At 40.3% G+C, this 72,089-nt stretch overlaps 1 protein-coding gene and 6 non-coding genes across 7 annotated transcripts; 5 read left to right on the forward strand and 2 right to left on the reverse strand.

Moving 5' to 3' along the window:
• Positions 1-11,932: 11,932 nt before the first annotated feature.
• On the forward strand, positions 11,933-29,804 carry LOC134572953 (TRPM8 channel-associated factor homolog). The gene is made up of 7 exons (XM_063432294.1): positions 11,933-12,549; positions 14,225-15,216; positions 16,443-16,537; positions 19,463-19,676; positions 27,878-28,117; positions 28,632-28,966; positions 29,559-29,804. The coding sequence occupies exons 1-7, from the start codon at positions 11,933-11,935 to the stop codon at positions 29,802-29,804; spliced, it is 2,739 nt and encodes a 912-aa protein (XP_063288364.1).
• Positions 29,805-31,539: 1,735 nt separating this feature from the next.
• Positions 31,540-31,611, forward strand: TRNAE-CUC (transfer RNA glutamic acid (anticodon CUC)). Its single transcript has one exon. It is a non-coding gene; the product is annotated as a tRNA-Glu (tRNA).
• Positions 31,612-31,927: 316 nt separating this feature from the next.
• On the reverse strand, positions 31,928-31,999 carry TRNAG-UCC (transfer RNA glycine (anticodon UCC)). The gene has a single exon. It is a non-coding gene; the product is annotated as a tRNA-Gly (tRNA).
• An 876-nt stretch (positions 32,000-32,875) lies between these two features.
• TRNAE-CUC (transfer RNA glutamic acid (anticodon CUC)) lies at positions 32,876-32,947 on the forward strand. Its single transcript has one exon. It is a non-coding gene; the product is annotated as a tRNA-Glu (tRNA).
• Positions 32,948-44,775: 11,828 nt separating this feature from the next.
• TRNAV-UAC (transfer RNA valine (anticodon UAC)) lies at positions 44,776-44,848 on the forward strand. The gene has a single exon. It is a non-coding gene; the product is annotated as a tRNA-Val (tRNA).
• Positions 44,849-47,413: 2,565 nt separating this feature from the next.
• TRNAV-UAC (transfer RNA valine (anticodon UAC)) lies at positions 47,414-47,486 on the forward strand. Its single transcript has one exon. It is a non-coding gene; the product is annotated as a tRNA-Val (tRNA).
• Positions 47,487-56,596: 9,110 nt separating this feature from the next.
• On the reverse strand, positions 56,597-56,679 carry TRNAL-UAA (transfer RNA leucine (anticodon UAA)). The gene has a single exon. It is a non-coding gene; the product is annotated as a tRNA-Leu (tRNA).
• Between the last annotated feature and the right edge of the window lie 15,410 nt (positions 56,680-72,089).

A 72,089-nucleotide genomic window follows, 5' to 3' on the forward strand; every position in this document is an offset into this window, starting at 1 on the left:
TGCCTAATAATTATGCACACCTGATATAGGGTGTTGATGTCATTAGACCACACCCCTTCTCATTACAGAGATGCACATCACCTAATATGCTTAATTGGTAGTAGGCTTTCGAGCCTATACAGCTTGGAGTAAGACAACATGCATAAAGAGGATGATGTGGTCAAAATACTAATTTGCCTAATAATTCTGCACTCCCTGTATATCGGTAACAAAATACACTTAGAATGACATTCTATATATATCTATCTATATATAAAATACAAATAACCGCAAATATATATATATATAGATAAATACATATAATTACATAAAAGATTACATTAGTATACACGTAGAATTTAAATACCTATAAATGCATATATATTAAAATTCTACGTGTATATTTAAATAATCTTTTAACGTAATTATGTGATTTGATTAATTAAAATGTGATTGACATGCCTGACAACACAGGGAGAAAGTGCAGAGAATTTAATTCACAAGCACTATATTTGACCCTGTAACTCTCCAAGACACCATAAAACCTGTACATAGGGGGTACTGTTTTACTCGGGAGACTTCGCTGAACTCAAATATTAGTGTTTCAAACTGGTAGATTGTATTACAACGATGATATTTTAAGTAAAAGTGACGTTTTCCGCATTTTTTACAAGCGAACTGCACTTTTATGGTCTATATTATTGTTGTAATATGTTTTACTGTTTTAAAACACTAATATTTGTGTTTAGTGAAGTCTCACGAGAATAACAGTACCCCCCATGTACAGGTTTTATGGTGTTTTGGAAAGTTAGAGAGTCACATATAAGGCTTGCATTTCATTTTTTTCACATTGAAATTTGCCAGATTGGTTATGTTGCCTTTGAGAGCGTATGGTAGCCCAGGAATGAGAATTACCCCCATGATTGCATGCCATTTGCAAAAGTAGACAACCCAAGGTATTGCAAGTGGGGTATGTCCAGTCTTTCTTAGTAGCCACTTAGTCACAAACACTGGCCAAATATTTGTTTTTTGCTTTTTTCACACAAAAACAAATATGAACGCTAACTTTGGCCACTGTTTGTGACTAAGTGGCTACTATAAAAGACTAAACATACCCCACTTTCAATACCTTGGCTTGTCTACTTTTTCAAATGCTATGCCATTATGGGGGTAATTCTCATTCCTGGCTACCACACCGTCTCAAAGGTAACATTACTAATCTGGTAAATTTCAATTTGAAAATGGAATGTTCTATATTTAACCCTGTAACTTTCCAAAACAACATAAAACCTGTTAATGGGGGGTACTGTTGTACTCGTGACACATCGCTGATCGCTGACAAATATGTGCATTTCTTTGCAGTAAAACCTAACAGTAATATGACATTCACAGTTAAAATGTCAGACGGAAATGCAAATTTTAAAAAAAATCTTATTTTCTCACATTTTTTTTAAATTTTAATCATAATAAATTATGTTCCATATATGAATAGTTAATGATAAATTAAAGCCCTGTTTCTCCTGAACACAATGATATATAATAAGTGTGGGTGCATATAATTTGAAAGAGGGGAACTACGGGTGAACAGATATATAGCGCAAATTCCAGTTTTTGTTTACGTTTTGTTTTGATCAGAACGTGCACTATTGACTCCGTCCTGAAGGGGTTAAGCAGCCCAGTTTTACTATTTTTTTTTCATGTTTTTCCCCATACCTCCCTCAAATTCTCTCTAGCCCTACACCTCTACTCATGATATTTGATTCTCTTAAGTGAGCTTAATTTCTCTTCCAAACTTCATTTTAACTCTGATTCTATAACCTGTAGTCGTGGTGATGGAGTAACCCTATAAAATTCACCAGCGACTCGGGGGCGGAGCCTAGCATCCAAACGGAGCGGTTGTGCTGTACCTCGGCTCCTGCTACATTTTGCATTCTTCGGGGATAATCCCCCCAAAAAACAGCATAGCCGCACACAAGACAGCTCCTAGCATGTCGGGGACACCCGGGGGTATCACCCGATACCAAACTCAAGCTTATAACCCCCCGGAAACCAAATCAAGCACCCAGAGGCCTACCGGAGATCGGGCAGCGGGGAGACGGCCGCTCCCCAGGCTGACTGACCTGGAAAAGGACCCCTATAAAGAAGCATCTCCTACCCCCCCCCCCTGGACCGATGGGGGATATCTCGGTCCAATTCAAGCGACGGGAATAGTTACCGCGAGCACACCGTGTCACTCCACACGCTGCAAAATCAGGGCAGCCAAACGCATGGCGCACCCAAGATGGCGGCGGGGAGAAAACCACACGGATCTAGACGCCTAGCTGAGATCGAGGATCACAGCGACATCCAACAGCGCATAGACGCAGCTTTCGCCAGATTCTGGTACAAACTAAGGCAAAAGTTACAAGCATCAAAGGCTAACAAGCTACCCCAGCCCAGAACCAACCGAACACATAGTGAGCGGAAACAGGCGAGACCACAAACGCAGCCAGGCCGCAAGACTGGACCGGCGAACGCGGGGACGAAGCGCTCAACTCCGGGCACAGCAACTAACCCCAAGACGCCTGAACAAACAAGCAGCCCACCGAGGCCGGGTGCCGGGAGGAAAGCTCCCCCACAGCATCGACCACCCTGCAGGAGGAACGCCCGCCGCTGGCGGCGACAGAAAATCGGCTCCACCTGCACCCGTTTTGGGAATGCCTCGACCTCGCAGAGCCATCGAGCCAGTGGTCAGACGATGCCACCCTCAAAGTGGGCCTGGGGCTGGAGGGGTGCCTCGCCCTGCAGTGGCCGCTCCGACTCTTGCACCTACCTTTCCACTCCTGAGACCAACCTGCCACGTACCGGCAAGGGCTGAGCGGGACTGATAAATGGACACACAGTACTGGTTAACTTTCTTTTTATTTTTCCCTTTACTTTCTCTCTATGCCTTATCTGTGCCTGATAATGCGATATGCCTTTACTCACTACCTTCTAAACGCTACCCTTCTCGCAGCCAACGCTATACTCACAATGTAAACCATGCATATTGTCTCACATCTTGCCTCAGGTATATAAGCATGCCCTCACTCACTTAACTCACTCGTGTACCCACACTCAGATAGACATGTAATCTTGTATAGGATAAAAGTCAATCTTAGTTATGGTTTAAGTCTAGCACAATATGCAACCACTTATTACCAGCCTAGCCAGACAAGAGATAGTATAGAATTAACCTAATGTATACTACATTGTAAAACCGTTTTATATTTCACCAGCAGGACACGTTTATTAAGCTCAGTTTCTCTATTATTGTTTACTTTAATCTTTTATTTTTTTGCTGATTATGCGCTACGAACACAAGCCTGTCTAGCCTAACATTTGTAATCTTACTTAATATTGTTAAACAGCCTGCTATTTTCATTTTAAAACAAACATGTGCAGACCTCTCATGCCACTGCTGATCCTATGTTTAACCATTCATGCACGCTGTTGTGGCGTACGTTTATGCTTTGTAATCACCTGCACGACAAAAATAAAGAATTCAAAAAAAAAAAAAATTCACCAGCGACTCAAAGAGTGGATCGATAAAATATTTCTAATATTTGAAATAGCATATCTTTCCCTACTGTGTATGTAGTGATGTAAATGACTAATTCTTCCTTTTTTTCTATTTTGGTAATCTCAGCAGAGTTAAACTAGATTTAAAGTGACTGTTAGATAGTCATCCATACTATAGCTATACTGAAGATCTGATCAATATAAGTTGATGGTTTAAGACACTTACCTGACCTGAGATTGGACCAATGACACTTACCTGACCTGAGATTGAAGAGACTAAAACGTATGGTGTAGATATTGGAAACCATAAGAGTGGGCAGTACATCAGAGTTAAGAAAGTGTCACGCTGACTCTAGAAGTGTTAACTAATAGAACTTATGTTTAAACCAGGGCTAGTCAACCTTGTAATACCTACTGTCCATTTATGTATCTTTTTTGATGGTAACATTTTCTTACCGCCCACTGGTGCCACATTGACTCAATTTTTTAGCGCTAGTGTAACAATTTTTTTAAATTTTTTTTGAAAGGAGAGTTTTTAAAAAAAATAAAAAATTCTTACATTTATCTTTTTATTTCTACTTTATACGTGTTTATACATATATAATTTAAATTTAATGAATTTCCGCATTCCCCAAAGATGCAGCACCTACTAGCAAGGGAGCTGCTTAAATTTAAGTAAAAGAAAACATTAAATGGAAAAAAAATAAAAATAATTTTTTTTTTCTTTTTTCTAATTTTTCTTCTTTTTTCTCCTTTAACTTTCTTCCCTTTTCTCCTTCCTTATTGCAATCACCAACAGGAAGGCTGAACTAGGTAGCCCACTTTATTATTAGCCAACGACAAAAAATAACTTGATTTAACTTCTAAATGGTGAAGAATTGAGCAATGAGACCTCAGGTGCATGACCTATACACCAAAAACTGTTCCATTAAGCTAAAGTTCTTTTGGTCACTCTAGTGTCCCTTTAATTTAGGCACCAATAGATGGGCAATATGGTACATAAACAACATATGGTTACATATTACTGTACAAGAATAGAAAATCAACAGATAAAGTGTATCTTATCCGTGTTTGGAAGCTACTTGTTCTAGTTTTAACAATCTCTCGGGACCAGAAATATTATGTAAACGTAAATTATTGACAAATAGAAAAACATATTTTCGTGTGCCCACCTCAATCAAAATAATGACACAAACCAAAATATTCCTTTGACTCAGTGAGTAAAATCATAAATCTGCAAATATTAGCAACCCTTGTTTACGGTATTTGAAGTAGCATTTAGAATAGGTGTGGTGTAAATACAGAGCTTAGGAAGCTGGGGAAGTGAGTAATGTTCACTGGTGAAGCAATTTCTTATATTATTTTTGTATTTCCTAAAGATTATTTCATTTTCTAGCAAAAACAAAAAACAAGTAAAATAAAAAGAGGACCCTTGAATGTCAGAGTGTCCGGTTAAAAGATAAGCGAAATGTCTCTAATTGTCATTTGGTACATTTTGATCAATGAAACCCTAAAACAATGAACTGAAAATTTGCTTAAAATTGTTTTGTAGGTGTTGAAAACTGACGTTTTTAGTTTCAATATTCATACAGATTTATACTGGAGAAATTGTAAATATATTACAATATTTATATAAATAAATAACCCTTTAGTTTCAGAGTTATGGTGAATATGAATAGAAATGATCACTTAAGTTAGGGAAACTCTATCAGGGTTAACTAGAGGGATAATTCAAATGTGAAATACTTTATATTTTACGCCCCTATGGACTGCGGTTAAACAAATTATCCATTATTTATTTTAATTTTTTTATTATAAAGGACTCCTCAAGTTGCCCAGACCACTTCATTTCGAAGAAGTGGTTTGGGTGCAGAGACATTGATGCAGGCTTTGTTGGAGGCTGCAGCGAAGGACTCTCCACGCTGAAAATGAGGTAAGTAAAGTAGACTCATGCTGTAAAAGTTCTAATTTTTGGGACTATAAATTCATTTTAAGCAATTCCCCATAGACCCCTGTCATTCCCATGCCACGTAAGAGCCACTGTGTGTCTAGCAGACACCTTGACATTCTATTTAACGTTGCTTAAAGCTTCCAAATTATTGTTCTGTTCTTCAGGGATATTGTTGGTTACTATAGTTAGTAGGCACATTTATTTACCGTATATACTCGAGTATAAGACGAGTTTTTCAGCAACTTACATTGCCATAATACAGACCAGGACCGCCAGGCTCATTTCAAGCCCGGCGGTCCTGTTGGGGGCTGGCAGCAAGCTCTTACTTACCTTCACAGCAGCTCCTGTCAGCTCCCTTCTCCTCCACGCCGGTCCGTGCAGCTCCTCTGTCAGCTCCACTGTAAGTCTCGCGAGAGCCGCGAGAGACCACAAGACTTATAGTGGGAGCTGACAGAGGAGCTGCACGGACCGCAGGTGAGAGAAGGGAGCTGACAGGAGCTGCAGGAGAGGTAAGTAAATGCTTTCTGCCAGCCCCCTTCCTACAGCCCATCCACTGGACCACCAGGGAATAAGAGCCCCCCTCCCTGGCCAGCTAACAAGCAGGGAGGGGGGACGAAAAAAAATACAATTGTAAATAATAATAAAATTAAATATTCATAATATTTAACCCCTTAAGGACAGAGCTTCAGAAGCTTGACTTACGCTTAATGACACAAGCAATTTTTGCATTTTCTTGCTGTTTGCGTTCAACTGCAATTTGCACCTCTCTCATTTATTGCACCGACACATATTATATACTGTTTTTTAAAGGACAGAAAGGGCTTTAATTTGATATAACATATAAATATATAAATGCTTACTTATTATAAAAAAAATACAGAAAAATGCAAAAAAAATGAAAAATATTGTTTTTTTTTACAGTTTTTGCAATCATAATGTGTGCATAATTAGTGCAGGTTAAGGAAAGTAATTAAAAATAAATTCATTTATTTGTTCTGATTTACAGAATATATAATGTGTCTGGGATTTTAAGTTTTTTTTGGTAGTTACAGGTCACAAAGCACAAGGAGTAAAATAAAATTTTAATATGGAGCGATTTTAGAATTTGGTATGTTTGTCTTGTAAGCCTAATAGCCATAAAATAAAACAAAATTGCCACACAAAAGTATATATTTATATAAAGTAGACATCACAGGCTATTTACCTAAGGTTGTTTTGACACTTTCTACGTAGCCATTTTACCGCCAACCTCTGCTAAATATTGGAGTAAAATTGTGTTTTTGGGGGGTTTTCGCACACAAACGTATAACAAAGAACTTCTCATGTGTATTTTGTAAAGTTGTTGTGTGCTATTCCTGTACAAAGTTTTATTATGTGTTCAGTTACTTCTGCTGAGTACAACGGTACCCCCATTGTATGTCTTTGGCACTATTTTGTGAAGCTACAGTGCCATATAGGAGACCTGTCCTTTTCAGTATTCACAGTAGAATTTTGAGAGACGGATATAATGAGCCTATGCTTCCATTTGGGGTATTATAACAGTTTGACTGTTCAAAAACCCCCACAAAGGCCTACCATTTGTAAAAGTAGACACTCCAGGGTATCTCATAAGGTGCATATTGTGCCTTAACATGCCCCCATTTTTTTACCATTACATGCCAAAGTATGTGGTAAAAAATAATTGTGTGCATTTTTTACATACGGATTGCATTTTTGCTGGGCATTTTGTATATTTCATATGTGCCACTAAGTTCAAACCCCCCAAATTATGCTCAGCTAAGTCTTCTGAGTAAAAGGACACCCCCATTGTATGTCTATGGCACTATTTCGTGAAGCTACAGTGCCATACAGGAGACCTGTCCTTTTCAGTATTCACAGTAGAATTTTGAGAGACGGATTTAATGAGCCTATGCTTCCATTTGGGGTATTATAACAGTTTGACTGTTCAAAAACCCCCACAAAGGCCTACCATTTGTAAAAGTAGACACTCCAGGGTATCTCATAAGGTGCATATTGTGCCTTAACATGCCCCCATTTTTTTACCATTACATGCCAAAGTATGTGGTAAAAAATAATTGTGTGCATTTTTTACATACGGATTGCATTTTTGCTGGGCATTTTGTATATTTCATATGTGCCACTAAGTTCAAACCCCCCAAATTATGCTCAGCTAAGTCTTCTGAGTAAAAGGACACCCCCATTGTATGTCTATGGCACTATTTCGTGAAGCTACAGTGCCATACAGGAGACCTGTCCTTTTCAGTATTCACAGTAGAATTTTGAGAGACGGATTTAATGAGCCTATGCTTCCATTTGGGGTATTATAACAGTTTGACTGTTCAAAAAAAAAACCACAAAGGCCTACCATTTGTAAAAGTAGACACTCCAGGGTATATCATAAGGTGCATATTGTGCCTTAGCATGCCCCCATTTATTCACCAATATATGCCAAAGTATGTGGTAAAAAATAATTTTGTGCATTTTTTGACATACGGATTGCATTTTTGCTGGGCATTTTGTATATTTCATATGTGCCACTAAGTTCAAAACCTTCAAATTATGCTCAGCTAAGTCTTCTGAGTAAAAAGACATCCCCAATGAATGTCTTTGGCACTATTTTGTGAAGCTACAGTGGCATATTGTAGACCAAGCCATATCAGTTTTTACAGAACTTTGAATTTTGACGCTGGACCTATGTGCAATTTCCAAGCATCTTCGTAAGTTTTAAATTCAAACTACCCCACAAAGGCCTACCATTTCTTAAAGTAGACACCCCAGGGTATTTCAAAAGGCATATTTTAAACCTTAGCGTGGGATAATTTTTCCGCTAGCTTGTACCAGGTGTAGTGGTAATAAGCGTTTTTTCTGCCTTTTTGACACACAAAGTGAGTTTGCACAGTATATTTTGCAAACCTTATGTGTACCACCACTCTATAATACTTTATATGTTGCTCAGCTATGTCGGCTGAGTACAAAAATACCCCCGTATGTACCTTTGCCAGGTATATGTGGACATCGGAGGGGCACATTTGGGACACAGCCATTCCATTTTTTTCAAACTTTAAATTTTTACGCTGTGCCCATGTCCCATTTTAGAGTATTTTACCAGGCTATATAATCCAAATACCCCATAAAGCCATACCATTTCTTAAAGAAGACATCCCAGGGTATTTCAAAAGGCATATTTTGAACCTTAGCGTGGGATCATTTTTCCGCTAGCTTGTACCAGGTGTAGTGGTAATGAGCGTTATTAAATGTATTTTTTTACTTTTTAAAACTTTTTTTACTTTTTAAAACTATTTTTTAAACTTTTGTTTTGCTTATTCATTTTTTTAAAGTTTCCTAAACTTTCGTAAAACTTTTTTTTACAGATTTAAAATTTTTCTAAGCTTTTTCTTTTACCGTTAACCCCTAACTAGCAGTAAGCAGCACTAACAGTAAATTCCCCATTTTCCCATAACTCCCACCCACCCCAGCTAGCAAAATATTGAATTATACAATATTTAAATTAGTTAATTAAATTAATTTACCCCCTGAGGGTTAAAAAATAAATAAAAGTTAATCGTCAGGGGTTAAAAAAAAATTAGATCACAGTATAATACTGTGATCTGTATTTTGATCACTGTAGGCAGTGATAGACTGGCAGGCAAGGGGTTAATTTTTATTTGGACTGGGTAAAGGGTTTATTTTTTTTTATTTTTTACTTAAACGTTATTAAAACTTTTTTTTTACTTAATTTTTTAACTTTTTAAAGCTTATTTTAAAACTTTTTTTAACGTTAACCCCTAGTTAGCCTAACACTAAATCCCCCAATTCCCCACTAACTTCCACCCTCCCCAGCTAGCTAAATTTATAATTTTAAAATATTTAAATTAATTAATAAAATAAATTTAACCCCTGAGGGTTAAAAAAAAAAAGAATTAACCCTCAGGGGTTAAAAAAAAAATCAGATCATATTAAAATGTAATCCCTGCCAATTGATCACTGTAGTCAGTGATCAATTGGCAGGGAAGGGGTTAATTTTTTATTAATATGGGTAAAGGGGGGGTGGGATTTTAATTTAACTTTTTTTTTTAACAGCAGGGGGCAGGATCACTGAAGATCCGTCTCCCTGCACTTCACACTGAACCCGGAAGTGCAGGGAGGCGGAGGTGAGTATAGAGAGCACATGTGCCCGCTCTGGCATGCTGTCAGAGCGGGCACATGTACTCTGACAGCCCGATCCGGTGCTCCCGGTCTGCCTCTAATGCAGAGGCAGACCGGAGCACCATTAACCCCACGATCGCCGCGATTGCGGCGATCTGGGGTTAATTTTACCGCGTGACGGTAAAATCCGTCACCCGTCGTTAAGGGCATCCCCAGGATGACGGACCTCGTCCGTCACCCGTCGTGAAGGGGTTAAAAAAAAATCATATCAAAATAATAAAAATGCCCACCCCCCACCAAGGCTCTGCATCACACACACAAACACACTCTGCATCACACACACAGACTGCACTCATACACACACACACACTGCATTATATACACACACACTGCATTCATTAAATACACACACTGTAAATAAATATTTAATTAATATAATTTTTGGGGGATATAATTTTATTTAGAAATTTACCACTAGCTGCTGCATTTCCCACCCTTGTCTTATACTCGAGTCAATACGTTTTCCCAGTTTTTTGGGGATAAAATTAGGGGTCTCGACTTATATTCGGGTCGACTTATACTAGAGTATATACGGTAAGCTCTTAACAAGGATAAATTAATTTGATGTAATGATGTAGGAATAAACATAGACAATAACTTCTAAGATCACCCAATGGCCACTATTATTTAATCTTAAATTAATTTCCTCTTTCTGTCTTTATTTAAATAAATTCAAATTGAACCATGTGGATTGTATTATAAGAACATTTCTACCATGAATATGAAATCTGTTCTTTTGTATTCATAAATGTAATTCCCTATTAGAATTATTGTGTAAAGATACCTTTGAAATACTCCATTGCAAAATCTTATATTATAACTTATTATAACTTTGCCTGTGGGAGAGGCTGGCATTGCCCACAAAAGATTCAGGGTATTTGACATGCCAGTGATACAACTAAACTCCGTCCTAATCCTTTTAATTGTTTAGCCTTTAGTAATCAGGGTAGCATGTCGGTTGAGGTTACACACAATATAAATAGGAGGGATATATCCGTGCACATAATATAAAGTGTTTGTAGACTTTGGAGTCTAGGTTCTGTGATCCATCAGTCAGAGAAGTGCAATGAATCGAGAGGTAAATTGCTTTTAATTTCTTATTTAACTTCTAAAACGAGCAGCCTTTATCCAGTAAGCAGAAATATTTCACAAATTGACCAGGACATTTCACATTTTAAATCAAAATAGTTTGGGTTTTTTTACCCTGATATTAGCAATTCCAATGGTAATCTTTAGCAATTCCAGTTTTGTAAGTAATCATGCATCTGTTGATCTGTACATTCAATGCTGAGATTTGTTTGTTTGTCTATAAAATCTTAGAAGCTAGCTGAATGCATATCCTTTATCAGACTTGTATGTAAAGAAGGAGATTTACTAAGCAGTGAAACAGTAAGAACTCTTATGACAACATTATAACAAATTGTCATTGGTAGGAAAGAAATCTCTCACTGGACAAGGATGCTGAAACTGTCAAAAGGGTACTAAAAAAAGTAGAAACATACAGAATTATTCACGAAAGTGAATTGTTGGAAATTTAATGCCAAAATGGCCAAACCGGAAGCATAGCTGACTTGGTTAATTTTTCCAGGTCAAATATTTTTACTTTAAATTTTAAATTCACTCTCAATTTAGTCTGAATTCACAACAGTGCTCACTTTAACCCCTTAAGGACACATGACATGTCTGACACGTCATGATTCCATTTTATTCCAGAAGTTTGGTCCTTAAGGGGACCACGATAGTGCCAGGAAAACAAACTCGTTTTCCTGGCACTATAGTGCCCTGAGGGTGCCCCCAAAGGTAAACACTTACCTTTCTCCAGCGCCGGGCTCCCTCGGCACTGGGGACTCTCCTCCCTCTTCGGCTGAATGCGCACGTGCGGCAAGAAAATCACAGTGAGAAGCGCGGAAGTGCCTCTAGCGGCTGTCAATGAGACAGCCACTAGAGGCTGGATTAACCCTTTTGTAAACATAGCAGTTTCTCTGAAACTGCTATGTTTACAGCAGGCAGGGTTAAACCTAGAGGGACCTGTCACCCAGACCACTTCATTGAGCTGAAGTGGTCTGGGTGCCTATAGTGGTCCTTTAATAAACAGCCCTGTGTATTCCATTATGTTTACATGGCAGTTTAAGTTATTATGTATTTTTCTTAAGATAAAATGCTGTTTTGGTAGCATTTTTAGGCTTTATACAATTATGTTATATTAACGGTAACAAAATGTTTTTTATTATTAATCATATGTTTTGATCACAGGAAATGAGCGCTACAGAGTCATACAGAGCTCTTGTCAAAAACATTGATACCTCAGATTTTACAGGAACCCAAGTTCCGTGTGACCTACTTCTTTCTGGCGAAAAAGCATTTCCAGTTGTGGTGAACACCGAAGGTCAAACTCTTATAGCTGCTTCTCAATACGGGAAGGGTCGTATCGTAGTACTAGCACATGAAGCATACGTATCAAGTTCTAACTTTACCCAGTTCATTGATAATGCAATAGAATGGCTGAAACCCTCAAAAGATTCTTTGGTTGGGGTCCATGAAAAGTTCTCTTCAATGGTACAATCTCTCGCTAGCAGAGGCCATGCCGTGGAGTCTACCTATGATTTTTACACTAAATATGGAGTCTACTGCATGCATGCCTATGACGATAGGCAATCAAGTGAACTCATCTGGGCTTTAAAAGCAGGACATGGCTTGTTAATTGGAGGACGAGCTTGGTATTGGATGACTAAGAACAAGCTGAAAAACGTCCTGCTAGATTTTCCAGGAAACAAGGTGGCAAGTGTAGCTGGTATCCAATTTCTTAATAATTATGGATTCAAAGATATGTTTGCCATAACACCAGAGATACCAACACGTCCTCTTATTGCGAAGTAAGTTCTTGGTATTCATGAAAAATATAAAACTGCAATACATTTACTGAACGTAAGAATAGTATGAAAAGAGCAAGCTTCTGAAAAGTACCCATACAAATAAAACAAAAAATGAAGAGATAAAGCTCCTCGTTTATAGCGTGTAATCAATGTAAAACATAACTTTTGATGAACTTTTTTTTTTGTCACAATGGTGGTGATAGAAGTTTTTTCTTTTTTGTCACACCCTATTTTATAATAAAAATAGTAAGTGATTATTCTTTATTTCACATAATCATGCTCATGAACTTAAAAGTAGATTACATGTAATCCATCTGGTGGTTTATTCTATTTCCATGTATTACATGGAAGTTGTAGCGTAAAATGGGAATTGGTGAATAGGTATCTAGAGGAAAAGGAATGAGGTAAATAATGTCATCAGGAGTTATGAAAGTTCAATATAACAACATTGTGGTAAGCTTGGCTGAACAACCTTGTATCATATGCATTGTTATTTTAATGTGGTTTCAAGACAAGAAATAATTGTAGAAGATGAGCATTTTCTATGTTGGAAATGAACATTCTCCAAGAGTTTACATTTTTTTCAATATTAAAAGGGTTTAGGATGTCTAGCACTATAAGGGTGAAAGTTAAGTTTCAACACTTAAGATACATATACATACATTATTCGTAGAGTTATTTTATACCCAAGTAATTACTTTTATTTTCAAATTATAGTACATAATATTAGATTAAAGGACCACTATAGTGCCAGGAAAACATACTCGTTTTCCTGGCACTATAGTGCCCTGAGGGTGCCCCCACCCTCAGGGACCCCCTCCTGCCGGGCTCTGGGGAGAGTAAAGGGTTAAAACTCACCTTTATTCCAGCGCCGGGCGGGGAGCTCTCCTCCTTCTCTCCGCCTCCAATCCTCCCTTTCGGCTGAATGCGCATGCGCGGCAAGAGCTGCGCGCGCATTCAGCCGGTCTCATAGGAAAGCTTTTACAATGCTTTCCTATGGACGCTTGCGTGCTCTCACTGGGATTTTCACAGTGAGAATCACGCAAGCGCCTCTAGCGGCTGTCAGTGACACAGCCACTAGAGGATTTGGAGGCTGGATTAACCCTATTATAAACATAGCGGTTTCTCTGAAACTGCTATGTTTATTAAAAAAAAGGGTTAATCCTAGAGGGACCAGGCACCCAGACCACTTCATTAAGCTGAAGTGGTCTGGGTGCCTAGAGTGGTCCTTTAAAGGCTACTCTAAGTGATTTAATTTCAATCATATGTTCTAGAGTGTGTACATGTATTGCCACCAAACCCACTGAGACCCTCGTTTTATGAATACATACATGGTCATTATGAATCTCACAGGATTAACCCCTTAAGAACACATGACATGTGTGACATGTCATGATTCCCTTTTATTCCAGAAGTTTGGTCCTTAAGGGGTTAAGTAAATTATTCTTGAACATGGTTATTCGGTATATTGTTCATCCTGCTAGACCATCTGCTATACATGTGGCCGCAGGAGGTGCAGAGCTCTTGGGCCATTGAGAAAAGCATAGCCATGTGCAAGAGCTTTCCCTGAGTACTATTATTGCTCCATGAATGAATTTTCACCTGATATATATTGGCCAAGAAAATATTTATTTATGTCAAAATAATCAAAATAGTGGTGCTTTTCTGTTTTCAGGTATGTGTGGAACATTTCTGAAGATGGTAAGCAATTGATGAATGGAATATCTGAGTTGCGTATATTTGACAGTGGTACCCCATCCAATCTTCTTGTTCACGGGGAAAGGGCCTTTCCTCTTGTAATAGATGAATCCAATAAAACATATCTTGCGGCATGTTATTATGGAAAAGGCAGGGTTGTAGTTGCAACCCACGAGGATCAAATTAGCAAATCTCACCAAAAACAGTTAATTACTAATGTAATCTCTTGGCTAGATGCCGGAAGGGATGGAATAGTTGGCGTACAAAGAGACTTATATGAACTTCAAGCTCATCTTCATGAACATGGTTTTGCCAGTAAACGCTCAGACTTCAACACACTTTTCAGTGTCTATTGCTGTACATCATATACAAATAATTATGCTCAAAAACTCCAGGAATTTGTTGCAGAGGGTGGTGGATTACTCATTGGAGGACAAGCATGGTATTGGGCTTCGCAAAATCCTGGTATTGATGAGCTCATCAACTATCCTGGAAATAATATAATCAACCATTTTGGTATAAGTATCATAGCTGGAATAGATGCATCATATAAACGCAAAAAAATACATTTTGAGAACCTCAACGAGAAATATCAGTGTCGAAGAGCTCTTTCTCAGCTTCAGAATGCTTTAGACAACAATCAAATGATCCATGCTCCACTCTCCTCCTGGATTGTCAAACTAGCTGAAGATTGTGCAATACTTCTAAGCATTGGAGAAAATGACAGCCAGACTTTTCATTCTTTAAAAAAGACACTTGTAAATCTTTTGCTGAAGTTTGGTATACCAGAGGTTAGTAATGATAGGCGAGTGAAAAGAGGGAGCAAGGAGGCTTTTCTGTTGAGAGTGGCAGCAGGACTTCGAAACACATTGCCCAACTTTGAAAACCTTGCGGCAAAGCTGGTTCCAACTCCTATAACTCTTCCTGTGACTTCACATGGCAGCCTAGAAATCAATGGCACAAATAAAGGCAAGTTCATTTAGCAGAGGAAGATTGTACTTCTTCTGTTGCTGAATACTGTTGTAGATAAATGTGAAAAAAAATTTGTCAGAGATGATTATTATTGAAAAGTCTACTTCCATTTTTTTTTCTATATTCCTTCAGTGCTCATGTACAGAAAAAATTCAGTGCTGCCCCCTGTGGGCCAAAATTTTAATTATTAAATTTAAATTAAAAGTGTATACCTTTTAGATAAATAATAAAGTGCATTATTTAATTTATGTATTGCTTTATTTAAAGGGACATCATAGTCACCAGACCAACTACAGCTTAACGTAGTTCTTCTGGTGAGTATATTTGCTGTAAAAACTGCCTTTACAGAGAAAAGGCAGTGTTTACATTGCTGCCTAGGAACACGTCTCGTGGCAACTCCTCAGACGGCCACTAGAGGTGCTTCATGGGTATGTGCTGCACACTGCAGCGCTGACGTTCAGCGTTTCAGCGCTCTGCATGCAGACGCTGAACTTTCCCCTTAGCGATGCAGTGATTGGCTAAGCCAGCTTTTCCTATGGGAGAGCATTGGATTGGCTGTGATCATTAATTCTGATGATGTCAGCCAAAGAGGTAAATCGGGGGCCGGGTCACCACGTGCTAACCAGTGCGGCGCTGCAAATAAGGTAATAAGGGAGTGGGGAAGGGCGTGGGGTGGGCATCCATCTAAATGGTGGTTTTAACACTATACGGTCAGGAATACACATTTGTGTTCCGGACCCTATAGTGTTCCTTTAAGATTCTAAACCAAGCTGAAGGAATCTCACTATAGGAAAACTGTAAAAGTCAATTGCCTACCTCTTGACAGTAGCAGTTCATGGGTTTGTATAAAATCTCCTTCTCCATGTGCAATGACATAAATTGGGGTTAAATACCAGATTGTTTGCGTTTTAAGTTTAGTGTTACACAGTATTAACTGGTTAATTCCCCATTAGTTGGAGATGATATATATGATGTTCAGTTAAAACAATCATTCTTATAAATAAACTATAAATATATAATTTGATTGTTTCTACAGCCTAGTTTAGTTATTCTGTCACAGTCTCCAAGGTATACTAGCGGTCCAGGTTTCGTCAGTATCCCCAATGGAACCGAACAGGGAAATGCAAACATTCTCAACTGTTAGTTTGTCTCGTAGATTATTAGGAACTGGTAAATAGATTATATATTCAGTATTATTACATTTTATATCTGATTTATTGCAGGAAACGGAGCATGGAGAAGTACTGGATTTTATGTTCCGCCAGGAAAAATTGCTAAAGTGAATTTTCCAGCAGCTGCAGTCAATATGGGACTGGAGGTAATTCATAAAAGAAAATTGTATCTAAAAAAAACTAGAAGGTTGTTAAACACACTGACAGATATTACATGGTGTTAAATATTTCTTTATTATTTTTGTTTTTCAAGTGTTATTTTCTATATCGTGTGAAAACAAATTGTAGCATGCATCAGTATGATATAGGTAGCTATGCTGCATCAGATGTATAGTTAGTTAAGCAGATGTAATGAGATAAAAGAAATGCAGAAGGGGGCGGGGTGCTGATCATGTAGCTGAATGGATGCAACTTGCTTCGGCTCCTCGCCAATTCTGGTTAAACAGTGCCTATAAAGCTGATCTAAACCCAATACTGAAAACGACTACTAGCCAGCAATTGGAGACTCTTGGGCATTCATAGGATTGAGTGCCATCACTCATACTTCTGGTTATTTCAGCCAATAAGTGTGCCTAGTACGTGGCCTAGGCGTGATAGGCGGCTGGTCTCCCGAACCTGGCCTTGACGTGTCTACCCTGCAAACTATCAGAGCCCTGTACTCCCCTCTCCCCTCCAGTGGGCTGGTGGGGGTTATCCCGGTCTCCACCTAGGCTTGCCAACCTACCAGTTTTACCAGGTCAAAACAGTGACCACAACATGGATCCCGGCGTAGAATCCAAAATGGCCACCGCTGCTAATGCCTCAAGGCCAGTGGTGTATTTAGGATTTGTGCTGCCCTAGGCAGGATGGTGCTCGGGCACCCCCCCCACCCCCCCAATTAAATTTTCCCCACCCCTTGCTGTCAAGGCCTAATTTTGACTGACAGACGCACACTCGCTGACAGATGCACACACTGATAGACAGACACACACTCTCATATACACTGACAAACAATGACATGCACACACTCACTGATTTGACACACACTGACAGACTCACTGACAGACTCAGACTCACTGACAGACTCAGACTCACTGACAGACTCAGACTCACTGACAGACGCACGCACTGACAGACGCACGCACACACTCACTGACCGACACACACTCACTGACACACACACTCTCACTGACCGACAGATGCACACACACACTGACAGACGCACGCACGCACTCACTGACCGACATACACGCTCACTTACAGATACACACAAATTTACTCACAGACACACACTCACAGACACACACTTACAGACACACACATTCACTCACAGACACACACACACATACACACATTTCCACCAACACTCACAAATTTTTTATTTTTTACATTTTATTTTAAATCCACCCAGCCTCCCTGGGAGAGCTGGAGTGGATTGCTTACATGCGGTCCAGTGGGGCTGCTGCGCAGGCAGGCAGGGGGCCAACAGGCTGAGTAGGCGGCGAGGGAGCTCTAATCTTCTTGCTCAGCTCCCTCGCACGCCGCTTTGTGCTGCCGGGAGCCGGAGTGATGTCATATTCCTGCTCCTGGCTTCATTAAGCGGCGCGCGTGGGAGCTGAGCAGGAAGAGCTCAGGTGAGTATGCTCCCTCGCTGGTCGCTGCCTGCTGCCCGCCTGTGAGGGCTCAAAAGTGGCCAGCCGGGCAGCTCTTGAGCCCCCAGGACACGAGGCAAACAAGGGATCTGCCTGGGCGTTTGGGGGTGGCTTTTTATGCCGTCCCCTGCAAAGTGCCGCCCAAGGCAGATTCCTTGTTTGACCTTGTGAAAGATACGTCGATGCTCAAGGCTCCCATTCATGGAGCAACTTACACAGCTTAAACTCACCTTCACAGAAGCATTGGACGCTATCTGCACCCGGTTCTGAGAGAGACTTGAGGCCTTGCAGAGCAGCCCTCCAATACCTGACATTCAGCTGATCCTTCTGGCAAAAGCTTTGGTTGGCGACTCCTCACCTAGACCTGAAGTCATCCAGGTAGTTACACCTGTGCACGGTCCACACACTCCAGGAATTCACTGTTCTACAGCCATGGCAGGTGCCCGAAGGAGATATGCCTGGGACTCTGACTTACCCCCCCTTGACACTTTTAGTGTGGGCTTTTATTAAGGCCTGGGGCTGGAGCAGCAGTGTACTTGGGACAGGGGGTTTATCCTCAGTGGGCATATATGGCGTTTCTACCCTGTTGCACAACCTTTTGAGACACTACCCCCATTGGGTGAATAAGACACTTTGAGGTTCCTCACTGGACTTTTGTGCTGTTATTTTTATTTTATTTTAATCCATGCATGACACTCTCCTGTTATTTTAACTCGCCCTTGGTTTGTCATATGATGTCTGTATGGTCCTGGCCCTGGCTCCCTGCTGGTCCTACGCTCTTCCTTTCAGTGTTGCTGTTGTCACACTCACAGTCTAAAGCTCGTCAGTGCCCAATGAATTGCACCCAGATTCAGCATGTCTTCTAGCTAACACGTTATCCCCACCAGCTAACACTAGCTAACACGTTATCCCCACCAGCATTGCATTATATTATAGGGCTGACAGGCTTCTGCTGTCTACTGTTTGATAGCAACATGGTAAATCTTCTTATTCTTTTGTCTTGTTTTATTTTATTACATAACTTGAACTAGCATGTTCTTCTGTAAAGAATGTTAGTGCTCTCCCTGCCTATCCCTTCCCATGTGTTTATAATATCTTGATAGTCCTGTGTGCTATGACAAGGTTGCATAGCTTGCTTATTAAATTACATTTCACAAAAACAAAATGTCTCTCTACGTACATGCACTCAATGTCCTCAGACGTGTTTGTCTAGCATGGCCTTTTCTTTACTGCACCATCATTCTGCCACGTACCATGTACACAATGTTTTGCTAATTGTTACTCTGTATTCATTGCTATACCTGTGTATGCTGTTGTTGCATTGCAAGTTTTATTGTACTCTTAAGCACAACCAAAATAAATAATAAGTAAAAAAAGGAATCCAGTATATCCGCTCATAAAATTAGAAGGTTAATTTGGTATATGTTTTGAAAATTTCAGGTGCAGGTCGGCTGTCACTCAGATGACCTCAGTAATCTTCCTGAGCTGAAACGCCCCCCATTTGTGACACAGCGATATGCAGTTACCCAAACCACTTTACAAGTCTCTAATATTTTTGGTGGCCTCCTCTACGTTATCATTCCAAAAGGTTGTAACTTAGGACAAATAATGATAAGCATTGAAGAAGCTGTTCTTGCTCCGTATTTCAAGCATGGTAAGTGTTATAAGATTTTAGCAGAATTAAACTACAATATTGTGTTCACATATACATTTTCTAAAAAGTTGATTTCCACCATGCTGCACATGTGTCTCTGTGGCGCAATCGGTTAGCGCGTTCGGCTGTTAACCGAAAGGTTGGTGGTTCAAGCCCACCCAGGGACGCTTATTTTACACCTGGTATGGTAAATATACAATGTAAAATCAATGCTCTCATTTTTGTGCTTTAAAAATTATTTTCTTTTAAAGGTAATTTCAAGCTAGTTTTACATCTATATATTTGAGAAGCTATCCTCAACATGATGAGGGAATTAACAGATTTATTTAAATCAGTTTTTTTTTGTTTTTTTATCATTCTCTCTTTTAGCTGTGCATAGTAATACATAAAAAAATTTGCCCAGCCAGAACCGCTGTTGAAAGTACAAAGTAAAACATGAGATAGCATTTGCATGGCTTCAATAAAACTGCACAATTTTTTAAATTATTTTTTTTAAATAAAGTAACTTCAGGCTAAGCGGATATGTCTAGAGAGGGTGCTATACACTATATTCAGTAAGTTAAAAAGAATATATAGCCATGATGCTTGGGTAAATAAAGCGTAGGTGGTCAGGCTAGGCACTCATGTTTGTAGCGAGATCATGAAGTTAGCTTGTAGGCTAATAAAGCCCACCAGACATATATGAGATAAACTAAATATAAACAAGATGAGCACTGCACTTTATAACAGTAATAGGTAAAGAAACAGCAAAAACACAGCTCTAATAATTTGTGATAAAATGAGTGTAGGTATGGCAAAGAAAACTGTAGAGCTGGAGATTACTGCAAGAGATAAATACCACTGGGGGGATGGTGATACTATTGCAGCTGAGCAGATAGAGCACTGTAGTGGGGTTATCAAGCACTGTGCATTAGGAGAACAGCTGCACAACAGCCAAGCAGTAGGTAAGACCCATGTGCCACCTAACCTATGCCCTGGTTAGAGAGACCCAGCTCCCATTACCCTCAGCCACTCCAATGATTCCTTCCTCTGAAGCGCAAGCCCCCAGAGAGTCCAGTCCAAGACTTCCCAGGCAGACAATCTGTGTGTCGGTCGGAATTCGCTTCCGCAGACTCGTGGTTCCGCGCTCCCAGCTGCGTGACTCTGGAGCAGCATGGACACGTAGTAAGCGAATGCGCCTCCTCCTCTGCAAACAGGGCGGATGGTGGCGAATACGTTGCGGTAGGTTCTTGCAGCCTCTCTGGGAACATGTGAGGTAGCTGTGCACTTGCGGCGGTGAACGGTAGGGTGGCTCCTAGGTGCCATGCGTTGAACAGCAGGAAAAGAGGTAAGATGCCTTTCACTGAGCTTCGCCCGAAATGATTCACAAATGTAGTCAAATGTCACAAGCAACGACTTGCACAGCTGTGTACACCTTCTGCAGACAAGATTGGTGCCAAATGAACTGCAAGATTTTCCCCAGGGTTGTGGTCAAGCTTTGTAGTCAAATTGGTGACAATGAAGTCCAATTTGTGCCCAGGATTAGATTTTCCCTGAGGAGCTCCAGCACCATGCAACTGCTCCAGAATAAGCAGTGGTTCTGCTACATAGGTCCCCCTTAACCACAAGCCAACGTACACAGTCAGATCCCAACGGGTCAGCTTGGGGATGTCCGGGGGAGTACTCACCGATCACTTCTCAAGTTCGGTATGTCTTGATAACCCATTGGCGTTCCCATTTTGACGATAATGAATATTAAAGTCGTATGGTTGCAGGGCCAGGCTCCAGCATAACAGTCTGGCATTGTCTCCAGTGACCCGGTTAAGCCACATTAACAGGTTGTGATCTGTGAGTAATGTGAATGGTTGTCCATAAATGTAGGGCTGCAGTTTTTTCAGCGCCCATACCACCGCCAGACATTCCTTCTCGATGGCGGCGTAGCTCACCTCCCAGGGTAGTAGTTTGTGGCTGAGGTAAGCTATGGGATGTTCTCTGCCATCATGCTCAATCTGGCTCAGCACAGCATCTAATCCAAACATAGAAGCATCTGTGTGAATGAGAAAACGCTTATTCGGATTAGGAGCAGCCAGGACAGGGGCATTTATCAGGGCGTCCTTGAGGGCTTGGAACGCCTGCTTACACCACGGGTCCAAGTGTACCTGCCTGGGCTGGTTCTTTTTGGTCAGGTCGGTAAGGGGTTTAGCTATGGCACTGTAGTTGGGGACAAACTTCTGATAGTAGCTAGCAGTCCCTGGGAAAGTCATCACTTGGGTCTTAGTGCGGGGACGGGGCCAGTGAGCTACTGCCTCAACCTTGCCTGACTCGGGCTTCTGCTTCCCACACCTGGTGTCCCAGGTACTGCACTTCTGCCATAGCTATATGACACTTACTGGGTTTTAACGTCAACTCTGCTTCCCTGATTCTGTCTAGTACCGATCCCACGTGTATCAGGTGCTCCTCCCAAGTGTCGCTGTAGATGGCTATGTCGTCCAGGTATGCACCTGCATAGTCCTGGAGGCCATCCAACAGCCGGCCCACCATCCTTTGGAAAGTGGCCGGGGCATTCTTTATTCCAAATGGCATTACCTTAAATTGGTATAGGCCAAATGGAGTGACAAATGCCGACTTGGGAATAACATCTGCCACTAGGGGGATCTGCTGGTACCCCTTACACAAATCTATAGTGGTGAGGTACTGGCCCCGAGCTATCCAGTCTAATAATACAAACACAATAGGTGGAGCAAATTATATATGTGTTTCACCAAATACATTTTGTTTTAACCCTATTTGGATTTTCTGCAATTTACTGCTGGGAGGAGACTACAACACTTCAGGTATCCAGACTATCCACAGGGGGATTTGGATCACCCTTAAAGATCCTAAGGACATCCACACTAGAGCCAGGTTTAGTATATGGCTCTACTGTTGTGAGTGCATTCTTGTAACAAGCAGTATATACATATATGGTTTTATGATATCTGCACTATTATTTACCTCTCTATCTTTACAGCATTACTATACTTACCAAGAAGAGAGGAAAGTATATCATTTGCACCACCTATTGTGTTTGTATTATATGTGATTTTAGGTGTTGGTATAGGGGATACCACACAGGTGTTTGAGCTTCTTGTCACTACTGGATATACTGGATGAGAACAATTAGAACGGAGAGAATCCTTTGGACTCCTGGGGCACCTCCCGATATGCGAACAGGAGATGCGGCATGAATCTTTCTCAATCATTGTGAGTCGCCCCAAAGGTATGGACCATCTACTTCAACATGTCATTGAAGCGCTCGCACAGGCCATTAGTCTGTGGAGCTCAGGGTCGGTTTAATGCCGCATAACTTCCACAGTTGGTGAGTCATCTCGGCAGTAAACTGGGTGCCCTGACCCGAGACGATCTCCCGGGGAAAACCAATCCAGGAGAACACTCGCATCAGGGCCTCGGCTACAGTCTCTGCCTGAATATTGTTCAGGGCAACTGCCTCAAGGTACTGAGTAGCGTAGTCCACAATGGTCAGAATATATTTCTTCCCAGAGGAACTAGGCTTAGCTAGGGGACCTATAATGTCAACAACTACTCTGCCGAAGGCGTCTTCAATAATGGGGAGTGGATGGAGCTTGGCCTTGTGCTGGTCGTCTTGCTTTCCCTCATCCACCAGGTGTTGCTCTCTACCTCCTCTACTTATGTCAGAAAGCCAAAAGCTCTTTATCTGAGCCAGGTTCAGCGGTGTAGAGCTTAGCTGCACTGCAGAGCTTAGCTCTGGAAAGATAACAGAAGCTCCTGCTTAGAAGCTTCTGGCTTTATCAGAAATAGTAGGGTAAGGGGCAGCACCTGATGGACAACAGTTAAGTAGTCAAAACCATATAAAAACCTTTTACTACTTACAGTGGAGGTGTGCTCTAAAGGTTATGTTACTTGGAGTATTTCTTCATGTGTCCCTGTAAAGCGACTTAAATGGACACTATAGTCACCAGAACAACTACAGCTTAATGTAGTTGTTCTGGTGAGTATAATAGCTCCCTTCAGGCATTTTCATGTAAACACCGCCTTTTAACAGAATTAATTTAAATTCTTTATTTTTTTCGTGCAATAGGGTTAACAAATAAGCCTGCGGTGCCACGATAGTAGGATCAGGCGTATTAAAGCACATATTATCATGACAGGATAATTTTAAACCGGATATATACGTATGGTCAGCAATAAAAGATTATGCAAGGTGGCATTTGTGGTAAACATGTAAATTGAGAACAGACGAGCAGGGCTGCCATCAGGGGGTGACAACCATAATGGTTGTCACGGAACTGCCGCAGGTGCATCTGCACCGGGGCCCATCACGTGGCCCAAGCATTTAGGGCCACCCGATGGGCCCTATAATCTTTAAAAAAAAAAAAAAAATTGCGGCTACACCGCAAGGGCTGCTGGGAGGAAGTGACGGCCGGTCACTTCCTCCCAGCTTACTCCGCGTGGGGGGAGAGGCAGAGCAGAGGGAGAGCGGAGGAGAGGAGAGGACACCAGAGGGCAGAGGCATCCACTCCTATCATCCCCAGCCACCCCCCTGCGACTTAAAGGTAAGAGGAGGGTGGATGATATATGAGGTGTATGTGTGTATGTGTCTATCTGTATGTGTGTGTGATTGTCAGTATGTATATATGTCTGTATGTATGTCTGTGTGTGTGTGTATGTATATATCTGTCAGTATGCATGTATGTCTGTGTGTATGTCAGTATGTCTTATGTATATGTGTATGTATATATCTGTGTGTGTGTGTGTGTGTGTGTATGTATATCAGTATGTATGTGTATGTATGCCATTATGTATGTATGTATGTCAGTATGTATTTATGTGTATGTATGTCTGTTTCTATGTCTGTATGTCAGTTTGTATGTATGTCTGTTTGTCAGTATGTGTGTAGGTCTGTATGTATGTGTGTGTCAGTATGTGAGTATGTATGTACGTCAGTGTGTGTGTGTGTGTATCTGTATCTGTGTATGTGTCTGTGGCGGAACCAACCCTGCCACTTGTGCCTGGAGAGGACTGCTTGCCAGCCTCTTGCCCTGTGACTATGGCCCTGGGATGTATTGCCCTTCTAGGAACTGATTTGGGCATATTGTATTTTATTATGCTGCTGCTGGCCCTTTAAGAACCATCTGGGGACATACTGTGGAGTTACTGGGTGGCCACCATTTCATGTCTCAGAGGCACATGGTGAGAACAATGGATGAAGCACATGGTGAGAACAATGGATGGCGGCCATTTTAACTCACAGACACTGTTTGGACTTTTCTACACGGTGCCATCTCACCTGTATTTGGTGCACAAAGACATTGTGCAGTAGTTTTAAACTATACAACAGGGGACACATTATACAGTATTTTTTTTTTATTTAGCCTGTATATGTTCTGCGGAATCTGCATTAAACTGTATCTTCCAAACTACTGAACGGATCTGGGTGAATTTTGGATATGTGGTTCACCCAGATCCCCCGGTTCCTAGGATATACTTATGGGGTTATTGCATGTTTGTGACATGTTTTATAAAACCGTATTTCTCTGCCTGTGATAATTATATTACCCATTGTGTTCAGTAATCATATCACAGGCAGAGGGGAGGATTTTGTGTGGGAGTGTCTGTGTGTATTGTACGGATTGATTGGTTGTATTTCAAAACCCTGTGGGCAGTACTATGTTTGTGGATTGTGAATAAAAGAGGCTGTATGTGCCAGTACAGTCAGTTCTGCTTGACCTCAAAACGAAGTGTCGTCTTGTTATTGGGGGAATTGGATTGTATGCTGATTGCCAGGAGTGTAAGCTGATTGTATGCTTTTCCTGTTCAGCTGTTTACAGCATTTATATGCTTGAGAGCATTCGTATGCTTCTCCGGTTCGGTGGTTGTGGTGTCTGCTGCAGTGCTTGGAGTCCTCAGGAAGCACTATGAGCATCCTTCAACGGAGGTACCCAGTCGGGGTGCCCGTCGATCCGTTACAGTGTCTATATGTGTGTATGTCTGTTTCAGTATTTGTGTCTGTTAGTATGTGTGTATCTTTCTGTGTGTGTGTCTGTGCGTGTGTATTCCTGTGGGCTGGATTTGGAGGCGGGGCTTGGAGGCGGGTACAAGGGGGCCCAGACTTTGAGCTGTGTTAGGGGCCCCACAATTTCTGATGGCGGCCCTGCAGACGACTATAAACTTTGCCATTATACTAATAATAATAATAAATTGGGTTAGCATAAGACTTAGATTGTGCTTGTAAACTTTCTGCTTAGATGCAAGTACATGGTTTAGAAATGAAAGTAATAATCAGTAGTGAAATGTTAGCTAACCCCTGTAATATGCATGCTGACTAAGCTTAGGAACTGACTATGCTTTACATTATTTTACGATTGTTCTCTGGAACCGCTGTGAGAGTTCCCTTGCTTGTGGAGGGTGAGGGTCATGCGTGGGAGCGTGTGGCATGGAAGGGTGTTTAAGGAGCTGTGGCCCATGTGCGCTGCGGGGTGTACAGGAACCAAGCCGTCTGTGTTGGGTGTCTGTACGGGACCTCTGCTTTTCCATCCGCCGTGCTGCTTGTGGCTTAAGCCTGGTATTTCTCTGCTTGATACTTATCAGTATGGGATCGAACTGAGGCAAAGTCACTTTGCTTAGCCGGTTGTGACTTGATCTTGCTCCGCTCGATCTGCCATAGTAAACCTGGGTCCCGGAGCTCTGCTGTGTGTGGGGAACCTTCCGGCTGCTGGAGTGGCTTCGTGGGTGCACCCCTGTATTGGCCTCCCACCCAGAGCTGAATGGAAGGACTGCCGTTGTTGCTTTTTAGTATGTGAGACTTGGCAGTTCTTTATACTAGGTGAGACTTGGCAGGGAGATCTGAGTTGTAAGCACCTCCAGAAAGCTTGGCATATTTGGCTCAAATTGTAGTCTCCAACACTGGAGCTCTGGCTCCTCGTTTGTTTGCTGCGAGGGCTGTATGGTGGCCATCTTGGGCGCACCGTGTGACTCTCTGCTTGGCAAGATAGTACCTTGTGGCAAGTGAGTATGATCCCCAAGCGGGGACCGGGATGGGGGGGTTGCGGGGAGTCTGGAGAGCTGTGCGGTGCGGACCTCATGTCGGGAGATCGTCCGCCTCCCCCAGCAATCAGGACGCTTTTCATGCTAGGCCTCAAACGCAGATCTCAGCGATCCGGCATTAATAGTCGCTTGTGTGGCATCAAAATTATCGCCTTTGCTTTGCCTGTCGTGTGTTCGCCCGTTTTTGGCTTTTCTGGGCTGTGATGTGCCGTTTTGTCGTTGTTTTTGGCTTTCAGAACAGGAGCTGTGTCCACATGTGTCTGCTCAACTCGGCATTCAAGCCCCGCCCCCCCCCCCAAAAAGCAATTTTGATGATGTCACCAAGGGGGCGGGGCCAGAGCCGGCAGACCTGTGGAGAGCTAAAAATAAGGTGAGTTTTAACCCATTCTAAGGGGGCTAAGGGGGGTGGGGGGGATTTCACTGTAGGTTTTCACTGTAGGGTCAGGCATGCATGTTTGTGTTCCTGACCCTATAGTGATCCTTAAGTAAGTGAGGCAGTAACTTACTTGCGAGCTGTTTGGTATGTTGGCTGTTTGTAACAACAATTTGAAATACTCTTCATTTATTCATGTACTCAGTACTCATGACTGCAGTGTGCCTGACCTGGGGTAGAGTTGCTGGTTGACGGCCTGATTATTATAAATATAATTTCCACAGAGCTTTAAATTGATTCCACTTGTTTCCATGGTGATTGCCCCCCTTTCAGTAATTTTGACTACTTTTTAGAACACAGCACGTTGATAAATGTCCCTAAATGCGATCTCATGGTGTCCCTCATGAGTATCTCAGAAAAGCATATGCACACAAATCCTGTAATAGGTTTATTATTCTTAGAAAGTCACACCATGAGATAGAGTATTCTGATACTAATATTATACTTCTCACTTTATTGCTGACACCAATGACTAGTAAACCATATTTAGAATCTCGTCAGTTAATCCGTGTTGACACTAGAGGGATTAGGTTTCTGTTGGCAGTCACTCAGCTACATAGTACAGTATTGGAAATCTTGCATCATAGACTCAAAAAGAATGTTCAAATTAAATACTGTAAAATATTAACACATAATAAGTAATATGGCAGATTGCTAGCATAACTTCTTTTGTTTTGAATGTAATTGTCTTTTTATGATATTACCGGTAAGTGTCTTATTTTAGGAGAAACAACTCAGGATTCCTGGGTGGAAACTATACGCCATTACCCTTCACCATGGGCAGAATTTGAAAGCGAGAACATTATCTTCACAGTTCCGTCTGATGTAGTCATTTCCTTGATGAACCCAAGTGAACCACTCTTGCTCTGGGAAAGGATCATGACAGCAGTTTTCGAGTTGTCTGGGCTTCCATCTCAATCTGACAGGCCTGAGAGATTTGTAGCCGACGTACAGATTACAGATGGTACGGCCCCTCCAAACTTCATGTAAATCTTCATTTAATTATTAAAAGAATTTGCATCCAAAATTGTGTATTTAAAATACAAGTAATAATCCTGAAAATGGCACTGTCCCTTTAATTTTTTTGTTCTTGAATATTAAAATAAAAGGCCTATTGGCGTGGTTTTTAATGGTTATTTTTGTTTTGGAAATGTATTTAAATATTTATTTCTACCAAAGCATAAACAATTCCCATCAAATACATACCATTGTTACAATTTGTGAGCTGCAGCACCACATTATAGCTAGTGTTGGAAACACAGTTTAGGTGGAATGATGAACCAGGTATGACCCCATACAGCTTCCATGATGCTTTGTTATTTTAAAGACTTTATAAAAGCATACAAAGCATCATGGGAATTGTAGTTCTGCAACATCTGGGGATCTACTTTTTGGGCACCCCTGAGGAATAACATACTGTTTACCTGTTTTATTGGAAAACAACATATTAACTGATATAATGTGCTCTGTTTTTCAAGGCTGGATGCACTCTGGTTATCCCATAATGTGCCATCTGGAGTCAGCTAAAGTTTTTCTAGATTATAATGACCTCTGCAAGGTAACGTGGGGTGCTACCCATGAACTAGGACACAACCAACAGTTAAGTGAATGGGAACTACCCCCTCACACAGATGAAGCTATGTGCAACCTCTGGGCTATCTACACCCATGAAAATGTACTGGGGATCCTCCGAGCAGCTGCACATTTTGAGCTGGAGCCCCAAAACAGAGAACAGAGGATTGAAAAACATATGGAAAGAGGTGCCCCGCTGGAAGAATGGACTGAGTGGCTCTGTTTGGAAACTTACCTACAGGTAACAAACCATACTGGCTATAGCTCAGCTCGTTATATTTTTCATGTTTAATGATACCACCAAGATATGTGTTAATTAAACAGGTATAAACATTTGCATGTATGAACATATCATTTTGTGTGTCTCTTTCTCCCCCCAGACCCTTTGTGCGTCTTTTACATCCCATTGTAGAGTGGCCTCATGGACAGTGGCAGAGGACTTCTTTGTCCTCTATCTAGTCTGACAAGAAGCTTTTAGATCAGGCAGGTTATAAATTGGATTCTCTACTCCGGTCCGTAAGACCACGCTACATGGAATGACTGCTAGTAGGGGAGCCCTGTGCACCCCTCTCCTACCAGTCACCTGGACATTGCACGCCATGGACTGGTGCGCCCTAAGGCAGCTGCTTGTGACGCCGTAAGGTAGTGCTGGCCTGGCATCGCAGAGGTTGTACTACAATAAAATCAGGAGAATGGCAGTTGTGCAACTCTGCTTTTTATGTATTAATGCCTATTTTAAGTCTTAATGTGGTAACTGGTGTCTGGTATACGGTGCTTGGACATTAATAACCTATGATAATTAAAATAATATGTATTTATATTTGTTTCTTCAGCTACAGGAAAGCTTTGGCTGGGGTCCGTACATTAAGCTGTTCTCCGATTACCAGAACATGGTGGGCATCAAGGATGAAAATATTTTCAAGATGAATCTCTGGGCTGAATTGTTTTCTCAAGAGGTTAAAAAAAATTTGGTTCCGTTTTTCAAGACTTGGAATTGGCCCATTGATGAGCAAACATCAAAAATACTTTCCTTATTACCTGAATGGGATGAAAATCCAATGAAAAAATATATTGTGTAATTCTTCGTGTGGTTCAATACTTGAACCTGACATGCAGATATTCTAGAATTAATGTTTTGAAACAGTTCTATACTCAAAACACCCTTTTCCTGTTTAGAATTTTACATAAATAAGTCATCTAAATTGTATAACATCTTGCTAGGTGGCATGATGTCTCATCTACACATTTGTTTCTTTGTATCGTAGGAGAATCAATAAAGCTAATTATATAACCCCATCACTGTTCTGTTCCACCAGTAGCATCTTTAGACACACTTAGATCACTCTAGAACAGTGTGCGTGAAAATGAAATAGATGTACTCACTTGGAAAATGTACACACCTTAGGTTTTATACTCTGAACTACAGCAAATTGAACCACGGATCAAACTCTTCTGGGGGAAAAGATAGGGAATTATAATATTACAATTTGTATACAACTTATTTCTAATATTCCTTGCTCAGAGCCCTGTAAATACTGAGTGGTTTCTTATTTAATTTATCACTTTAGTGTCCTTCTACTACAATTTGCATGGTAATTCAAACAGCTCACATGCCTGTTGGCTTTACTTCCTTCGAGCTGTTCCCAATACATACTAAGTGGTGTTCTCTAAAAACTACTTCCCCACTCATTACAGTCTTTTTAGCTAGAAAGTCCTACTCAGTTGTATTTCTTTAGGGACAATTGTAATGTTAGGTTCTCCTGCTATACATTAATCCCATTAGTCATTGCAGTGAAAAGCAGTGGCGTACACACAATCCAATGGTCTGCAGGGCAGCCGGGCCCCCTGGAGTGACGGGCCCGTTGCCACTGTACACACACACACATACATACAGACACACAGACACATACATACACACACATACATACAGAGAAACACACACATATACAAAATATTTTAGTCACTCTCCTGTTTCCTACATTTTAGTGACTTCCCTGGGGTTTTCCCCTTATCAGCCAATATTTAACTATCGGCTTGGGTTTATCTTTAATTAAACTGCCTTAGGGACTGTGCCTTAATTCTAGACACAGACACGACCAAAGTTCTATCCCTGCCTTACAGCATTTGTTCCATACACAGTGCCTTTTTATCCATTACGCATAAATAAAGTATTTATTATTTTCTTGGCACTCTGTGGAACCTTTTAATCATGTTGGCAATCCCCCTGCGCTGATTTCCATACACTCAGATACACAATGTCACACACACACATACAAATGATCAAAATACAAAGTGTGAATGATTATCTAAATAGTAAAAGAAAATGTGAAGGATTAAATGGAAACCCCCATTCACACAAAAAAACAAACAAAAAAAAACACTGGAGAATGCGGGCATCGATCCCGCTACCTCTCACATGCTAAGCGAGCGCTCTACCATTTGAGCTAATTCCCCTATGGGGGTCTTGGGCATCAAAATATTTCACTCAATTATAATTTTCTAATAAGCCGGAGCCAGAGACATTTGTATACATTCGAGTACAGATCTAGTTGCTGAGTTAATGGGAACCATAATAAAACTATTAGATGACCATTACTTGTTAGAGAAAAATACTATTAAATCAATATTACAACAGATTTATCTAATATATTCACGTTTTTCTTGATAAGAAAATATAGTATCCTTGTATATAAATGTATTATTTGTGATATATGATCCAATAAAAAGGATTTATATGCAAAGAATTTTCTATATATAAAGAGCACAGTTGTTTCCGCGGTAAAAAAAAGAAACAACCTGGTTGTCTGCACAGTTTCCCTGGTGGTCTAGTGGTTAGGATTCGGCGCTCTCACCGCCGCGGCCCGGGTTCGATTCCCGGTCAGGGAAGACATTTTTTTTTTTTAATTCTGCGCCAATTTTTTTTTTCTTCTATACATATTCGGAAAAAAAAAAACTATACATATGGAAAAAATATATATTTTTTTTCCATATGTATAGTTTTCGTAACATTTACTCTGTAAAATTACACAATGAAAACAAAAATTTGTTTTAAAGTAAATGGAGCTGGGAAATCAAAAGCCTAGTGGATATGAATAAAATTCAAAAGCTTAGGTTGGCATATTAAAAGTAAAGATGGAAATAGCATTTTATTAATGTCTTGCGAATAATGACTATTGTATTAGTAATAAGAAAAAAAAATGACTGCGTTGGCCGGGAATCGAACCCGGGTCAACTGCTTGGAAGGCAGCTATGCTCACCACTATACCACCAACGCCTTATGATGAAACCGAATCACATTTCCTTTTTTGAGATTTTTTTATTCCGATAACATTCCACCGCTAATCTGCAGTAACTCCACATGATTGATCCATAAAATCTCAAGGCTGGTCCTTAGCACTGTCATATATTGTTTATGTGCAAGTTAGTAGCAGGTAGATCAGTCGGTGTATAGATTTCTGTAGGGAGACACACTTCATACATAGTTCACTAGCTCTTTATAGAAAAAATGACTTGAATTACACATAAACAAAATAATATATTGAATGACTTCTCTGTGATATATAAATGTCTAGATCAGCCAAGTTCAGTGTAATAGACAACACATAATCCAGTGATATGGAACCATTTTACATATACAGCTGTTATGTCCTTCCATTCCATCCAGCTCTCCACCTCCCCCTGCACAGCCTACCATTCCACCCAGCTCTCCACCTCCCCCTGAACAGCCAGCCATTCCATCCAGCTCTCCACCTCCCCCTGAACAGCCAGCCATTCCATCCAGCTCTCCACCTCCCCCTGCACAGCCTGCCATTCCATCCAGCATTCCACCTCCCCCTACACAGCCTGCCATTCCATCCAGCTCTCCACCTCCCCCTGCACAGCCTGCCATTCCATCCAGCATTCCACCTCCCCCTGCACAGCCTGCCATTCAATCCAGCTCTCCACCTCCCCCTGAACAGCCTGCCATTCCATCCAGCTCTCCACCTCCCCCTGCACAGCCTGCCATTCCATGCAGCTCTCCACCTCCCCCTGCACAGCCTGCCATTCCATCCAGCTCTCCAGCCCCCCCCCCCACAGCCTGTTGTTGATCACTGTATTGATGGTATTAATGTACAGCACTGTACCATGCCAGGGAGAGCTACTATCAAGTTCCCTGGTGGTCTAGTGGTTAGGATTCGGCGCTCTCACCGCCGCGGCCCGGGTTCGATTCCCGGTCAGGGAATAAGTATTTTTGATTCACTTTAATTATTTAGATTAGACTTTAAACTTGTCATCTTTGTTTTACTTTTCTTTTAAATATAATATATTTTTGTTCCCTTATATTAATCCTCATATTTTCTATATACACCACCAAGAAACTTCTTGTTGTCCACTATATAGTTGCGTGCATAAATCTGTTTTTAAAAACAATTATGAAAAATAAAAATTCACTGCATTAGATAAATTGATACTGAATTACAGAAATCTGCTCTTACTACTTTTCTATCTCTACCATAAATGCATGCTGCTACTGCCTGCAAGTCACTAAATACAACTTATGGTTATTCTCCATAACAGCCACTTATCAATACTTAGCAACTGGCTTCCAGTAATAAGTTTGTACAGCACATTATAGTGATGTGTGCACATGGGAGTTCCTTCTCCATTTATAAATACATATATTTATTAATGGAACACTCCTAACATCATAACAATTACATCCTGTTGTAGTGGTTATGGTACCATGACTGCCATGTCACCCTCCCAGTGTAATTTGTCATACTGTTCTAACAATTTAAGAGTTTAACTAGGTCTCTCTTTTTTACTGTATAGGAATGTATTTTTTGTTTGTATAATTTCCATTTTCTGCACATGGATATATTGTAAAACTTATTTCTAATAAATGGCTGTAAAACCATGATATGTACATATAATTCCTGAAGCAATGTTACAATTGGTGTTTGCTGTTAGGGTGCAATATGCGTGTGCAACTAAATAAAAAAAGATCTAAATAGAGTCAGGTATTAATCATGATTGTTAAATGCTGATATGCTAACCCTATACCAACAGCCCCCCTAGCACTATATAACCCCTAAACCTATGCTTACACTAACTCTAATTGTATACCTACCGTAACCTAAAAAATGGAGATAGGTCAGAAAGGAGATGGGCTTTAGCTCAGTATAAGGGGGGTGGACACAGGGGGATGGGCAAGTTCAGAACAGAGAAGGTTTATAATGTTGATAATTCACAAAAAGTGCATGTTTACTAATGCAAGGAGCCTAAATAACAAAATGGGGGAACGAGAGGCAATAGCGCACACTAAACAATATGACATAATAGGCATAACGCAAACATGGTGGGATGAGACACATGACTGGGCAGGTAACTTAAATGGGTACATGTTATTTAGGAAGGGTAGGAAAAACAAGAAGGGTGGTGGGGTATGTTTGTATGTCAACCATAAGTTAAAGCCAAATCTTAAGCAAATGGTATGGGATGAGGAAAATGTGGAAGCTTTATGGGTAAATATCTGCTTGGGGGAAAAGAAGGGAAACCAACTATTGGTTGGGATATGTTATAAACCACCTAATGTTAATATTGACAAGGAACAACTGCTGTTTGAGTAAATTGAGAAAGCTGCAAATCTGGGTAACACTTTAATTATTGGAGATTTTAATTACCTGGACATAAATTGGGACAGAGGAACTAGTAGCTCAGCAAAGGGAATTAGGTTTCTGAACTTGTTAAATGACACCTTCATGTCACAACTTGTACAAGCACCAATTAGAAAGGACGCTTGTCTGGACCTGGTTCTAACAACATTGATCTTTTGACCAACATTCAAGTAGGTGAACACTTGGGGAAATAGTGATCACAATATAGTGTCCTTTCAAATAAACTCAAAAATACAAAAGCTCATGGGGTATACTAAAACAAGGCCAATTTCTATAAGTTAAGGGCAGCTTTACAATATATTGACTGACATAAACTCTTTAGTGAAAAGAGCACTGAGGATAAATGGAACATCTTCCAACAAATATTAGAAAGGTACATTTCTCAGTATGTACCATTGGGTAATAAATATAAAAGAAACAAATTGAAACCAATGTGGGTTAGTAGAGAAGTAAAACAAGAGATTAAAAATAAGAAAGGGGCATTTAAAGCAATTAAATCAGACGCATATGCATATGCATCCTATAAAAGATATTAAGAAGCCAATAATGCGTGCAAAAAGGCGATTAGATTAGCTAAACTTTAAAATGAAAAAAATGATAGCCAAAGAGAGCAAAACCAACCCAAAAGCATTCTTTAAGTACATAAATTCTAAAAAACAAAAAAACTGAAAGTGTAGGTACACTAAAAACTGGAATGGGGGTGTTAGTTAATGAAGACCAGGAAAAGGCAGGAATAGTGATGTCGCGAACATAAAATTTTCCGTTTGCGAACTTCCGCAAATGTTCGCGAACGGGCGAACCGGGCGAACCGGGCGAACTGCCATAGACTTCAATAGGCAGGCGAATTTTAAAACCCACAGGGACTCTTTCTGGCTACAATAGTGAAAGTTGTTTCAAGGGGACTAACACCTGGACTGTGGCATGCCGGAGGGGGATCCATGGCAAAACTCCCATGGAAAATTACATAGTTGATGCAGAGTCTGGTTTTAATCCATAAAGGGCATAAATCACCTAACATTCCTAAATTGTTTGGAATAACGTGCTTTAAAACATCAGGTATGATGTTGTATCGATCAGGTAGTGTAAGGGTTACGCCCGCTTCACAGTGACAGACCAAACTCCCCGTTTAACGCACCGCAAACAACCGCAAACAGTCCATTTGCACAACCGCAAACTCCCCATTTGCACAAGGTTGGATACCAAGCTAGCCATGTCCCGTTTTTTGTCCTCACTGATGTCATTGAAGGTCTCTTCCTCCACCCAGCCACGTACAACACCAAGGGCCCCGAAAGGTGACAACAAGCCCCCTGTATTTTTTTTTTTAAAATGTACACTACTGTTACACCAGATATGAGTTGCACTGGTGTGACACTGTGCCCTGGCAGGCCCTGAAACGCACACGTTTGAAGGAAACTGACTGCTATTATATTACAGTCAAAAAAGTTTTTTGTTTTTTTAAATGCAAGCTATTGTGACACCAGATATGAGTGGTGGCACTGGGACCACCTTAAAAATATTGGATATCGCTAAAAATCATGATCACTATATACTTTCTCTACAAACCTCTAAAACGAACCAAACTACTCATCCATCCGCTATACCACTTTATCCCACCTAGAACTAGTGCCCAGTTAAAATACTTGACTCTTACTTACCCACACTCAGTCATGCCACACACATTTCACCACTACTCTCACTGAATCCCTCTGACTACGGCTAAATTCATCTTCTACATCAGAACACTACTCCTAAGATTGGGTTGTATCCATGTCTCGGGTCTTTCATTTAGAATAGGGGCAGCTTCGGTCTCCTTCAACACTGACACTCCAGTGCATATTATTAAAAGATTGGGCAGATGGAAATCCTCAGTCTACAACCGATATATTCCTCATCCCGAGTAAGAAATGAGGAAAGCTTTTAAAAGTTTGGCTTTGTAAATTTGATGCAATAAGTGTGTTTTTCTTTAATACCTTTTCACCCTCTTTGCATGAACCCGATTTACATATATTACTAATATGTTTCTGAACATATATATTATATTATTCACTCACTCACTCACTCTCTGGGCCGGCCTAAGACATCATGCTGCCTAGGTCCAACGATAAATGACTATGGGGGATAATGTATAATAAACACAGGTTACTAGTTGTGGGGGGATAATGTATAATAAACACAGGTTACTGGCTATGGGGAGGATAATGTATAATAAACACAGGTTACTGGCTATGGGGGGATAATGTATAATAAACACAGGTTACTGGCTATGGAAGGACAATGTATAATAAACACAGGTTACTGGCTATGGGGGGATAATGTATAATAAACACAGGTTACTGGCTATGGGGAGGATAATGTATAATAAACACAGGTTACTGGCTATGGGGAGGATAATGTATAATAAACACAGGTTACTGGCTATGGGAGGATAATGTATAATAAACACAGGTTACTGGCTATGGGGGAGATAATGTATAATAAGTACAGGTTACTGGCTATGGGGGGGATAATGTATAATAAACACAGGTTACTGGTTGTGGACGGATAATGTATAATAAACACTGGTTACTTGTTGTGGGGGGATAATGTATAATAAACACAGGTTACTGGCTATGGGGATAATGTATAATAAACACAGGTTACTGGCTATGGGGAGGATAATGTATAATAAACACAGGTTACTGGCTATGGGAGGGATAATGTATAATAAACACAGGTTACTGGCTATGGAGGGATAATGTATAATAAACACAGGTTACTGGCTATGGGAGGATAATGTATAATAAACACAGGTTACTGGCTATGGGAGGCTAATGTATAATAAACACAGGTTACTGGCTATGGGGAGGATAATGTATAATAAACACAGGTTACTGGCTATGGGAGGATAATGTATAATAAACACAGGTTACTGGCTATGGGGGAGATAATGTATAATAAGTACAGGTTACTGGCTATGGGGGGGATAATGTATAATAAACACAGGTTACTGGCTATGGGGGGGATAATGTATAATAAACACAGGTTACTGGCTATGGGGAGGATAATGTATAATAAACACAGGTTACTGGCTATGGGGGGATAATGTATAATAAACACAGGTTACTGGCTATGGGAGGGATAATGTATAATAAACACAGGTTACTGGCTATGGGGGGATAATGTATAATAAACACTGGTTACTGGCTATGGGGGGATAATGTATAATAAACACTGGTTACTGGTTGTGGTCGGATAATGTATAATAAACACAGGTTACTGGCTATGGGAGGGATAATGTATAATAAACGCAGGTTACTGGCTATGGAGGATAATGTATAATAAACACAGGTTACTGGCTATGGGGGATAATGTATAATAAACACAGGTTACTGGCTATGGGGGATAATGTATAATAAACACAGGTTACTGGCTATGGGAGGGATAATGTATAATAAACACAGGTTACTGGCTATGGGAGGGATAATGTATAATAAACACAGGTTACTGGCTATGGAGGGATAATGTATAATAAACACAGGTTACTGGCTATGGGAGGATAATGTATAATAAACACAGGTTACTGGCTATGGGAGGGATAATGTATAATAAACACAGGTTACTGGCTATGGAGGGATAATGTATAATAAACACAGGTTACTGGCTATGGGAGGATAATGTATAATAAACACAGGTTACTGGCTATGGGAGGATAATGTATAATAAACACAGGTTACTGGCTATGGGGAGGATAATGTATAATAAACACAGGTTACTGGCTATGGGGGGATAATGTATAATAAACACAGGTTACTGGCTATGGGGAGGATAATGTATAATAAACACAGGTTACTGGCTATGGGGAGGATAATGTATAATAAACACAGGTTACTGGCTATGGGATGAATAATGTATAATAAACACAGGTTACTGGCTATGGGGGAGATAATGTATAATAAACACAGGTTACTGGCTATGGGAGGATAATGTATAATAAACACACACACAAAAAAAAAGCAAACAGCAAAGAACAAATGTGAGGAAGGCTGAACTTGATGGAGGCAAGTCTCTTTTCAGCTATGTAACTATGTAACTATGTAACCTTAACCCTACACTAACCCTAAAACAGCATTACCCTAAGCCATCATTAACCCTTACTTTACCCTAACACTAAAACAGCATTACCCCTAACCCATTATTAACCCTTACTTTACCCTAACACTAAAACAGCATTACCCCTAACCCATTATTAACCCTTACTTTACCCTAACCCTACAACCAACCCTAACACTAACTCTGCCATAACCCAACCCACAACTCAAACCCAAAGGAATCCCCCTGATTAGATTGGTACTGATATTAGCAGAGCAGATGGGGTTCTTAGATAAAACAGAATATAGCAGTATATCGCTGTCATCTACTGGTTGTTTTTAGCATGACATGCATTTTACTATGACGCTGAAACTCCAGTATGCCTATTACACTGTGATCAGTGGTGGGCAGCTGGTAATACCCAGCACCAATGACAGTCAGCATGGAACTATAATAGGAGACCCTGGTCAAGGTTTGAGCATCTCTTTTGAGCACCTATAAGCATAGAAACACTGTGACTAAACATAGAAACATAGAATGAGACGGCAGATAACCATTTGGCCTATCTAGTCTGCTTAATTTTTTTAATACTTTTAATTAGTCCCTTATCGTAAGTCTAGTATAGCCTTATGCATATCCCACGCATGCTTAAACTCCCTCACTGTGTTAACCTTTACCACTCCAGCTGGAGCTCTATTCCCGAAAACAGGAATTCATTGGTTAGCTGCAGTTAAAGGAGCAGTATAATTAGGAATACAAACCTGTATTCCTTACGCTATAGTGCCCTAGTTCATAGTTAGGTTAGTGGCTCCTCCCTTTTTTTTTTTGCAATTAAAAATAAATAAATATATATATTTTATTTACGTTTTTCCAGCGCTGAGAATCTCTTGGTGCTCATGGTTCTGCCTCCAGAGACATCATTGAGGAGCCATCGCTTCCTTGTCGTTGGACCAATCTGATGCTCCACATAGAAGGGCATTGGGGAACTGATTCACAATGCTTTCTCATTATAAATCATTGAATCCAATGCTTCCCGATGAGTTCAAATGTCACATGACAGAGTTTTACTTGGTCAATGCAGCAGAAGCGCCTCTCGTGGCTGTCTAAAAGAGATGTCTGTTTAACCCTTTCTTTTTTACCTTGAAGGGTTAAAACTACAGGATCACTGCACCCAGACCAGTTCTTTGAGATAAACCAGTGTGGATGACTTTAATGGTGTATTTAATAAATATTATGGTTTTAAACTTCAGGACTGAAATATGAAAAACTTTAAATTATGGGGCAAAACCAACACGTATGTGTGTGGAGCTGCCTTTTGATTGGAGACATGTCCAACATCAATCTGAAGTAGTTGGGAAGCGTCTATGAAAGTAAAGGTTTAGTATGATTATGAAGTAGAGAGGGCGATTGAGCAGATTTTATTTTTTTTTTTTTAATTCTTTATGTTTGTGTGCTTTGTATTACATAACATAAAGTCCTGCAGCGCCACAACAGCGAGTACAGGCATACAATGTCAAACAATGTCGTGGTAAGGATGAACAGCACATTTTTTGAGATAATAACAGTGGTAATACAAGTTGCTAGTGTATGTGTTCAGATTATTACACGCTGTGATCCAAGAGGTATGGCACATACTGCTCTATAGATTAGGCACGTCTGAGGGTTCACAGCCAGGCTATAATCATCTTGGGTTAACATTGAGCAGAGTATAACAATTAATTAACTTTGTAGATTGAGTTAAATGTTTTGATACAGGAGTTTATCTCCTATCTAGTTCTTCTTCAATGTGGTATTGCCAGACAAGTGATATCAAGTTTAACTGACCTGTCTATGTGTATGGGATATAGAGAGAAAAAAGCAAGACAAGTCTGAGCATAGTGAAATGGTATGCTGGCTAACTGACCTTGAAGCTAGTTAGGAGTGTGCTTTAGAGTAAAGTAATATAGGCGCTTCTGAGACTGAGTAATACTCTCAGTAAATATAGGGCAACGTTCTCACAGTTTGTGAAGTCATAAACCCAGGTGCTTTTCAGCAAAGTCTGGTGTAGCATTTTAGTGGTCGGTACTAGAGCCCTTCTCCCACTCCGACCTCTGTGTTCAACCGACGCCGGCTCTGGAGGCTTGCCAGGTGCTTCTGGCTGAAGGGTCAGGCTGGGTCCCGCTGCAGCCCCTGTTGAGAGTACTCTTCTGCTCTTGGTCCCTACCGGCTTCTGGGATCTGTGTAGCAGGACAGCAGTCATGTGTAGCGGCACATAGGAAGCGAGGCAGGATCTCCCTCCAGTCCCAGGCCGGTAGTGAGTCCTTCTGGGGTATAGGTAAGGGCAGTGTCATTGGTTCCTGTGGCTGGCTTGTCCGGCTATAGCCGTGAGGGTCTGCTTTGATGTTGCAGGTAAGTGGGGTCGCATATGGGCCTTTCGACGGTACAAGCTAGGTGAGCATTGGCGGGAGGGAGGTGGGCCATGCAGCAGGGCTGCAGTGCTGGGTCTGTATGCAGGCAGGCTTGGTCTGTTCTCGTGATTCCAGAATTCCGCCAGCAATCTGTCTATTCAGACCTCGAGTGGTCCCAGCGTGCCTTGTGTGTCTGAGGCCAGCATGGTGTCCGCCATTTTGTGTTCTGTTAGCTGGGTCGGGAGAAGTGTGGCGAGGGAGACCGGGATGACCCCCGCAGGGGGGGAGGGGGGGAGAAGGCTGTCGCCGGTTTCGCTCTGCAAGGTGAAGGACTCGGAGAGCGGCCGTCTCTCCGGAGCCCACGCTTGTGTAGGCCGCAAGCCTCAGTGTCAGCGTTTTGGTAGTGGAGGTGACACAGTTTGGTGTCGCTGGTTGCGCCGTTGTTCCCTCTACTCCGACCACTTCGGCACTGGTTCAGATGGGCAAGCTGCCCGGCTTTATCGTCATGTTTCTGGCCTGGTTTATGGAGCTCAGGCAATGTGCGACTTGTCGGCTTGGCAGATGTTTTTTTTTTTTATAATTCTTTATTTTTTGTTGTGCAAGTTTTAACAATAAGCTTACTCAGCCACGACAGCAGTCGTAAGCAATAACAGGCATGACAGTCAAAACATGGCATAGGAATAGACAGCACAATTTTTGGTTATGTTGAAAGAAGGTATAGACAGTGGATAGACGTGACATATAAAAGAAAATTTTAGCTTTCTTGTCCGTGGTGAACATGTTAGGTATTGGTCTTTATCTCTCGCTTTAGTGTGTGTGTGACAGGTTATCTCTCGCTTTAGTGTGTGTGTGACAGGTTATCTCTCGCTTTAGTGTGTGTGTGACGGGTTATCTCTCGCTTTAGTGTGTGTGTGACAGGTTATCTCTCGCTTTAGTGTGTGTGTGACAGGTTATCTCTCGCTTTAGTGTGTGTGTGACAGGTTATCTCTCGCTTTAGTGTGTGTGTGACAGGTTGTCTCTCGCTTTAGTGTGTGTGTGACAGGTTGTCTCTCGCTTTAGTGTGTGTGTGTGACAGGTTGTCTCTCGCTTTAGAGTGTGTGTGACACATATTTTAGTTTTAAATCAAGCTTAAACATTTGGCTTTAAACACAGATTGGAATTATAAGTACGTTAGAACGGTGCTATAATCACGCTATAAACAATTCAAGTAACGTAAATGCATATCATTTTAGCTATATCTGCATAGGTGCAGAGTGGTAATGCGTGGAGTCGTTTAGCTAGTAATAATTTTTCTACCAGCTATCCTAGCTGTCCTTATCATGAGTGACTAAGCATAAAACATAATGCATGACATGATGGTATATAGTTATGTATTTTAAGATTAAGGACATGCAAGCTAAGCCCTAGAATAAACAAAAACAACAATTAAATGGGTGGAAATCAAAATAAGAAAATCACATAAGCTGCTAAGAGTAAGCAAGTGATATCCATGAGATGGCTACCGCCTTTGTGTCTAGCATATTGGGCAAGAGAGTTAAGTAGTAGTAGGCTGGCTAGAGGAAAAATGTAAAGGACCAAATTAAACAGTCAAACAGGAGCAGTACCGAGATACGGCTTAGTAAGTTCGGCAGTGGCATGTCGGTGACCTCTAGCGTTAGGGGACTTGCAGCGTGGATAGCAGAGCTGCAGTGAGGCATTCAGACGCCATCAGCCGATGCCCTCGCAGTGGTCTGGCTCTGGTCTCAGAAGCGAGGTGAGGCTTGGGAGCTGTTGGTAATCTGTTAGGCAGTCCCTCAGGGTCTTGAACACATGTGGGGGCCAGTGGGACCGAGTGGTCACAGGTGGTCTAACGGGCCTGGTCGGTACCTTCCTCTGTTTCGGCCTGCGTTTTGCTGTGTCCCGTAGTCTGCTTGAGCGCCACTGTGTAGGCCTCCCCGCCTTCAACGCTGGCCTCCCAAGGTGGCGGCTGGTAAGTGTGGGTGGTTTGTTCTGCGCGCCTGGTCGCTTTTGGCGAGCCATTCTCTTTGTAGGTCTCGGCCCATGGGGGTGATTGCCACTCATGGCTGGTGCTGGGCCCCGTGGGATGCCGCTGTGTGATCCGCGGCCATTTTGGGCTGCCCTCCACTGGGCTGTTGCTGGGGGGTCTCGTTGGGGACCTTTCGCTTTTGCCGCCAATTTCGCCCAGAAGGCTTCCAGGATGGCATCAAGCTTAGCCTCTAGGCTCCCTTGGGGCACCTGCTTACTGTGAGCTGTTGGTCTCTGTGTTTGGCTGCGACAGGCGCGTGAATCCGCCACCTCGTGTGTCTGGGAATATTTCGCGGCTCCGCTGGGTCGTCCGCTGGGGGCCATCTGCACTGTGAGCGGTGGGGTACGGACCGGGATATCCCCCCCGGTCCAGAGGGGGGGAAGCTGAGCTCTGTGGAGTCCCGCTGGGAGAGAAGATCCGGGACGGGTGGTCGGCCGCCTCACCCGCCCGTAATCCCCACTAGGCCGCAACCGCTCTGCAAGGACCCTGGCAGCCGGCATCCCGGTTTTTCGGACCGGAACACTCGGGCCGTTGTCTGTGTTGGGTGAGTCGCTTTTGGGGTCCATTAGTGAGCGGCAGGAGGTTCGGTTTGTCGCTTGGGCAGGTAGTTTACTGAGGAGCTCCTGCAAGTTGCGACCGTCCGCCATGCTGGTCCGGCCCCGCCCCCGGCAGATGTTTTTTTTACACATGTTTATTCAACTTTTGAAAAAGGTCAATTTCCCTGAGAATAATTTTCACATTGAATGTCAGTTGAGTGAAAAGTAATTTTTTAGGCCTTACAGGGACAGTGCAGGCACCATAACAACTTCTTAAAAATTGGCTTGGAAAGAAATTTACATTTTTAAAGACAGTTTTGTGAATGGGGAGTCACTGATTGGCAGAGAGAGTAAGCTGACTACTCTCAGCCAATCAGTGGTGTCCCTGCCCGGCGTCACTCCGCACTTTCTAAATCTAAAATTGCTGAATTCTGATGCCTTCACGGGGGATTGGACATCATCGCTGGAGGCAACTTTGGGTTTAAATCAATCGAGATTGATTTAACTCCTTCAGGTAAGAGTGCCTCTGGGGTCCTGGCACCATAACAACTTGATTAAGATTAAGTTGTTTTGGTGCCTTAAGTGTCCCTTTAAGCTTAATGAAGACTCTGATGGGGGTATTCTATAAACATCAGATGGACAAAATCCAGTGAAAATGATAGAATTCCGAGCAAATTTGCAGCAATCACCCAGAAGTATTTGGTGTCCGATTTAAAACAGATCCTTTTGCATTTGAATCCTGTACAAAGTATTGCATTCTGAGGATTTACAAAGCATCAATTGTAAATCATATATTTATGAAATTATTTATGTAATTTTGTATATGGGCTTATGTATATTTCGTAATTTTTAAATGTATTTATATATGCATATATAGAGTTGTTATATATATTATATTTATATGTGTGTGTAATTTAATTCTAAGTGTATTTTTATATTAATATATTTATATAATAATAAAAAATACACTTCGTATGATATATAGATATAATATGTGTATATATATATATATATATATATATAATTTTTTTATTTTTTTTTGTATTTTTAAAAAAAAGTTTAGGCAGGCATGTGACCGCTCTTTCAGAGCAATTACATGGCCCGCTGGGGGCCTAATGTTCCGAGGGGAGACTATCTGGGCTGTCAGACAGTCCCTCCTGACCGGGAGCAGTGCAGATCACTGGCGTGGAAATGACGGTGATCGGTAAGTGGGGTGGATGGTGGGGATGTTCTATGCCGCTCACCGGCATTTAGGCTCGGCTCCTAAAGGCAGCATGCCTACTGTCCCTAAGAGATTAATGTATCCAATACTTATTGGATTCCTTCATAGGCATTCAAAGCAACACAAGACATTGTACATATACAGAATTCATTCTGGTTCCATAGTGTAGTGGTTATCACGTCTGCTTTACACGCAGAAGGTCCTGGGTTCGAGCCCCAGTGGAACCATTTTGCCATTATCCCATTTGAACTGAGAAATGGTAGTGTTTTGTCGTTATCCCAATTGGACAGTTTGTCATTATCAAATGACATTTTGTTATTATCCCAATTGAACTGAGAAAATGGTAGTTGCTTTGATTAAAGGTCAGCTTGTCATTCATGGGTCAATTTACTAAAATACTTTATTTTTCAGATGGACACAATTCTGGGAAAATGGCCAAATTCCGAGATGTCCGTAGACAAATAATTAATTGAAGAGATACTTTGAAAATGTGCTCATGATTTTGGAAGAAGTTGAGCAGTCATGCTAGTGAGGAAAAGAATCCCAATTTCAGATACAAAGTCATTTGAGTGGAAAATGATTTTTTGGGACCGTAAAGAGTGGTGTATTTAGGATTTGTGCTGCCCTAGGCAGGACGGTGCTCCTAACTGAAATTTTCCCCACCCCTTCCTGTCAAGCCTGCACTTTGACTGACAGACGCTCACTCACTGACAGATGCACACACTCACTGATAGATGCATACATTCATTGACAGACACACACTCTCATATACACTGACAAACAATGACATACACACACTCTTTGATTTGACACACTGATAGACAGACACACACTGTTACTCGGGGACACACTGACAGACTCACTGACTGACACACAAACTCAATGACCGACGCACACACATATTCACTCACAGACATACACACATTCACTTAGACAAACATGCACACACTCATTCACTCACAGACACACACTTCCACCAACACTCACAAATTATTATTATTTTTTATAGAGCTGGGAGAGCTGCAGAGCTGGAGTGGATTACATACCTGTCCATTGGGGCTGGTCGGGCAGGCAGGGGGCGGACCGGCTAGGTAGGCGGCAGGGAGCTCTGATTTTCCTGCTCAGCTCCCTCACGCGCCGCTTAGTGATGCCGGGAGCCTGTCTGACGTCATATTCCGGCTCCCGGCTTTATTAAGAAGCGCGCAAGGGAGCTGAGCAGGAAAAGCTCAGGTGAGCATGCTCCCTCGCTGCCCGCCTTGGGGGGTCTCAAAAGTGGCCAGTCGGCCAGCTCTTGAGCCCCCCAGGACAAGAGGCAAACAAGGGATCTGCCTGGGCGTTTGGGGGCAGATTTTTTTGCCGCCCCCTGCAAATTGCCGCCCAAGGCCTCGTGTACGATACATCCCTGACCGTAAACTTAAAGAACATGCAACAATTACTTCTGGTTTTAGGAAAGTGACAGGCTACTTTGCCCTTAAATTCACTTTAAGTTCCAGATAATGCTCACTTTAGTAAATAACCCTAAAAGTAATTTTCAAATGTAATGCCAAAATAGCTGAGCTGGGAAAATTCTCCAAGTCTGCTATGCTTCTAGTTTGACTTAAAATCTGGAATTCCTTCTGAAGTGAGTAACCCTGTCAGGTGGGAGCAAGGGTTTTGACCACTCACTGCACCTATCACACACATTTCCCCTCTCTCACACATACATGGAACCTCACACACACTGTACACCTCACACACCGCTCCCCTTATACGTACTGCATCCCCTTTAGAGTCATAGTTAGAGTGTATATGAGGGGTGCAGTGTTTGACGAGTGCAGTGTGTATCAGGGGTGCAATAACTATGCATGCGGCCCCCGGATAAATCTTAGTTTCTAATGTGGCCCTAAGGCTGGACAGCCCTGGTTTAGACAGTGACGTGTCTGCCCCCTAAATTTGAACTTTAAACTCTCACTCAATGCGTCTCATTTGCCATTTGAGTAGATTGAATAAATCTGTAAGCGGTGTTTGCACTTTTGTATGATGCATCCATTTGAGTTTATACTTATCTCCAGTATATGTGAGTAGCTCTTTCTTCTATTATTTGCTACACGTTTGTGATCATTATTCTACACTATAGGTACTTTTCTATATTTGAGTTTGTCTGTTTCATGTTACACTCAGGATGTCCATACTTAATGCCTTTTACCCGAAAATAATCTGAGAATATTTTAAAGCTTTCCTGTTCAGAGGAATATATGGGTGTTGTATATATTATTTTGCGTTTCTTGGTGCTACCTTTTATTTTAATTTCTGCTTGTGCCATAAACAGGAAGGAATCATTTATTCTAAAATGACAATGCTATATTTAATTGAGAGAAAACTATTACCATGCATGTAAACTGTTATATTGTTGCATATATATATATATATATATATATATATATATATATATATATATAAATAAAAATTTTTTTAAAAAAATCCATAACAGACAATGTAGCAAACACATAGCACAAGGAATGGATGTTTGTTAAATAAATACAATTATTGGAGAATGCGGGCATCTATCCGAGCGTTCTACCATTTGAGCTAATCCCCCACTTTTTTCCTGAAGACAAGAAAAAACAGATTGTTAATAAATATGCAAAAAAAAACAAAAAGCAGATTTGCTAAATGCTGAGAACTCACTGTAGTCTTATTTTCGCAATTTATACCTAGATGTTGCATTTTACAGTAACAATCTAAGTTGAAAAAAAATTATCGAAAACTTAAAAAAAAACAAAGAATTTTTGGAGGTGCTTTATTTACATATTGGTTCCATAGTGTAGTGGTTATCACGTCTGCTTTACACGCAGAAGGTCCTGGGTTCGAGCCCCAGTGGAACTATTTTGCAATGTTGTCCCTAATACTCTTATGTCTTTTCATTAAACACCAGTTGGACAACTTTTTGTGCAACTGTACAAAGTCTACAACCAATGTTGGTTTTCACGTCTGTTTATCCAACCTTTTAAAAAAAATTATTTAGAATAATCCCTTATTGTATTTATTTTTGCATGCCCCTGAAAAAACGCTTGCCTTTGAAACAGTTATACTTACTTTAATCCAGTGTTGATCCAAGTTCCCAGCTGACATCACAAGAGCCATACCAAGGTCCAAGAGAAGCCTGTGACTGGAGGATATAACCGCATATGCTCTGAATCAACAAGGGGTGGGAGATAGGGAAAAAATGAAGAGGAAAAAGGGCAGGGACAAAAAAAATGTAACCAGTGAAGTGGATAAGCAGTCCGGGAACGCATATGTAAACAAGCCTCCCAATGCTATCCTTTGGGAAAGCATTAAATTGGCTGAGATCATCAACTGATAACAACTGAAAATTTCAGCCAAAGGTGGAGTTTTTATGGAGAAGACCACTGCAACAAGGGCTGAATGGTAAAGAAAATACCCTTTTTAATTCAGGAAGTGCTGGCTTGGTCATCTAAACAGTGACTATAGGGCACTATAGTGTAAGGAATGCAGATCTGTATCCCAAACACTATGATGTTCCTTTAAAGTTAACAAAGCATCAAGATTAAAACTGAAACAATGAAAGCACCAGGGTCAGATGGTATTCACCAACAAATTATGCAAAGTAGTCAGATACTACACACTCCACAGTTTTCAAAGTTTCAGGTTTCCTTTATTTCAATGATTGTACCAAAAGCTTAGTACATAGTACACATGATGCATATATTTATGCCTGTTTTAGAAAAACATTTTCAACCAGGATTGTCACTATGAATTGTAAAACCTAGGAATAAATTTTGAAAACGAGACTACAGTGAATTCTCAGCATTTTACAAATCAACTTTGTTTGTGCACATTCTCCAATTTGGTTTTATTTATTTATTTAACTAACGTCCATCTAGCTAAATGGTTTTATTTATTTAACCAACGTCCAAATGTTGTACTTAAATAACTGTGCTGCTCCTTTAATTTCCAAGGACGGAGGCAATTGTCCAACTCCTGAACTAAAACTAAACTTAGAATGTGGGTTATGTGTTTGTTCCCGTCTGAAATGCTTTTTTGGAATTATTACTTTTTAAGAATATATTCAACAATTTTACATATGTGGTAATAATATTTTCCATATAATTATCATTTTACAATCAAGAAGGATTGTTTTCCTGTTAATGGCACAAGTTGAAAGTTTTCAAAATGGGGTTTTCACCTTCTTTTGGAGCAGCAGAAAGATGTGTAGAAGGTTAAACTTTTTTCAAGCAAGATTACAATTTTACTATGAATTCAAAACGTCAGGCAAAAATTGTGAAACTGTAACTACAGCAAATCTTTACCATTTTTTTAAAATCAGCTGTGTTTTGCATATATAAAAACATAACACTGGGGAATTAGCTCACATGGTAGCTTAGCATGTGAGAGGTAGCGCAATCAATGCCTACATTATGCTATACATTTTTTTTTGTTTTAAAAAACTTTCTACTTGCATTTCATGAAACTTACATTTTAAAATCGTATACTTGTATGCAAAGGGATGAATAACTGTCTTAATGAAAATAACTATGCTGCTTCTTTAACCCCTTAACGCCGTTACGACGTACCATGCCGTCCTGCATTAAATGGGCTTTAAAGCCGTTGCGGCGGCATGGTACGTCGTAACGGCTTTAAGCCCCTGTTGGAGAGGTGTACTCACCTCCGCCGCGATCCTCTTCAGGGGGGCCCCCTATAGCTGGCTATGGATCTGCCAGCAGGGGGACTGTTTGAAATATCAGGCAGTCCCCCTGCTGGTGGGAAAGTAAAAAAATATATATTAACCATGTGTAAAAATAAATGTAAAATATTTTTTTATATATATATATATATATATATATATATATAATATATATACATATTATATATATGTAACGTCATACAAAGTGTATTTCAATATTAATATAAGTATATGTATTAATATTAAAATACACTTAGAATGACGTTACATATATATAATATGTATATATATATATTTATATATATATATTAGATGTACATATATACATTATATATAAATACGTATAATTAAAATAATAAATAAATAAAATAATAAAATAAATAAAAAATATTGAAACAAAATGTAATATAAATGATATATGCATATGTAATTTCATTCTAACTGTATTTTGTTATTAATATATATATATATATCGGTAACAAAATACACTTAGAATGACATTCTATATATATCTATCTATATATAAAATACAAATAACCGCAAATATATATATATAGATAAATACATATAATTACATAAAAGATTACATTAGTATACACGTAGAATTTAAATACCTATAAATGCATATATATTAAAATTCTATGTGTATATTTAAATAATCTTTTAACGTAATTATGTGATTTGATTAATTAAAATTTGATTGACATGCCTGACAACACAGGAAGAAAGTGCAGAGAATTTAATTCACAAGCACTATATTTGACCCTGCAACTCTCCAAGACACCATAAAACCTGTACATAGGGGGTACTGTTTTACTCGGGAGACTTCGCTGAACTCAAATATTAGTGTTTCAAACTGGTAAATTGTATTACAACGATGATATTTTAAGTAAAAGTGACTTTTTTCGCATTTTTTACAAGCGAACTGCACTTTTATGGTCTATATTACTGTTGTAATATGTTTTACTGTTTTAAAACACTAATATTTGTGTTTAGTGAAGTCTCCCGAGAATAACAGTACCCCCCATGTACAGGTTTTATGGTGTTTTGGAAAGTTAGAGAGTCACATATAAGGCTTGCATTTCATTTTTTTCACATTGAAATTTGCCAGATTGGTTATGTTGCCTTTGAGAGCGTTGGTAGCCCAGGAATGAGAATTACCCCCATGATGGCATACCATTTGCAAAAGTAGACAACCCGAGGTATTGCAAGTGGGGTATGTCCAGTCTTTCTTAGTAGCCACTTAGTCACAAACACTGGCCAAATATTCGTTTTTTGCTTTTTTCACACAAAAACAAATATGAATGCTAACTTTGGCCAGTGTTTGTGACTAAGTGGCTACTAAAAAAAAGACTAAACACTTTCAATACCTTGGCTTGTCTACTTTTTCAAATGCTATGCCATTATGGGGGTAATTCTCATTCCTGGCTACCACACCGTCTCAAAGGAAACATTACTAATCTGGAAAATTTCTATTTGAAAATGGAATGTTCTATATGTGACCCTGTAACTTTCCAAAACAACATAAAACCTGTTAATGGGGGGTACTGTTGTACTCGTGACACATCGCTGATTACAAATATGTGCATTTTTTTGCAGTAAAACTTACAATATTATGACAATCACAGTTAAAATGTCAGACGGAAATGCAAATTTAAAAAAAAATCTTATTTTCTCACATTTTTTTTTTATTTTATTCATAATAAATTATGTTCCATATATGAATAGTTAATAATAAATTAAAGCCCTGTTTCTCCTGAACAAAATGATATATAATAAGTGTGGGTGCATATAATTTGAAAGAGGGGAACTACGGGTGAACAGACATATAGCGCAAATTCTAGTTTTTGTTCATGTTTTGTTTTGATCAGAACCGCAACAAAGGCTGAATGGTAAATAAAATACCCTTTTTAATTCAGGAAGTGCTGGCTTGGTCATCTAAACAGTGACCAGGCACTATAGTGTAAGGAATGCAGATCTGTATCCCAAACACTATGGTGTTCCTTTAAAGTTAACAAAGCATCAAGATTAAAACTGAAACAATGAAAGCACCAGGGTCAGATGGTATTCACCAACAAATTATGCAAAGTAGTCAGATACTACACACTCCACAGTTTTCAAAGTTTCAGGTTTTCTTTATTTCAATGATTGTACCAAAAGCTTAGTACATAGTACACATGATGCATATATTTATGCCTGTTTTAGAAAAACATTTTCAACCAGGATTGTCACTATGAATTGTAAAACCTAGGAATAAATTTTGAAAACGAGACTACAGTGAATTCTCAGCATTTTACAAATCAACTTTGTTTGTGCACATTTCCTGACAATCTCTTTTCACGGCCCAAAATCAGCACAAGCACTGGGGAATTAGCTCAAATGGTAGAGCGCTCGCTTAGCATGTGAGAGGTAGCGGGATCGATGCCCGCATTCTCCAATGGTTTTATTTATTTATTTAACTAACGTCCATCTAGCTAAATGGTTTTATTTATTTAACCAACGTCCAAATGTTGTACTTAAATAACTGTGCTGCTCCTTTAATTTCCAAGGACGGAGGCAATTGTCCAACTCCTGAACTAAAACAAAACTTAGAATGTGGGTTATGTGTTTGTTCCCGTCTGAAATGCTTTTTTGGAATTATTACTTTTTAAGAATATATTCAACAATTTTACATATGTGGTAATAATATTTTCCATATAATTATCATTTTACAATCAAGAAGGATTGTTTTCCTGTTAATGGCACAAGTAGAAAGTTTTCAAAATGGGGTTTTCACCTTCTTTTGGAGCAGCAGAAAGATGTGTAGAAGGTTAAACTTTTTTCAAGCAAGATTACAATTTTACTATGAATTCAAAACGTCAGGCAAACATTGTGAAACTGTAACTACAGTAAATCTTTACCATTTTTTTTTTAAATCAGCTGTGTTTTGCATATATTAAAATATGTTTTGTATTGTCTACAGAAACATAACACTGGGGAATTAGCTCACATGGTAGCTTAGCATGTGAGAGGTAGCGGAATCAATGCCTACATTATGCTATACATTTTTTTTGTTTTAAAAAACTTTCTACTTGCATTTCATGAAACTTACATTTTAAAATCGTATACTTGTATGCAAAGGGATGAATAACTGTCTTAATGAAAATAACTATGCTGCTCCTTTAACAAAGGCAATTATCCAACTACAAAGAAACTAGTCCTGCTCTCAAACTCCCATTACGCCTGGGTGGCAGCAATGACTATAGTACACATCAGCCAAAATACATTTAGTAAAAAAAAAGTTACCTACGCTCTTTCCACATCCCTATGTATTTTTAAACAAATAGAGGTTTTTAGTTACCTCCAATGGCCATGAGAGGGTAAGCTCACCTGCCACATCTAGTTTCTTTGTATTTGTATTCACTTTTGTATCACACAGCTATGTTGCAATGCTGCTGCCCATCCCATGTGTTCCCTATTAAGGGTTAATAAGCATGTAGGGATGTATATAAAAAAAAATACCCCTTTCTGTCTCATTAGAGATATTTTTGCCAGAAGCTCAAGGAAGCAAGGCGAATGGTTAGTGATAGGACCCACCTAAGAGGTCTGCCTTGATGTGGCAGGTGGGATTACCCTCTCATGGCCATTGGAGGTAACTAAAAACCTCCATTTGTTTAAAAATACATAGGGATGTGGAAAGAGCGCAGGTAACTTTTTTTTCCTTTGGTTTTTACTTTATGTATTTGGGCTGATGTGTACTATAGTCATTGCTGCCGCCCAGGAGTAGTGGGAGTTTGAGCACAGGACTATGGATGTGGAAAGAGCACAGGTAACTTTTTTTTTTCTTCAATTATCTAACTTCCTAACTAAAACAAGACCAGGAATTTGTGCTATGTGTTTATTCTACTGAGATTTAAGGGTTTCTCTTTATGTGCACTGTAACGGATAAACGGACCCCCCGACTAGATACCTCCGTTGAAGGATGCTCCTAGCGCTTCCTGAGGACTCCAAGCACTGCAGCAGACACCACAACCACCGAACCGGAGAAGCATACGAATGCTCTCAAGCATATGAATGCCGTAAACAGCTGAACAGGAAAATCATACAATCAGCTTACACTCCTGGCAATCAGCATACAATCCAATTCCCCCAATGACGAGACGACACTTTGTTTTGAGGGTCAAGCAGAACTGACTGTACTGGCACATACAGCCTCTTTTATTCACAATCCACAAACATAGTAAGGCCCACAGGGTTTTGAAATACAACCAATCAATCCGTACAATACACACAGACACTCCCACACAAAATCCTCCCCTCTGCCTGTGATATGATTACTGAACACAATGGGTAATATAATTGTCACAGGCAGAGAAATACCGTTTTTACAAAATATTAATAACTTCCAAAATATACATGCCACAAACATAAAAATATATATATAATAATATACATATTCGAACTCAGCACACTTTAATTATAAACATAGTCAGAATTCAGCCAATTCCATCCAGGGTTTAAAAAGTTAGCTGGAGGTCCCTTTTTGACCGACTGCAAGCATATTTTCATGCTCAAAAGAGTTCCAGAGAATCAGGCTGTGCGGTCGGTCTATTTCCCATGTTAAAGTCAGTTCAAACAGACGAATGACAACCATTCGAATTGTCGAATGAACTGTCGAACGGCGTTCGAACTGTCGAATGCATTGAAGTCTGGAGAAGGTAAAACTTCAGCTGAATTAAAGATGGCCGCCGCCAAGTGTTTGTTTGTCGAATGGCGGCGCCCCAGCATTCGGCAATTTACCTACAGCAGGCTACCAGCCTGGGAGGTAAATTGCCTGCACAATTCCACTTCTGGGTGGTCCGCCTGTGTGGTACTTGGTTCAGTAAGCCCCATTTACTGAACCAAGTGGGAGAAAGCCAGGAACACAGTATATTAACAGTCTGGGGACAAAGTCTTAAAGGAGCATTGTCCCAAATAAGTCTGGGGATACCGTCTTAAAGGAGCATTGTTCCCAAAAGTCACAGTATGTCCCCAGATGGTTCTTAAAGGGCAAGCAGCAGCATAAAATACAATATGCCCAAATACTGTATTTAAAGGGCCAAATCTCCCATGGCGGGCCAACAGGAGGCGGGCAGGAGGCGGGCAAACAGGCTTCTCCAATGCCCAGTGGCGAGGTTGGTTTCGCCACATGCACTTATCCATATTATATATTGCTTAAAATGTTTAATTAATAATAATAAAAAGACACTCCTTGCAGGCTCATTGCGTGCCATGTGTTTGGCTGTGACTGAGCACACAGTGCGTAATAATACAGGGTAATTAAGAGCACAGTGTGTAATAATACGGGGTAATACTGAGCACACAGTGTGTAATAATACCGGGTAATACTGAGCACACATTGTGTAATAATACCGGGTAATACTGAGCACACAGTGTGTAATACAGGGTAATACTGAGCACAGTGTGTAATAATACAGGGTAATACTGAGCACAGTGTGTAATAATACAGGGTAATACTGAGCACAGTGTGTAATAATACAGGGTAATACTGAGCACACTGTGTGTAATAATACATGGTAATACTGAGCACAGTGTGTAATAATACATGGTAATACTGAGCACAGTGTGTAATAATACAGGGTAATACTGAGCACACTGTGTGTAATAATACATGGTAATACTGAGCACAGTGTGTAATAATACATGGTAATACTGAGCACAAAGTGCGTAATAATACATGGTAATACTGAGCACAGTGTGTAATAATACAGGGTAATACTGAGCACACAGTGTGGTAATAATACAGGGTAATACTAAGCACACAGTGTGTAATAATACCGGGTAATACTGAGCACACAGTGTGTAATAATACATGGTAATACTGAGCACAGTGTGTAATAATACAGAGTAATACTGAGCACACAGTGTGTAATACAGGGTAATACTGAGCACAGTGTGTAATAATACAGGGTAATACTGAGCACAGTGTGTAATAATACAGGGTAATACTGAGCACATTGTGTGTAATAATACATGGTAATACTGAGCACAGTGTGTAATAATACAGGGTAATACTGAGCACAGTGTGTAATAATACAGGGTAATACTGAGCACACTGTGTGTAATAATACATGGTAATACCGAGCACAGTGTGTAATACAGGGTAATACTGAGCACAAAGTGTGTAATAATACATGGTAATACTGAGCACAGTGTGTAATAATACATGGTAATACTGAGCACAGTGTGTAATAATACAGGGTAATACTGAGCACACAGTGTGTAATACAGGGTAATGCTGAGCACACAGTGTGTAATAATACATGGTAATACTGAGCACACAGTGTGTAATACAGGGTAATGCTGAGCACACAGTGTGTAATAATATAGGGTAATGCTGAGCACACAGTGTGTAATACAGGGTAATACTGAGCACACAGTGTGTAATAATACAGGGTAATGCTGAGCACACAGTGTGTTATACAGGGCAATACTGAGGTACACCATGTGACCATCATTACTACTAATACCACAACGCGCCCCTAGTGGTGGATTGAATAACACAGACAGTGTGCTCTGGGATCTGATATCCTGGTTATCCGTCTCCAAAGCGGACGGGAACTCTTTCACACAAAGCGCGGATTGAATGGCCGCAGGCGGTCAATGCAGGAAGCAGTACGTCCTGGCAGCCTACGCACATACGTGAAAGAATCAATACGCGCAAGTATACGATTGTTCGATTCAGCGCTGAAACGCGACCTGACGGCCTCTGCACATGCGCAGATACGCGGACTCCGCGCACGGACCTACGGGAGCTGCTATTACGTCACGACGGGCAAGCACCGCCAGGAAGCCGGGCAGCGGTTGCCATGGTGACGCTGCGCCTTGATTGCGCTCCGTGATCTTATCAAAACCAGTTTTCACGAGTCATTACCTTATCACTCATTCATTCCCACACTTACAACAAAGTGAATAAAACAGAATGATAGTTTTTATTCCCCTCATCTACTTATTTCAGGTTCATCACGTAACCTGCTGTGAATTATGTCAAAAAAACAGCATTGGATTACAAAAAAAGCATATTTATACATTAAAACATTTTTTTTCTACATCCAAATATGTTCCAATTTGCCCAGTAAGGATCCATTAACCAAATTCATGTATTCAGTTTATGTATGAATGCCATGGCATCCAGTGTTCCTGTCTCTGTGTGTTTAGCTATATTTACCGAATAAAAATAATAAAATCTATATTAATACATAAAGTGACTATATGGGCTAAATACATAATAACAGAGGAGGACAAAAATATCTACCAGAAGTGGGGTTCGAACCCACGCGGACATATGTCCATTGGATCTTAAGTCCAACGCCTTAACCACTCGGCCATCCTGGTAACTGAGTGTTTAAACTGTAAGATAGTATTCCTATAGTTACATAACATGCGATTCCTCTCACTAGACATTATGTGTAGTCAAAAACCAGGTAAACATTATACTTAGACTATATTTAACCCCTTTTAACCCCTATTATTAAAAATAATAAAATATGGTGAAAAAAAAAAAAGCAAAACATGTTTTTGGACTTTTACTTGAAAAATCTTTTACTTATCTACAAAAGCTAATGAAAAAAAATGCTAAATAGATTCAAAATTTTGTCCCGAGTTTAAAAACACCCAGTGTTTACATGCTTTATTGCTTTTTTTTGCAAGTTATAGGCCTATAAATACAAGTAGGAAATTGCTGTTTCAATATATATATATATTAAATGTATCAATAGTGACATTGTTACACCGTTATCTGTCATAAATCCCCGAAACACACCTAACATGTACATATTTTTTAAAGTAGACAACCCAGGGTATTTAAAATGGGGTATGTCCAGTCTTTTTTAGTAGCCACCTAGTCACAAACACTGGCCAAAGTTAGCATTTATATTTGTTTGTGTGTTAAAAATGCAAAAAACGCTAACTTTGGCCGGTGTTTGTGACTAAGTGGCTACTAAAAAAGGCTGAACATACCCCATTTGCAATACCTTGGGTTGTCTTCTTTTGCAAATGGTATGCCATCATGGGGCTAATTCTCATTCCTTGGCTACCATACGCTCTCAAAGGCAACCTAACCAATCTGAAAAATTTCAATAAAAAAAAAAAAAAGTAAAATCAAGCCTTATATTTGACCCTGTAACTTTCACAAACACTATAAAACCTCTACATGTGGGGTACTGTTATACTCAGGAGACTTCGCTGAACACAAATATTAGTGTATCAGAACAGTAAAATATATCACAGCAATAATATCCTCAGTGAAAGAGCTGTTTGTGTGTGAAAAATGCAAAAAACTTCACTTTCACTGACAGTATCATCGCTGTGATATGTTTTACTGTTTTGAAACACTAATATTTGTGTTCAGCGAAGTCTCCTGAGTAAAACAGTACCCCCATGTACAGGATTTAGGGTGTCATAGAAAGTTACAGGGTTAAGCACAGTGCTAGCAAATTAAATTATCTGGACTTTTGGCCTGGGTTGGCAGGCAGGTCCCTCAAATTGCAATCATTAAAATTACTTAATTAGGTAAAAATATTACATAAATATGCACGTAGAATTTTAATATATATACATATTTATATATTTGACGTCTACGTGTATATTTATGAAATTATTAACCCCTTAAGACCGCAGGACGTACTATGCCGTCCTTATTTGGGCGGCTCTAAACGCCGCAGGACGGCATAGTACGTCCTGGGCGGTCTTACCCCCCACGTGGCCGGCGGCACATGGCCGCTGCAGATCGCGGTCGGGGGGCATGCCTGGCCCCCCAGGCAGCCCCCCTGTGCCTGGGGACCGCGGTCTGCAGCTTCCGATCGCAGTGACAGGCTGTCACTGCGATCGGTATTTACCATGTGTCAGCCGATTTTAAAATCGGCTGACACATGGAGCCGCGGCATTTTTAATCTGCAGATCGCGGTCGGGGGACATGCCTGGCCCCCCAGGCAGTCCCCCTGCGGTCAGTGACCGCGATCTGCAGAGTATGATCGCAGTGAGAGGCTGTCTCTGTGATCTGAATGCAGAGACAGCCTCTCCCTGCGATCTGATCGCAGTGACAGCCTGTCACTGCGATCAGAGTTTCTATGTGTCAGCCTATTGGCTGACCCATAGTAACTCCAGGCAGGATCCCCCTGCAGATCACGGTGGGGGGCATGCCTGGCCACCCAGGCACTCCCCCTGTGGCCAATTACCGTGATCTGCAGGAGGTGATCACAGTGACAGCCTGTCACTGTGATCACTGATCCTGTGTGTCAGCCAGTGATGTAAAATCACTGTCTGACACTGTCTCTGCCCCTCTCCTGTAATAAAAATAAAATATTAGTTAAAAAAATAAATAAATTACAGTTACACATCAAATATACTTAGATCATTTATATATATATTATATATATGATCTAAGTATATATATATATATATATATATATATATATATATATATACACACACACACACACTAAGTGTATTTTAATATTTATATATATATATATATAATTATATATATTAATATCAAAATACACGTAGAAGGATATTGATTAAATATATACACAATTATAATTATATATATATATATATATTTTATAATAAAAAAAAATATAAATACGTTAAAAAAAATAAATTAAAAAATTAAAAAAAATAATTACAAATATATGTGTGTAATTTCGTTCTAACTGTATTTTGATATTAATATATATATATTGATATCAAAATACACGTAGAACGAAATAATATATATATGTATATACCTAAGTATATACGTATACATCACTATATGTATACCTATATATAAATAAAAATAATTGTAAAAAAATTATATACATATATATATATACATATATATATCCACACACGTGGATATATAATAATTTTACATATATATTTATGTAATAATTTTACATAATTAGGTATCCTAATTAATTACAATTAGCGGGACCTGCCTAACAACCCAGGCCGAAAGTATAGGGAATTTAATTTGCTAGCACTATATTTAACCCTATAACTTTCCAAGACACTATAAAACCTGTACATGGGGGGTACTGTTTTACTCGGGAGACATCGCTGAACACAAATATTTGTGTTTCAAACCCGTAAAATGTATTACAACAATGATATCGTCAGGGAAAGTGAAATTTATTGCATTTTTCGCACACAAACGGCACTTACACTGACGATATTTTTGCTGTAATACTTTTTACTGTTTTGAAACACAAATATTTGTGTTCAGCAAAGTCTCCTGAGTATAACATCACCCCTCATGTACAGGTTTTAGGGTGTTTTCAAAAGTTACAGAGTCAAACATAAGGCTTGCGTTTCAGTTTTTTCACAATGAAATTCGCCAGATTGGTTACGTTGGCTTTGAGACCGTTTAGTAGCCCAGAAATAAGAATTACCTCCATAGTGGCATACCATTTGCAAAAGTAGACAACCCAAGGTATTGCAAATGGGGTATGTTCAGTCTTTTTTAGTAGCCACTTAGTCACAAACACTGGCCAAAATTGGCTTTCAAATTCGTTTTTTGCATTTTTCACACACAAACAAATATTAACGTTAACTTTGGCTAGTGTTTGTGACCAAGTGGCTACTAAAAAAGACTGGACATACCCCATTTGCAATACCTTGGGTTGTCTACTTTTGCAAATGGTATGCCATCATGGGGGTAATTCTCATTCCTGGGCTACCATACAGTCTCAAAGGCAACGTAACCAAACTGGCAAATTTCAATGTGAAAAAACTGAAAAGTGTAACATGCTTTCTTTGACCCTGTAACTTCCCAAAACACCATAAAACCTGTACATAGGGGGTACTGTTTTACACGTGAGACATCGCTGAATACAAATATGTGTATTTTATTGCAGTAAAAGCAAACAGTATTATGACATTCACAGTTAGAATGTCACATAGAACTAAGAAAATTTTAAAAAATCTTATTTTCTCTCATTTTTTTATATTGTATTCATATTAAGTTATGTTCCATACCTAAATATTTGATGTTAAATGAAAGCCCTTTTTCCCCTGAATAAAATGATATATAATAAGTGTGGGTGCATTTAATATGAAAGAGGTGAATTACGGTTGGACAGACATATAGCGCAAATGCCAGGTTTTGTTTACGTTTTTTTTGGATCACAACTTGTACATTTGGCTGCGGTCTTAAAGGGTTAATGTAATTTTGTATGTGGACATATGTATATTTCGTATTATTTTTATTTATTTATTTATACATAGATATATATATCATTACATTCTAAGTGTATTTTGATATAAATATATATATATATATATCAATATCAAAATACTGTTAGAATAAAATTGAATATATATATAATTTTTTTTTAATTATTAAAAATTATTTTTATTTTTTGTTATTTATTTTTATTAACATATTATTTGTATTTTATAATAATATATATATACCATATATATAGTTATTATATATATTGTATATATTCGTGTGTAATTTAAATATAAGTGTATTTTTATATTAATATACGTATATATAAATATAAAAATACACTTAGTGTGACATTATATATATTATATATATACATATATTATATATAGGTATATATAGATATAATACATGTATATATATCATATATATATACACATATTTTTTTTTTTTACACTGATTTCTTTTTTTTTACACTTTGTTTTATGATTTTTCACTTGCAGGCAGATGCAAAGACCCCTATTGCGGTCATGTGATCGAGTGATCACATGGCCGTGGGGTCCTGATCTGCCGAGGGGGGACTGCCCGGGCAGACAGGCAGTCCCCCTGGACCGGGAGGAGAGCTGATCGCCGCCGTGGGACCGACGGCGATCAGGTAAGTTGCCCAAAACCGTTATGACGGTTCAGGACCGTCAGCGGTCCAAACGCACGTTTTACCGCTGACGGTCCTGAACCGTCAGCGGTCCTTAAGGGGTTAAGGACTGGACTGTTTTTGCGATGTTGTACATTTGCGACCAGGCCTCTTTTTACACTTTTGTGGTGTTTGTGTTTAGCTGTAATTTTCCGCTCTCTCATTTACTGTTCCTATACAAATTATATATTGTTTCTTTCAGGACAAAAAAGGCTTTCTTTACATACCATTATTTATATAATCTCATGTAATTTAATTTTAAAAAACAAACAAATATGATGAAAAATTTTAAAAAATACATGTTTTTTTTACTTTTACTTGAAAAATCTTTTACTCATCTACAAAAGCGAATAAAAAAACCTGCTAAATAGATTAAAAATATTGTCCTGAGTTTTAAAATACCCAGTGTTTACATGCTTTTTTGCTTTTTTTTTGCAAGTTATAGGGTTATAGGTACAAGTAGGATATTGCGATTTCAATAGTGACATTGTAACACTATTATCTGCCAAAAGTCTCTGGATAACACCCCACATGTGTACCCCACATATTTTTTTTAAAGTAGACAACCCAGGGTATTCAATATGGGGTATGTCCAGTCTTTTTTAGTAGCCACCTAGTCGCAAACACTGGCCAAAGTTAGCGTTTATATTTGTTTTCTGTGTGAAAAAACAAAAAAACTAAATTGAACGCTAATTTTGGCCAGTGTTTGTGACTAAGTGGCTACTAAAAAAGACTGGACATACCCCATTTGCAATACCTTTTGTTGTCTTCTTTTGCAAATGGTATGCCATCATGGGGGTAATTCTCATTCCTGGGCTACCATACGCTCTCAAAGGCAACATAACCAACCTGGCCATTTGACCCTGTAACTTTCAAAAACGCTATAAAATCTGTACATGGGGGGTACTGTTATACTCGGGAGACTTTCTTGAACACAAATATTAGTGTTTCAAAACAGGAAAACATATCACAACAATTATATCATCAGTAAAAGTGCTGTTTGTGTGTGAAAAATGCGAAACAAAGTGACTTTCACTGACAATATCATTGCTGCGATAGGTTTTACTGTTTTGAATCACTAATATTTGTGTTCAGTGAAGTCTCCCGAGTAAAACGGTACCCCCCATGTACAGGTTTTAGGGTGTCATAGAAAGTTACAGGGTAAAATACAGTGCTAGCAAATTAAAGTCTCTGGAATTTCGGCCTGGGTTGGCAGGCAGGTCCCTCAAATTGCAATTAATAAAATTACTTAATTATGTAAAAATATTACATAAATATGCACGTAGAATTTAAATATATATGCATATTTATATATTTGAAGTCTACGTGTATATTTATATAATCATTTATGTAATTTTGTATATGGACATATGTATATTTCGTATTATTTTTATTTTAATTTAATTATACGTGTATTTTTATATTAATATATGTACATATTAATATAAAAATACACTTAGTATGACATTATATATATATGATATATAGACGTATATTATATAGGTATAATATATGTCTATAAATCATATATATATACACATATGCTCACTCAGTGAGCAGTTCAGAGGTTTTGCTAAGATGTATTTGTTAGCAGGAGTAGTCCCAGAAGATTGGAAGTTAGCGAATGTTGTGCCCATTCACAAGAAAGGTAATAGGGAGGAGTCGGGCAACTATAGGCCAGTAAGCCTTACTTCAGTAGTGGGGAAAGTGATGGAAACCATGTTAAAGGATAGGATTGTTGAACATCTAAAAACACATGGATTTCAAGATCAGAGACAACATGGGTTTACTTCAGGGAGATCATGCCAAACTAATCTTATTGATTTTTTTGATTGGGTAACTAAAATTATAGATCAGGGTGGTGCAGTAGACATTGCTTACCTAGATTTCAGTAAGGCTTTTGACACTGTTGCACATAGAAGGCTTATCAATAAACTGCAATCTTTGAGTTTGGATTCCAATATTGTTGAATGGGTAAGGCAGTGGCTGAGTGACAGGCAACAGAGTGTTGTAGTCAATGGAGTATATTCGAAGCTTGGACTTGTCACCAGTGGGGTACCTCAGGGATCTGTACTTGGACCCATTCTCTTTAATATTTTTATTAGTGATATTGCAGAAGGTCTTGATGGTAAGGTGTGTCTTTTTGCGGATGATACTAAGATATGTAACAGGGTTGATGTTCCAGGAGGGATAAGCCAAATGGCAAATGATTTAGGTAAACTAGAAAAATGGTCAGAGTTGTGGCAACTGACATTTAATGTGGATAAGTGCAAGATAATGCATCTTGGACGTAAAAACCCAAGGGCAGAGTACAGAATATTTGATAGAGTCCTAACCTCAACATCTGAGGAAAGGGATTTAGGGGTGATTATTTCTGAGGACTTAAAGGTAGGCAGATAATGTAATAGAGCAGCAGGAAATGCCAGCAGAATGCTTGGTTGTATAGGGAGAGGTATTAGCAGTAGAAAGAGGGAAGTGCTCATGCCATTGTACAGAACACTGGTGAGACCTCACTTGGAGTACTGTACACCGTATTGGAGACCATATCTTCAGAAGGATATTGATACCTTAGAGAGAGTTCAAAGAAGGGCTACTAAACTGGTTCATGGATTGCAGGATAAAACTTACCAGGAAAGGTTAAAGGATCTTAACATGTATAGCTTGGTGGAAAGACGAGACAGGGGGGATATGATAGAAACATTTAAATACATAAAGGGAATCAACACAGTAAAGGAGGAGACTATATTTAAAAGAAGAAAAACTACCACAACCAGAGGACATAGTCTAAAATTAGAGGGACAAAGGTTTAAAAATAATATCAGGAAGTATTACTTTACTGAGAGGGTAGTGGATGCATGGAATAGCCTTCCAGCTGAAGTGGTAGAGGTTAACACAGTAAAGGAGTTTAAGCATGCGTGGGATAGGCATAAGGCTATCCTAACTATAAGATAATGCCAGGGACTAATGAAAGTATTTAGAAAACTGGGCAGACTAGATGGGCCGAATGGTTCTTATCTGCCGTCACATTCTATGTTTCTATGTTTCTATGTTTCATATATAATTATATTTTTTTTATTAACTTTAACTTTAATTTTTTTTCTGATTTTACACTAGCAGGGAGACTGCATGTCAGCACAGACAGTCCCCCTGCAGGCAGACACATGGACACCTATTGTGACCATGTGGTCGCCCTGTTGAGCGATCACATGGCCACAGGGGTCCTAATTCGCCATGGGGAGACTGTCTGGGCTGCAGGCAGTCTCCCCACACCGGGACCAATGCCGATCGCCGCCGGGGGAACGACGGCGATCGGGTAAGTACATTGCACCGTTAGGACGGTTCAGGACCGTCATCGGTCGGCAATGCAAAAATGCCGATGACGGTCCTGAACCGTCCTCGGTCGTTAAGGGGTTAAATATGTTCACTAGTGATGTCGCGAACATAAAATTTTCCGTTCGCGAATGGCGAACGCGAACTTCCGCAAATGTTCGCGAACGGGCGAACCGGGCGAACCGCCATAGACTTCAATAGGCAGGCGAATTTTAAAACCCACAGGGACTCTTTCTGGCCACAATAGTGATGGAAAAGTTGTTTCAAGGGGACTAACATCTGGACTGCGGCATGCCGGAGGGGGATCCATGGCAAAACTCCCATGGAAAATTACATAGTTGATGCAGAGTCTGGTTTTAATACATAAAGGGCATAAATCACCTAAGATTCCTAAATTGTTTGGAATAACGTGCTTTAAAACATCAGGTATGATGTTGTATCGATCAGGTAGTGTAAGGGTTACGCCCGCTTCACAGTGACAGACCAAACTCCCCGTTTAGCGCACCGCAAACAGTCCATTTGCACAACCGCAAACTCCCCATTTGCACAAGGTTGGATGCCAAGCTAGCCATGTCCCGTTCCTTGTCCTCACTGATGTCATTGAAGGTCTCTTCCTCCACCCAGCCATGTACAACACCAAGGGTCCCCGAAAGGTGACAACAAGCCCCCTGTATTTTTTTTTTAAATGTACACTACTGTTACACCACATAATGTATAATAAACACAGGTTACTGGCTATGGGGGGATAATGTATAATAAGCACAGGTTACTGGCTATGGGAGGATAATGTATAATAAACACAGGTTACTGGCTATGGGGGGATAATGTATAATAAACACAGGTTACTGGCTATGGGAGGGATAAAGATTCCCCCTGGAATAATAAGGAAGGGGGAACATGACTGCTGCCCAAGATTGTGGGATGGATCAAGGTAGATACAATGTTGCTAAGATTGGGGGGTTCTTAAGGTAGGGGAGAGGGAGGGGACTTAACAGTCGGCAGGATCAGTTGCGGGCTCCTGACTGTTTTCCCAACCCCCCTCCCTGTTTCTGGTGTTGTGGCTTGTGTCTCGTGCTGTTGTTTTGTGTTGTCACAGCTTGGCGGTTTCCCTGGACAGCGCAGAGGAAGAAAGGACATTGGGGAGATGACAGCCGGCACGGAGCTGATGGCGAGGAGCTGGCTGTCGAGGCTCATGATACCGAAGGTGTGTGAGAACTGCCTGTTGGGCAAACACCCAACAGCTGGCAGATTTGGACTGAGCAAAATTGTTAAGCTAAATAAAGCTGTGGCCGTTGCCCTTATCCACAAGAATGAGGTGTCACGTGTATTATTGGGGGGCAACGGGTTGATGGTTGGGACTGGTTGGGTCAGCAGTCATGTATAATAAACACAGGTTACTGGCTATGGGGGAGATAATGTATAATAAGCACAGGTTACTGGCTATGGGGGGATAATGTATAATAAACACAGGTTACTGGCTATGGGAGGATAATGTATAATAAACACAGGTTACTGGCTATGGGAGGATAATGTATAATAAACACAGGTTACTGGCTATGGGAGGATAATGTATAATAAACACAGGTTACTGGCTATGGGGGAGATAATGTATAATAAGCACAGGTTACTGGCTATGGGGGGATAATGTATAATAAACACAGGTTACTGGCTATGGGAGGATAATGTATAATAAACACAGGTTACTGGCTATGGGAGGATAATGTATAATAAACACAGGTTACTGTCAGGGCCGCCATCAGGGGGTGACAACCATAACGCTTGTCATGGGCCCGGAGGCCCTGGGGGACCCGGCCGCCTGGGCCCCACGTGTAGCGGCGGAACTGCCGCCGGTGCAGTTGCACCGGCGCCCGCACGCTGATGGGGCCCATCGGGTGGCCCATGCACATAGGGCCACCCGATGGGCCCCATATCTTCAGGGGCCCGGTCAGTGCTGTGGCCGTGGTATAGCGTGACCGGGCCCCTTTAAAAAAAAAAAATGACGTCGCAGCGCAAGTGCTGCTGGGAGGAAGTGGTCCGCCCGACAATGAAGAGGGAGAGCCAGCCGACTGCCAGTCCCATCAGCCCCAGCCAGCCACCCTCCTGCAAAGACAAGGTAAGAAACAGGAGGGTGGCTGGAAAATGAGCTGTGTGTGTGTGAATGTATGTCTGTCTGTGTGTATGTCTGTCTGTGTGTATGTCTGTCTGTTTGTGTGTATGTATGTCTGTGTGTATGTATGTATGTCTGTCTCTGTGTCTGTGTGTATGTCTGTCTGTATGTATGTCTGTCTATGTGTCTGTCTGTCTGTGTGTCTGTCTGCATGTCTGCCTGTATGCATGTCTGTCTGTCTGTATGTATGCATGTCATTATGTGTGCATGGATGCCAGTGTATGTATGTCTGCATGCATGTATGTCTATCTGTATGCATGTCATTATGTGTGTATGAATGTCAGTGTATGTATGTCTGTATGTCATTATGAATGAGTGTATGTATGGATATCAGTGTCTGTATGAATGTATGTATGCCAGTATGAATGTATGTATGTAACTATGTATGTCTGTATGTATATCTGTATGTATGTCTGTATGCATGTCTGTATGTCTGTATGCATGTATGTCTATCTGTATGCATGTCATTATGTGTGTATGAATGTCAGTGTATGTATGTCTGCATGTCATTATGAATGTGTGTATGTATGTCTGTCTATCTGTATGAATGTATGTATGCCAGTATGAATGTATGTCTGTATGTCATTATGAATGTGTGTATGTATGAATGTATGCATGCCAGTATGAATGTATGCCAGTATGAATGCATGTCTGTATGCATGTCTGTATGTATGCATGTCTGTACGCATGTCTGTATGCATGTCTGTCTATCTATATGCATGTCATTATGTGTGTATGAATATCAGTGTATGTATGTCTGCATGTCAGTATGAATGTCTGTCTGTATGTCATTATGAATGTGTCTGTGTCTGTATGTCCTTATGCATGTGTGTCTGTATGTATGTTAGTATGTGTCTGTATATGTGTGTATGTCTCAGTATGTGTGTGTCAGTATGTATGCCTATATGCGTATCAGTATGTGTGTCTGTTAGTATATAGCAGTGCGTGTGTGTGTGTATCTGTGTCCTTTTGTATCAGTGAATGTGTTTGTGTCTGTGTGTGTATTCCTGTGGGCGGGATTTGGAGGCGGTCTCTATGGGCGGTTTTGGAGGCAGGCCCCCAGGGGCCCAGACCCTGAGCTCAGTTAGGGGCCCCAAAATTTCTGGTGGCGGCCCTGGTTACTGGCTATGGGGGGATAATGTATAATAAACACAGGTTACTGGCTATGGGGAGGATAATGTATAATAAACACAGGTTACTGGCTATGGGAGGGATAATGTATAATAAACACAGGTTACTGGCTATAGGGAGGATAATGTATAATAAACACAGGTTACTGGCTATGGGAGGGATAATGTATAATAAACACAGGTTACTGGCTATGGGAGGGATAATGTATAATAAACACAGGTTACTGACTATGGGGGATAATGTATAATAAACACAGGTTACTGGCTATGGAGGTTAATGTATAATAAACACAAACACAAACACACACAAAAAAGAGAATAAAAAAAAAAAGAATGCAGCTTCAGAATTAATCTAAATTGTATGCTGTCTAGGAGGTGGGAGGGTCTCGGAGGGAGGGTCTTCTGCTGATTGGCTGGAATGTGTCTGCTGACTGTGAGGTACAGGGTCAAAGTTTACTCAATGATGACGAATAGGGGGCGGACCGAACATCGCATATGTTCGCCATCCGTGGCGAACGCGAACATGCGATGTTCGCCAGGAACAATTCGCCAGCGAACCGTTCGGGACATCACTAATGTTCACCAATTCCATGCATCTAGGAAGAATTATGTTCATTACATTAGGTATCACCACATTAAACTAGGTATCACCTCAAGTGAATAGTTTTGCGCCTCGTTTCGCCCTCATAAAAAAAAAATTCAGGGTGAAAATAAAGAATAATTTCATGTTATTCCTATCAAAGGAAGCCATGATAACCGCGGCAATGCTCCAACCTCGCAAGAGGAATCTGGCGGAGCTGCAAGATAGAGCCCTCCCGGGTACTCCGCGTGCTCTTCTTCCCTCCCCAGCTTGCTGTGCAGTAAAGTGCCTGTGGGCACTTTAATTTGATCTCCCCAATGACCCATGAAGGCACACAGCAGTGCTCTCCACTGCCGGCCTCGGCCCCTGCTTTGTCCAATGGAAGATGAGCGCACACAGAGTGCCAATGACAAAGTTGTCGAAGGCTGTGGAACATAACTAAAGATCTGCCCTTGTAAACTTCGTCAGCCTGCTGTTTCTACTTAGTCCCTATGTTTCTTTATGTATAACTTTAAAAAAAATGCATCCGTTTAAAAAAAAAACAAAACAAAAAAAAAACAAAACAAAAAAAAAACAAAAGATGGGGAACACCAGGGACGATTTGGGACATACCAATTAAACAATAGAAAAGTGACAGAGCTGCTTTAAAGTCTATGCTGTGCACAAAGGAGAGCATTGCGAAGGCTGCTGACAAGTTCTGCAGCTTTTGGAAACTGTATTTCGTATACCCCCAACGAAAACATACAGAAAACCATACATGCATGTGTTCTTTGAGGTATATTGGATGTTTAGTGGAAAATTAAAATATTTCAATGCAGTTTTCCTTGAAGGTAAACCAAAATGTGATGAATTGGATAACCAAATATTCCTGTCTCAACAGTTACTATACAGAAAATATTTTCAAGCATACTTGCACACTGCAGAAGTCACAGCACATCACAAACACAACAGGATTCAGTGCTGTGGCCTAGGTTTAATTCCTGGTCAGAGAATGCCAGTTTCCTTCTCTTTTTGTTTTGTTATGCAGTTAAAGTTCTAAACAGGCATATACATAATCATTTAGAACACATAAAATAATGCAGCAAAGCAATAAAGAAATGTGTTCTAGTATTTTTAAAGGAATTAGTAGGCAGAGTATACATTAAAGTAGGTCAAATAACTGATGCCTAACAAATGTAAGAAATAAAATAAAAATAATACAAAGGATAACGTTATTCACAGGTATAGCACGGTTACGTGGTGACAGTACTGTGAAGCTGAAGAGTTGGAATTGGCAGGGTGGCTTTAGGACAGTCCCGGTCATGAATCCAAGTTCAACCTATACCGTTCATGTGCCAAACATAATCCTGCACTATGACAGGCAGCCAGGTGGTCGTAGACGGTGCAGACGGGAGCCCAGACAGTAAGAGATTCTTAGACTGCAGCATCCATAGCCACACAGCATGATCTCCAGGAGTCAGGTAAGTCATTGACCTCATCTTTCTGGAATATGGGCAGTAGCGGAACGTGTTCGATTCTTCCAAATAGGTGGGACACATGAGAAGAGTAGTACAGTTCTAGGTACAGCTAAGATACTGTGCAGAACCCTCAGACTCCCAGAGAATGAGAAATATATACCACCCAGGAGGGGTGAAAAAAATAAATGTATTATGTATACATTTGTGTGGCTGTTTTATTAACGTGCACCCACTCCACCTTTTTGCATGTTTTTACACTTGTGCATTCATATTTGCCCCGATTGCAAATCCCTAAGTGCTCATCCATTCTGTTATTCGTTAATTTATCAAACGATATTAATTTTCAGACAAAATTACCTTAATACTAATGTTTCATTAATTTTCGATTTAATCTGAAAACGAATGCACGTCTAATATTTTGCAGTACATTGATTGGCCAATTTGTGTGCGTTTTTGGTATTTTGCATAAACAATATTCAGGTGAGACGAACTGCCACATAGAAGACTATCAGACTAGTAGAATGTAATCCTATTTTTGGACAAAGCGATTTAGCCAAGCCAAATTAAAATAGATAGTGTCTCAGAAATGTGTCAGTGACACCTATGAGTGGAAATGCAGCAGCTCCCCCTGCTGCCAACTTTAGAAAATACAGCTGTCGATAATTACAGCCATTTCATGGGAGCTATGCATTTTCATAGGAACCCTAAGTGGATTAAAATAAACGGATTTACTCAATAATTTTGCTGCATTTTATCCTTACTTTTAGTGAGTAAGATTGATGGTCATGAAGAAAATTTCAGATTTTAAAAAATTATAGTGGAATGTGTCTATGTGCACAAACTACGTGCACAAGACGTGTATATAACCCCAAGGGTAGTATACACTAGTAGAGGGTGGTACAGAACAATACAACCTGGATATGGCTGATAATGAACGTGTAATCTACACAATGACAAAATACAAAATATGGTGAAGTATGTAAGAATAGGATAAGTAGCGCACGTGGTAGAGAACTTACAAAAGACAAGTTATGTTCACGCCTGTCACCCTTTCAATGGTACTGTCTAAACCAGAGACCAGATATATGGATTGGGACTGGATAGCAGTGGACACAGATGGTAATCCCTCAAGATGTATAATAGGAAAATTCCAAACTCATTCGTTTACACGATAATATGATTTCTTCTTAGACTCATGGATGAAAGAAAAGGAAAGATAGTGCAGATGGTAAAAAATAACAAAATTTATTTGCACTTACAATAGATCAGTGGTAAAACAGCATATCTCCACAATAAAATGATGACCACGACTCCAGCTGGAAATGGAAAGAAATCCCAGGGTAGAGATGCACAAAAATAATAAAATGAAATAAAATCAAAAGTGGACTATAATAACATAGGACTGGAATAGTAAATAATATAAAAAGTCCAAGGTGTGATTGTCAGGATCCCGCGGGCGGCTGCGAGGGGAGGCTGCAATCCGCTCGCGGCACTCACCCTCCAGCCGTCCACGGTCCCCTTCCTGCCATGTGTTCGGCGGGCGGCATCCTCCCAGCCACGGGTGCCGCCCGCGTCTTCTTCCGGGTCCCCCGGCGGCAGCATGCATGACGCTGCACGCTGGGAGACCGGCCAATTTGTTACACGCCGGGGTCAGTCACCTGACCCGGCGTTAAAGGCACAGTGCCTCAATCACAGTGGGAGGTTTAGATATCTCCCACGTGTGATTGTTAATTCTGATTGGAAATTAGCCAATCAGAATTAACCTGATGGTTTAAATACTTACCTTTCCTGTTCCTCCCTGCCCTGTTGTGGTCTTTGCTTTATAGTATTGATACTGAACGTGTGCTTTCTGGTTACGTACTCTCTGGCTTGTTATACTGACTTTGTGACTTTCTCCTACCCTTTGACCTCGGCTTGTTTCTCGTTATTCTGTTTTCTGGTTCCCCTTACTCGGCTTGTCTCCTGACTATTCTGTGTGTGCTTAGCCCGGCCACTCTAAGGACCGGTACGGCACACTTTCTGTGTGTGTGTCTGTGTGTGTGTTAGCGTGTTGGGTTCCCCGAATCGTGACATTACAACAGGGCCATAATGGAACCTGCTGACATACCACAGCTCCTAGTTAATCAGGAGGCTAGAATGGATGTCTTGGACCACCGTATGGATCAGTTTGCTCAAGCTTTGCAAACCATACTGGCTCGCACTGCACACTTGCAGCCTGCCGTTCAGGAGGCTGCTGCT

This window comes from Pelobates fuscus, chromosome 9 (genome assembly GCF_036172605.1).
Source record: "Pelobates fuscus isolate aPelFus1 chromosome 9, aPelFus1.pri, whole genome shotgun sequence".
NCBI lineage: Eukaryota > Metazoa > Chordata > Amphibia > Anura > Pelobatidae > Pelobates > Pelobates fuscus.

Bases quoted from the DNA above. Each gene is read 5' to 3' on its own strand.
- LOC134572953 (XM_063432294.1), top strand. From the start codon at position 11,933: ATGAGCGCTACAGAGTCATACAGAGCTCTTGTCAAAAACATTGATACC. The intron at 16,538-19,462 runs GTAATTCATAAA...TGAAAATTTCAG, and splicing joins CAGTCAATATGGGACTGGAG to GTGCAGGTCGGCTGTCACTC. The intron at 28,118-28,631 runs GTACGGCCCCTC...CTGTTTTTCAAG, and splicing joins CGACGTACAGATTACAGATG to GCTGGATGCACTCTGGTTAT.